At 35.7% G+C, this 62,449-nt stretch overlaps 1 protein-coding gene across 1 annotated transcript; it reads left to right on the plus strand.

The window, feature by feature from the left end:
* The first annotated feature begins 6,621 nt into the window (after positions 1–6,621).
* On the plus strand, positions 6,622–56,568 carry LOC148215919 (neuron navigator 3-like). The gene is made up of 7 exons (XM_088141504.1): positions 6,622–6,633; positions 6,945–7,062; positions 7,698–7,750; positions 29,884–29,956; positions 32,698–32,881; positions 49,429–49,568; positions 55,532–56,568. The coding sequence occupies exons 1-7, from the start codon at positions 6,622–6,624 to the stop codon at positions 56,566–56,568; spliced, it is 1,617 nt and encodes a 538-aa protein (XP_087997630.1).
* Positions 56,569–62,449: the final 5,881 nt, after the last annotated feature.

Raw genomic sequence — 62,449 nt, forward strand, 5'->3', positions numbered from 1 at the left:
AATGAGCAAGGCATCATGTTTTGCCCCTCAGCTCTCCCTGATAAGGCACAGTCTCACACAGCAATTGGTGCTCTAACAAATTCATAATGGTTTTTAATAAATGATTGGTTGACATCCCTTTATCTGCAGCATCATTCCTGTTATTTGCATGCTAGATGTGGGAGTGAACAGTGAGTTTATTTATGTGTTGGCTTGCAAGGAATTTATTTCAAAATAGAACAGTAAAAGAGCTCTCTAGAATACACAAAGCCATGTTCTCACTTTGCTTTGCCCTATTATTTTCTACACTATCATTGGAATTTGAAATATAAAACTGTAACTTAAAAGCATTAGGTAATTATCAGCTGTTGCTACTGATAGTTCTGTTTTAAAATAGAAGCCAGCAATGGAAGATACTTATTAAATAACTACCACATCTGGAATGCAAATGACAGTGGCAATGGGAGTCAGCAGTGAAATATTTGAAGTATGAATAAGAGGCACGGGCAACTTAAGCAAGTGCTTTTTTCAAACTGCACAAGCTATTATAAGTACTTTGTATAAATGACTTAGCACAGAAAGAAGCAATGTACCTTTATAGTCTTGAACACAGGGTTATATGTTAAATTATGGAAGTCACTGGGAATTCCAATGTTAAGTTTGAGTCAGATGACTACAGGACTGTAAGCCCACGCTTGAATCATTATGTGGCAGAGATACCTTTACCCAAATATAAGGAAAATCTGACTACAGTAAATCTTGAGAAATGCAGATGTTTGCAAGTTCAAATATAAAGCTATATTGTGTAACTTAAGGACTGGTCCCCTCATGAGTTAGTCAGGGATAGAATCTTACAAAAATAAGTTCTATGTGTGAGGTTTAATGGGTGGAATCTCAGGAGATCTCGATTCAGCAGCTCTCGGTTCTGAATAGGTGGTAATTGGGCTCTGCTAAGTCACGATTTGCTTAACACACAGTTTTTGATGTAGCGGTTAGCACCTTAACCACTACATCATCCTGGCTGTTAAGGTTTGGACCATTTCTTATTTAATTCAGGGCAAGCTTGGGGCAGCTTGCTTCTCCCTGTTTTAATTCTTGTTGCTAAGAAAATATGAAGTGAAATTCAAAGACATCGTCCAGTATTTTGTGCAAGGGAAGTTTAAGAGCTGCTATAAATATATGTTTTGTGAGCATAGTGTGAAATCTTGAGCAAGCATATGTGAGACAACACTATTGATGGTCTTTCTCTGACTTACGTTCTTTAGTCCAGCCAATTGTTTACTATATTTCACTTTATTTGAGACCTTGATGCTCCAAGTAGTAAATAAAGCAAAAGCTTGTTTTCTGAAAAGGGTAGAGCACTGTTAACCCATGTATGTGTTCATTTTGGCTCTGTATAACTTACACAGGACTAAGGTTTTCGTGAATGCAGTTCTTTATAAGAAGTTTGCAAGATGAGTATATAATTTTGTTGTTGCTGTGTTTTGTCCCTTTTCACTTGAATTGAATTCTAGACCATGAGAGCTTATGTCATAATACTTTATTTTTTTTTAACATGACCAAAACCTTGTGTTTTTCTTGAAACAGGAAGGCAGACAACCACTCTCATAATTCTTATCTGACAGCAATGTTTCTTCTTTCTAAAAGTCACCTCTGGTTCACTTTATGTCCTTTCCAAATTGCCAGTGTGTTTCTCTTGTTCAGGCTGCCAATGTACTCATCTTTGCTCTGTCTGTACAGCAGATTTCTATAATAGAAGCCATTGTTCCAACAGTGTGACTTCTTTGTATGCGTAACTTTTACAGCCCTCCATAGGCATTTCAGCACATTGAAATATAAGGCAAATGACAAAGCAAATGAAACTGTCTTACTGGAACAAACAAGAGTGTGACCTTTTTTCCAAATGCCTTGCACAAATATGCCTTATATCTTTTTCAGTTGCTTCAGAATAGGAGATTTTGGAGATTTCTTTGTCAAATGTATACCTGCCACAATCCAAACATTCTCTTAGCATCCTACAGTAAGAGTGGCAAAAAAAAAAAAAAAAAGTATTTAAATTTAAGACATCCATAGAAAAACCTAAAATAAAACAATAAACCAAATCCTGACCACAGTAATTCAAGATCATAAATCAGACAAACATAAGCATCATATCATTCACCCTGGACCCTATGGTATATCTTAGTTTTCAAAAGTTTCCAGACAGTCAAAACTGTAAGGGCCAACTTGATTTCTCATGGGAGACTATTCCACAGCAGCGCCAGTGAGCCTCTGCTCCACATCCTTCACACAAATGGGGGATCACCAGCAGTTTCTCAGTTTCAGCAGAACATGCAAGCAAGATGTGCTGCTTGTAATTGGAGACTGGATTGCCAAAGTTAGAAATATTAAGAATGAAAATATAGTTTGGTCTAGGAAATCAAAGTGAAGCAAGAAAATTACTTATTCATTTCTGCCAATCCATTGACTTTTTTCATTGCTAACTGTTTTCCAGTAACCAAAATGACATCTATATAAATGGACATAATCAAATAGAGTACATGTAAATCAAATTGACTATACTACACTACCTGCCACAATCAAAAACTTTTCTTAGTGGTATACTTCCAAGTACAAGGAAATTGAAGAGTTCAGTTACAACAGCAATGATGTGGCCAAGGGAACAGTGGAAGAGATTGCAAACTGCTCATGTGCAAGTTTCAAATCAAGCTACAGCAAAAGATGAGAGCCAACCTTTTCCAAGGTATAGATGTTGAACATGTACCCACCATTTTCAAGGAGAATGTCAGGAATCACTTTGAAGTACAGAACCTCACTGAAAGGGAACCAGAGAAACTATGGAATGGAATTAAAGAATTAGTTCTTAAAAATGAATATGAAAAAAGACTGTCAGAGATCAATAAACAGAAAAAGCAGATGTCAGAACAATAGTGTTAATTGCCAAGATGAGAAGTCAAAGACAAAAAAACCAAAAATCTCAGGTAGGAACTTAATAAAGAATTTCAGAGTGCTGCTAGAAAAGACAAGAAGCAGTATTACAACAACATCTGTAAAGACATTGAAGATAGAAGACAAAGAAAAACACAGAAAGTCATCTGAAAGATCTCTGAACTCAGAAGGAGGTCCCAACATTGAAGTGGCATGCTAAAGGATGCCGATGGCCATACAGTAACTCAGTGGCCATATAGTAACTGATTCCAAGAAGATCAAACAAAGATGGAAGGAGTAAACTGAAATTCTGTACAGTAAAGATGTCAGCATCGAAGATACTGTATTTATCAGCATATAACATGCATAGGCATATAACACACACCTTAATTTTAAGAAGGACGTTTGAGTAAAAAACCTTAAATTTAAAATAAATGACTTGGAAACAAAATAAAAGGAGCTCTGAGTGGCAGGCCAGCGAGCGAAAACTGGTGCTTCCCATTGCTTGCGTGAGAGAAAACTGGCGTGGGACTGTGGTTTTCGCTCACGCAAGCAATGGGGAGTACCAGTTTTTGCTCGCTCACGCGAGTGATGAAAAACACCAGTTTTCACTCACTTGTGCAAGCGATGGGGAGCAGCAGTTTTCGCTCGCTTGCCTGCCACTCGCCTCCTGCTCTGCGGAGCTGCCTGGTCACAGCCCTGGCTCACATGAAGGCTCCAGTCTCCCAGCCCTGCCACTTGAGTATCACGCAGCTAGGATTTCATCCCCAAATTTTAAGGAAAAAAGTGCATGTTATTCGCCGATAAATATGGTACTTTACAAGATATTTCCTATTTACAAGCATCTTTTGGTACCAGAAGATGAAGTTAGATTGGTACTCCAAACATTACCAAATCAGAAGGCTACAGGAATTGATAGAATATTGACAAAATATGGCTAGGTACTGAAGAAGAATCTGTAAAAAGTCTAACCAAGCTATCCTAGCAAATCTAGAGAATGACACAGTGGCCAACAGATTGGAAAAGGTCACTCTACATTCCAATACCAAAGAAAGGAGACTTAACAGAATGTGCAAACTATCATACAATATACTTAATTTCACATGCCAGCAAAATAATGCTTAGGATGATCCAATGCAGATTAGAGCACTACATGGAAAGAGAGATGCCAGATGTTCAAGCTGGCTTAAGAAAAGACAGGAACAAGAAACATTATCACTGATGCATGCTTGATAAATGAGAAAGCCAAAGAATACAAAAAAGAAGGCAATATGTACTTCAGTGATTATAGAAAGATCTTTAATTATGTTGACCATATCAAGCTGTGGAATGTTCTTAGGAAAATGATAATCCCAGAACATTTCATTGTTCTCATGCAAAACCTATAAATATAAAGAAGGCACAGCTGATGACAACAGGTACAGTAACCAGCCTTAGAATTCACAATGAAAAAATTGAAATGGTGAATAGCTTCTCCTTTTAGGATCAACTATCAACAGTAAAGGAACGATCAGTCAAGAAACATACCAGAGACTAGCACTTGGTAGAGTAGAAATGAAAGTCTTAGAAAAGATATTCAGATGCCAGTATGTGTCTATACCTACAAAGATCAGAACTGTGCAGACAATGATTTTCCCTGTGACACTCTATGGAAGCAAAACTTGGACTTTGTGGAAGCAGGATATTAATGTTTAATATCTAGACTAATTAAAGACTATTAATGTTTTTCAACTTAGGTGTTGGAAAAGACTCCTGATAATACCATGGATAGCCAACTAAATCATCAAAAGGAGCATTGAACAAATCAACCCAGAGGCACATATGACCAGGCTCATATTATCATACTTTGGATACTTGGGAAGACCTAATTCTCCTGAGAACTGTATGATGCTAGGAAAAGACAAAAATGTATAACTAGCAGCAAGGTAGATTGACTCAATTACAGTGGTGATGAGTGTACTGTTGGAAGATCTGAAGGACCAGGTAGAAGACAGATTATCATGGAGAAAATATATCTGTGTTAAGAGTCAACACTGACTTGATGGAACATAATCAATATGTAATAGTATATCCTAGATAGATTATTTATTTTTCCACAGTGACAAATCAGATTAGGGAAGCCACTAGTTGGATAGAAAGATAATAGCACCCTCCTGTTCATATACCCCAGGATCTGGTATTGAGAGGCACATTGTCAGGACTATTAGAATTAATACATGGCAATTATGCTGATTGGCTTCTTTTCCATGAAAGAGCAAAGTCATCCAAGCTATTAGTAGGATACATAAAAACGGCTGAGTTGTCTAAGCAGACAACACTGGAAAGTTTAATCAACTGCATTGGATTCCCACTCCCAACATAGTCAGTTTTTTATGTAAGCTAATCATATATTTCTGCATGACTAGTTATATTGTTGGGATGGGGGTGGGGATAGATAGAGTTTATTATAGTCACAGACCAGTTCAAAATAAAACAGTTAAAAATAAAATAAGCATAAAAACACAAAACAGGACGAGAATGCTACAATTGGTAATGGATTTATTGGTGGGCAGTCAGAGTGTGTCTAATTTTACAGGTAGAATAACATAAATTTGGCTATGTTCAAGGAGACTAAATCATTCTGATCTGATAACAATAACTGCACATCAAAACGATTGGAATTTCCTGGATATTTTACCAAGTAAGGAGTTACAAGGAGGATCCTAGATCTTTATAGAAGGTACAGTATAACAGGACATCTGCTGTAGTTTCAATAGCCCCTTCTCCGCAGGGGCCCAGCCTCAGCTCATAGGGGACTTTTTAATATCAGTCCTCCAAAACTGCTGTGGGGAGAGTGTTGAAGCATTCTAAAGTTAATGTTCTTTGGAATTTGGAGATGGCTATATGATGCAAATATCTTGCTGGTTTGAAAAAGGGGGCTTGAATGCTCAGGAAAACATGATTGTTGGGATTTGACTTTGACCTATTGCTTGAACATAATTTTATTTAAACAGGCAATTGTACATAGACCTACAAAACATATTTGTATATTTCTTATTAAGCCTGGATTTCATTTAAGCAGTGTCCACTAGTCTGTAATCCATGAACTCAGAGAATGAAAAGAATTTCTCACTTTCCTGTCCAGCTATCTTTTCAATGATTATAAAGTGTGTGGGTACTGATGACTTCCTAGTTTATTTTGAGGGGGAAGAAAGCAATTAATTTAAAGACTTCTCTCCTCTCCCAGGGCACTTCTCCAGGTTGCCTTACTGCTAAATTCTAGCTGGTGTAATCCCATTACAGTTGGCACCAAGTTTAGTTAGCTTTTGGTGTCAGCTAAAGAGCTATTTGCCAAGACTTTTGGCTGAACTTATGCTGCTGTGTCATTTAGCATGTTTCTGTCTTTGTTGTCATGCTCCTACTTTATGGTTTTCATGTTTGTAATTTTACAATATGTAGTTTTAATTTTTAACAAGTTCAGTGGATTTATTTGTTTTCCTTTACTCCACTTTATTTTCTGAGGAATAGTGAGTCAAAAAATGGTTACTTATAGGTAGGTAGGTTGCTAGGCCAAGTTATGTGATATGTATATTGGATATGTATAAAATGTTTGTTTTCCTAGAAAATGGTGGTAGAACTGTTTGCACGTGGCTTTTATAGAATTACACACAAGAAACAAAATGAAGCAAGTAAAAACATCACATCCAGTGTTACTTTAGTAGCAAACACATCGACATGGTTTTCAGTGTAAGTCTCAGATCAGACTGAAAGTGATTTTTGACAAGAACTTTCTTGGCAGTCCTGAAGGGACTTTTTCCCTGATCACAATGATAGTGATGTTTCATTGTGTAATAAAATGATTCATTCAAGGTCAGTATGCAGAAAATGGCACAGAGGCTGATTTAAAAAAAAAAAAAAAACCTTTCAAGTTTTATTTTTTTCTGACTCCTTAAATTGGAATGTGCTTTAGAGCTCTACTCACATGTAAACCAGCATAAGTCTTTATAAATTTTATTGTCTCTCATTCTCTTCCTGTTATCCCTCTCTCTACTCTGCAGATTTACACTGACTGGGCTAATCATTATCTAGCAAAATCTGGCCACAAGCGGCTGATCAAGGATTTGCAACAGGACATTGCAGATGGAGTTCTACTAGCAGAAATCATCCAGATTATTGGTAAGTCCCATGTGTTTAGCCACAATTTGACAGCTGACTTCTGGGTTAGGATACAAAATACAACAAAACTAAAACAAAGTTAACTGTAGATGAACATTAGATAGGCAGCTGTGATTCAGTCTCTTTATTTCTCTCTCTATACTCATTTACAGAAACAGAAACTTCCTGATTTTTTAAATTTTCAGAAATTTTGAAAAGAGTTTGTCTGAATCTATTTGTATGTGGTTCATCCCCTTTATAGTCCAAGGACTGTGTTTCACACACTTGGCAGACTAAAATGAATGCTTCATTAAGACATATGTCTCCAATGTGTGCATTTTATTAACTGGAGTGGTTTATACTTTCTGAGATGACTTGAAACTGTATCTTGATCCCACAAAAACAATTGTGGAAGATTTCATGTCAGCAGTCATTTGGCAGGGGCTGGAGAATTAGCAACAACGTTCTCTGCACTTCCCCTTTGCATGAGGGAAGGAACTGCCGCTAACAAGAAAGACTGTTATTGTACATTTCAGCGTGCTGAGAGCAAAGTTCAGTGTGTGCAAAATACTTGTGTGCCTATTTGCTTTCTCTTTTCTTGTGTTGTTGCCTACTCTCAGATTTTTTTTAAAAAAAACTTTACTGCTTTCTTTTAGCAAATGAGAAAGTTGAAGATATCAATGGTTGTCCTCGAAGCCAATCTCAAATGGTAAGAATAAATATGTATGTGTTTGTATATATATTTGTATTATAGTATAGTGATATAGTTTCACATTTGCATTTTATTGGATGTGTACTACTAGGAGATACATATCAGAAATTGGGTTAGGGGATATCAAGAACTTAAGGAAGAAACGCCATTGATGCTTGCAAGTAGATTAATTATCAATGTTCTTCTTTCCTAAATATCCGTGTCCTTCAGATTTACACAGATAATTTCATTCCAGAGCTGCCTTTAAAACAGCAAATGGCAGAACCAATTTTAAGTGGAGTCTTTGTGTCTGGACTACTGGTTTGACATATGGGGTTTGCCAACTTTTAATGAATATAAATAGTCTTTCTGCTTGTCCACAATATAGTCCAGTGAAATAGCCTGACTGCAGCAGCATTTTTTGAATCACGTGCTATTCCTGCTGGAAGAAAATGAACCTAAAAGAATGCATTGAAAGACAGTTTATATTCCAAGGAAAATTTCTACCATCCAGAAATTAGATTTAATTTTTGTAATATTTTTAAATTACTAATGTGTCTGGCAATTTAGAAAATCCATAGTGGAAATTATGCTTGGAGTTTTTCTTCTCTCAGTTCCTTCAGCTAATACACTTTCTATTGTTGCTGTTGTTTGTTGTGTGTTTTTGTTTTAGGCGGCTATTGATCAATTTTAATTGCTTAGGAGCATAGGGATATTTCACATGTTAACCACTATTGTTTAGGTGATAACTCTGATAGATATTTGAGAAAGGAGCCTGCTAACATTCATTCTGACACAGGAAACTGGAAATGCTAAAATTAACTCTTCACTGCAAGTAAGTTGCTTGCTAAAGCAAACTCAACAGTAGATGTTATCTTCTTTTTTAAAAAGAGATTAGTAATTCAAATACTTTTTGCAACCTTGCTTTTTCTGTCTCTTTAATTGTTTTCAAAGAATCTTACAAAATAGCTTTTGCTCCTACACTAACACTGTATTACATCAGAGTTCAATAATATCTTGCCAGTAGATGTCGTTAGCAGCTACTACTATTAATAAGCCAAATTAAAAATAAAAACAGCTGAATGTTGGCAAGAGTGCAAATTTCATGAGATGTTGGACTTTTCACAAATAAGAATGAGAGATTTCAGAATGCCTACATGTGATTGTGAGAAATTTTGGGTGGAAGTGGGAGGTAAAATTGCTGTAATCTCAAGTATCATGAAATTTTGAGTCCCTGTCCCACTGCACAAGCTTTATGCAATACTTCCTGGTATCTGGAGAAAATGACAAACCTTTGGTTTTTTGAAAATGAAATATGATCCCTGCAAATAAAGAGCCAGTTTTATGGAGTGGTTAAGGTTTAGGGATAGGATTGGAGAGACCCAGCTTCAAGTCACTGTTAGCTACAGAGGCTCACTGGGTGACTTTGGACAATCACTCACTGTCAGCCCATGCTACTGTACAAGGTTGTTGCTGCTATGTACATCACCATCAACTCTTAAAAGAAAAGCATATATAAATATGCTGGGCATAAAACATCTTAAATGTGATATGATATTGTTGTTCCTGATGAGGAAAAAGCGGATTTTTAAGACTTCTTAAAGACTTCTGCATTAAAAAGGTCAATTTCTTCCCCATTATGATTCTATTCCTTAAATTGCTTTTCTATAGATCTGGATTACAATTACTAATGAGCTATGATGCCACTGGATAACCTTGAATCAGTCAATATCCATTAGACCAATTTATCTTACAGAGTTCTTGTGAGGATAAAATGAGAGCCACTCTCAGTTCCTTGAAGGAGAAGTTGGATATAATTATGACATATATAAATAAAGTATATATGAACGTAATAAAATATGTAGATCATCATTTCCCAATCTGGCCTTTTCCAGATGTGTTGGAAAAGACTGTCACATAACTCCTAAAATCCTCAAAGCCAAAATAGATGAATTAAAGCACTCAGCATTAGGAATATACATACATACGTACATACATTTGTTAAATTCCCTAATTTGAAATATAAAGGAAGGAAATGTTAGTCTCTATTGGTCAATAAGGTCAAAAAGATCACTGTGCATATTTTAGGAGGAATGAGTTCAGTCACACCATCATTGTGGGTCAAAATTCCAAGCCAGGAAATCCATATGGTAGTGGAAAAATGTTTTCTTAGGAGACTGACCTTGAAGCAAGGAGAAGCAGTGAGACAAGTAAAAGGTGATCATCTCTTTGACTGAAAATGTTATTCTCATCACAAGCATATTTTCTGATATGAGAAAAAACTGCTTCAGACCAGCTATTCATGGAGCTGAGAAACGGGAAAATTACTAAGGATTTTAATCTTGCTGTTGCATAGAATCTTACACATGTAAATTAATGAATCTAATACTATCAAATCAATGTATAAAGGGTAGAAAATGACCTAGAAAACCCAAATACTGTCACACAACTTTAGAACTGTTTAAAAGTTGAAAGGAGGAAGAATAACAGCAGGAAACCCATAGACTATTTCAAGTGTACGTATCTCTGATGAACTGCTTGACATCAGGATCAGGGAGACAGATTGGCTCCCTTGCTTTAAGCAGAGCAAATTGGGCTGTGCTACTGTGGGCCTATGAACAGCATCTGCTACTTTCTTCTTCCCTTGCTTAAGTTTTCCCAGTAGCTTTACTTGACGCTGCAGAAACACAGGGGAATGTTATGCTACCATTTTCTAAGAGAATGTATGAGAATAATGCTTCCATGAGCCTTTTTCTTTATTAGGAATAGGCACACACTATTCTTTTTCAAGTCCCAGCATCCTCAATAAAATGTGGTAACTTTTGCATGCAGCCTGAAGAGGAGGGCCTTTTTCCTTGGTGGAGAAAAGATTCACTTTCTTGTTAGAAATCCTCAGGCTTGGAATCCCAATTACATTCTCCATAGCCAGGAAAAGTCACTAGAAGTTTTATTGTAGATGAAGATGGCAGCTGAAAAATGTTGGATGGAGGAATGGATGGATGCAAAGATAGATAGATAGATACACAGAAAGTTAGGTAGATGATAGATAGATACTGCAATTTAAGAAATTATAGGACAACTAGCTTAATGTTCATTTGAATAGACATTAAAGTATCATTAAAGAGAAAAACAGAGAAGCACATTCAGTAGAAGAATGAGTCTTGCTGAAAAGAAACTAACATGGCTTTTGCAGTGGTAAATCTTATCTTACTAATCTATATATTTTTGAGGATATCCACAAGCATACAGAGAGGAATGATCCAAGAGATATTGTGAACTTGGAGTTTCAGAAATCCAAAGGAATAAAAGGAAAATTGTTTTCATAGTTTGGAAATTAGCTAAGAATAGGAAACGTACAGTAGAAAAAAATGAACAATTTTCAAATTGGAGAAATGTTTGAAGTCCACAAGGAAAACCATAAATGGATTGCTGCTTTTAAAACTGTTTTTGAAACTATATGTAATTCAGGGTGAGGAGAGAAGTGTCCAAATTTAATTATTACACTAAACAATTTAAGATAGTAAAATTTAAAAAAGAAGGGGGATTTCCAAGGAAGATTCCCAAAAGGATATCTCCAAAGTAGAACAATGAACATCAACATTTTAAATGCAGTCGGGGAGAGGGAGAAGGAACTATTCAGAATATGTTGGAGTCATGTTAGATAACTCAAGGAAAATTGCCCAATGTCTAGCTGCCATGAAATTCCATGTTTGGAAATAGTGAAAGGGAACTAACAGTGAAGCAGCCAATATTATGATGTCTAAGGTGAGATCACATTTGGAATTAATGTGTATAGTTTTAACCACTGCACTTGAATATTGTATTCAATACTGTACATATTGTATCCCTCTCTACATATTGTAGAGCTGAAAAGAACACCCCCCAAAAGCAACCCAAACAATTTGGGTGATAGAGCAGCTTACCCACTGGGAAAGACTATAGCATCTGTAATTTTTAACTTACAAAATGGATAGGGGGATACATAATAGACAGCAGGAAAAGGAAGATACAGATTTTTCCCTCTCACAATGTTGCAGTTCTACTGGCAGTCTTGGTGATCTTTTTGCTACCTCCAGAATCACAAGTGGCATGTGTTGAATACCAGGTGCCAAGGAACAACAGTGTATAAATCTTTTTATCATGTTTACAAGCCTCCTGAATCCATCTGGTTGAGTATTGTGGGATAAAGAATACTGGACTAGATAGATTGTTGGCTATTCCAGTAGGATTCTTCTTATGTTATTATGGAACCGATGGCCTTCCAAACGTTGTACAGCTACATCCCCAGCATCTTTCACTTTCTATTTGCTGCTACCTTAGATCAGAAATAAGACTAGTTCTATAAATGCTTTCATAAAAAATTAGCTTTAGGTACATTTTTCACTTTTTGCATCTTTGGATTCATTATGATAACCCCTTCCTTTCAGTTCTCATACCTTTGTATATAAGAACAGGTTGCTGGCTGGCAACTATGATACCAAAATGATATACAGTGATGATGATGATGATGATGATGTTTATTATTGTTGTTGTTGTTGTTATTATTATTATTATTATTATTATTATTATTATTATACTTTTTTGGTTTAAAAAGTCAGCAATTAACATTTTTGGTGAAATATTTTCGAATCTGGAAATACTTAATAATGTGATGTGGCCTTTATGCAGTGAGTCTGCTTCTTATTAAAGGAATATTGTCAAGGTTAGTCATCCTCAGAACACTTTGTTTTTAAAAGGAAACATTTAGCTTCAGAAAAGCCACATCTTCAAAGCTCTGCAGATTAAAGCATGCAATGGCCAGATTTCAAGCTGACCTCTGATACTGATGAAGTGTTTCTGAAGAGTGTTAATTTTTGTTCAACAACAGAATTGCCAAAACATACCCTATATCCACACAGAGGTCTCTATATTAAAATGCTTCTCGCTGAATGAGAATAGCAAAGCCAACTAATGCTACTTTTTAAACTAAATGCTTATATTAATTAATTTGATCCTCTGAATTTCCAACCAAATTATAGATTAAATAATTCAAAAGTTAACATCTCTGAAACCTTATTAATTCAGTTCAAAACTGCTGCTTCTCTCTTAGCTTTTTCTAGGCAACAGTACCATCCATCTACAAAGCTTTTTCAGATGAAACTTCTATCAGTCTTCTCCCATCTGGTGTCCTTCAGATATGGTTGAAGTAGTTCAACTCTCTTAAACTCCCTGTATACCCAGCCAGCATTCTTGATGTGGTAATTCCAAAGTATCTGAATTTTACCACATTTCACCACAAGGCTACTCTTTCCATATACCGGATATGAAAAAAGCAGTGCAATCTCTCCTTTCAGTTTTACTCCTGATCTCAACATGCCCTACACAGGGTCTGGGTCTTATAGAAATCCCTATGTAGTATTGTATGTCAGTTCTTGCCGCTTTCATGTTTCAGATGAAATTGTAAACATCATAAGCGTGGCCAAAAAGTGCACCTTCATTAGAAACTTGGACTGACTTTTCTTTCCATCTGTTTATTGCATGTGTTTAGTCATCTGAAAAAGATTATAATACCTAGAGGTAATATGTTCAGATTCATTTCGATGCATAGGATTTGAATTAAAAATCTGTTTCCAGTCTGTAGAAACTGTTACATCAACACACACATACAACACCGAGACTACACTTTCCTCAATATGTGTATAATAATGTATTTTCACTCACTTATTTAAAGTGCTAAGAATTGACACAACATCTGCAGAAGTTCATCATGGATGAGTAGATTCTTGAGAAATATTTTTAGTAGAAAATTGAGATGGAAATCTAATAAATAATTATATTTATTATACATTCCTCAATTACAGCAGACAGATTTGGATGCAGGATGCATTAAACTGATTGTCATTACAGAATATGAGATTTATTGCCAATCTTAGTTGGTACTGATAGTTAATTAAAAGGGTATCCAGTGTTGGAAAAATAAATACAATTACAGTTTTTGCTGCTGTTGGTACTACATTAAATAATATTCAAAGTTCACTGAAGTAGTAAATATAAAATGTTGGAAATACTCTAGGAACACCTGTTGCTGCAGGAATAAATACATTTTTGTCAATATAACAGGATTAGAAAAATATGTTAGCCTCAGAATGGTATATTTAGATTATCTTTTTAAGGGAAAAATGCTAGCAAGCTAAAGATACAAGAATGCTGAGAATGCCTCTCACTGTTCAAAATAGCATCAAAAAAAGCATCGTCTTCTTCACTGTGTTTGACTAAAGGAAAGATACAGAACCAAGTGGAAACTATAACTGGATGAAATTGTTCAGTAAATGAGATGCTGGTGAAACAAACATTTAGCTGTTACATAAATGATAAGAGGAAAATATAATTCAGTACAGCCTTTCCCAACCTACAGCTCTCTAAACATGTTGAATCCCAGTCCCCAAATTTTCAGCTGGTGCATTTGATTTCGGTGCTGGTTGGGAAATCTTAGATTTTGTATTCCAATTCATCTAAGCGAAGAGTGACCTATGCAGATTTGTTCCATTTGGAAAAAAATTAAGGTTCTGGAAATTGGCAAGTGGCAGCAGTCTTAGCATAAAGCATCAAAAATTCTGTTAATGTGGAAAGCTGAGTATAGTTTCATCCTCATACTTTGCACAAAATGTTACTTTTTTTGTTACGCATTCCATAGTGTACTGCTTTACACAAAGGCAAATCTGAGGTTAATGAACTTCTTAGCAAAATAGCCTCTTCTCAACAGCCCTGTCAGGTTTACTTGAAAGTAATGGTGTAGCAACTCTCTGAGAACTGCCAACTAACTGGGACTAGTCACCATTTTAATTTCTGGATGCCAGGAAAAAGTTCTGTTGAAGACATTTGACTCGCATCAACAGATATAATGGATTGTGGGAATGATCTTGGGAGATAGGGCAAAGAGATACAACCAAGGAAACGGTAAGATAAAAGGCAACTCGGCCTGCAGCAGTGATGTGGGTGAGAAAGAGGCTCAGAAGGAACCCTCTAGTTTTTTTGGGCTGTATAGGGGACAAGGGGAGAGATATACTTTCAGACTTGCAAGATTATGTTAATGTAACCTTACAATAAAGTAGAATTAGCTCATCTGGCTGTGTTTCCTGTCTGGTCTACCTTGCAAGGCTGACATCAGGAGACTATCTGAAGTACTGATCTGTAATGCTTGTGAAGGGGAGATTGGGCAACTCTCAGTGATGGGTCAAGCAACTGTCCAAGGATGCTCACTGTTGAATCTATTTGAAGACATATTATTCCCACCCACTTTCTAGTATGCGACAATCCAAAGATGTACGCTACATTCTTTAGAAGAATGTTTAATTTAATGTCATATAATTAAAATATTTATCTCTCTCCTAGACTTCAGAAGCAGGCAAACAATCAAAGTACTTAATGATCTCTTCCTCCCCCCCCACTCTTTCCCCTTCTTTATGTGCTAGGATTTTGACCAGGAAAAATAAAAAGAACTTGTCTGAAACTCTGATGAGGTTCTGCCATTCATTATAGATGGCACACTTAGCTAGATGCAGCAACAGTATGACTCACTGTGAAGTAGCTTCTTATATTCAGTGGAATAGCCAAGCCATCTCTTAACCTCAGAGAGCTATAAAAGCTCTCTAAAATGAAAGCCAGCATATCTGTAGCCACAGCTATGTCAAAAGCTCAAAAAGGAACTAGCTACTTGCGGATTGTATTCACTGTTTTAGATAGTTGGTTTACAATATTAGTCAGAATTAAAGTTGGATGGTACTGTTGTAATTCTGCAAACACTTCCTGACAAAGGAACCTCTGCAGTCAATGGATCTTCCACTGTTGTAAAGATTTTAAAGAATACTATGTGGAATTAATCAAATCCATATGTCTGCCTTTCCTAGCAAGCTGGGAGAAAAAAGAACTTTTTTTTTGACGGCAGTATGGAAGATAGGGTGCAGTAACTATAAGTCCACATAAATTCAAGTGGTTTACAAACAGCCACAGATTTTATTGGTTACAGCTCATCAAGCTTTACTTTGGCTTAGATCTAAAGAGCCCCTTCATTGGACAGTTTGAATGAAGGCAGCAGCATCCCAGGCCGCTGATGGAAGCAGAAAGAAACTCATGCCTAGAATGGCAGACTCAAATATTGTGGCCTGTCCTTTCCCCTGTGTGTCAGGCAGCTAAGCTGAGTTCTTTAAGCCATGCTCCATAGCCCCAAATTATCCTATTCAAGTGTCTTTATTGTAAAGTATGGCAGAAATATTGCAGTAAAATGAAATAAATGATTATAAAACAAAAAGATCAATTAGGGTAAGTTCTTCCCATTGGTTCTGCTCCCAAACCTGGCTCCCGGGAACCAATGGATTTCTGTAGTGAGAGCTCCAAACCACACCAACAGCCAAGATTACATTGGTACTTTCTGTCCTCCTCAAATAACAGCTATAAATTGGTTCCTTCCACTACCACCATGGTGAGAAGCCAGTGCTTCATTTCATAGCAAAGCAGACATGAAGTTCAAAGAAAGCAATCTCAGTAGCAAAAGGAAGGATATTTTAACTATGAGCCTAACTACAAATTAAATCCAAATGAGTATAACAAGGATTGTCATTCTTCCTTCTTTAGCTGGCTGAATCTTGGCAAAAGCTGTTCAAGATACTTGACACAGCATAGTTAGACAAGAGTTGTTACTGCATGATAGAATGAAACCACATAAAGCAGTTGATTCTTGTCTGTAAACATGAAAGTAAAGTCCTTTTTTCTATCCACAGAAGTTTAAATCTAGGGCCACTGCTTCCTGCCTTTTTCATGAATTAACAGACACCTTGCTTCATATTTCTTATCCTTGGAGCCAGATTACAGTTGACTATTGAAAGAAACAGAATCCCTGCACTGGGATAGGCTGACAATTACAGGACTGATACTTTGGAAGGTGGGGTTTAGCAGCAACCATAATATAAAATGATCATGATCTCCATAGTATAAACATAACTGGGTGACATCTGCTCTAGCCCTAAAGTCCCTTTTACATTGCCTTTTTAAAATAAACTTTGTTTTAATACTTGCATTTTAAATATTTTGTTTGAGGATAGGTGGTTTTATTATTTGTTATTTGTTGTTGTTGTTATGGTTGGTCACACAGCCAGATGTTTAGACTGGATTTGGCATTTTTATCCACCTATCAAGTCCTTCCCAAGGACCTGGAATAGGCAGATGTTGCCGTTTGATGGTGTTAAAGATATAGTAACAGGATGTAAGCTGTTCCAAGTAAAGCTGCCTTTTGCAATTGACTGATGGTGATTTTGTCAATGCTTATGGTGTTCAAGTGGTGCTCCAGATGTTTTGGGATTGTACCTAAGGTGCCTATAACTATTGGTACTATCTTTGCTTTCTTTTGCCCCCCCCTCCTCCTCCTCCTCCTCCTCCTCCTCCTCCTCCTCCTCCTCCTCCTCCTCCTCCTCCTCCTCCTCCTCCTCCTCCTTCTTCTTCTTCTTCTTCTTCTTCTTCTTCTTCTTCTTCTTCTTCTTCTTCTTCTTCTTCTTCTTCTTCTTCTTCTTCTTCTTCTTCTACCACTCTAGGTTTTTTCCCCCCCCAAGGTAAAAAGTGGCATAAAATAATAGTATAATGTAGTGATTAAGATGCACAGACTATCTCACCTTAGACTGAGACACTCTGTTTTAAATCTTCATGGTACTTTGGAGATCAGTGGCTGCCTAGGCCATCTCTCTCTGCCCAATGTATCCTATGGGGTTACCACTGTGGGGTAAAGAACAATGTTGTGTAGCTCATTGAAACTGGTAGTAAGGACTAAGTTAATAAAAGACATATCTAGATTGTTTGAGTTGGTTTTGCTAAACAGAATAAAGTTTACACTTTTTTTACTCTATTTTAAACACTGGTAAGTTTTAGAAATTTTTATATATTTGATTTTACTGAAAACACCCAAACAAATAAACAAAAAAGACAGTTTCTATTCAAGCAAAACAGTTGGGTTTTTTAAGGAGAGGTTAATATTAGCCTGGGCTCCATTTTTTCATTTTTCCTTTGTAATATTGTCTTTTGATGTTTTTACTGTTGTACAACAACACAGTACACAGCTCTTCAGGAGTCAGGCAGCCTTATCAGTTTGACAAACAAACAAACAAACAAACAAATAGCAACAGTTTATTTTCACTTGTTGCTTCTGTCAGAAAAATACCTTGCTGAGGATGCCTAGTTAAATTTTTGTTAAGCAGAGTTTGACAGTTGTCATTCTAGGGGGGTTATTTTTGGTCCATAAATGATAAATGCTTGAGTTTGGTGTGACATGTGAGTTTTGTCTCTAATGCATATGCATAGAAGTGCATGTGCATTAATATAAATATGCAATCCAATGCACTAGACTCCCTCAGGCTTTTTGGTTTCTAGTTGTCTTGAACTATAACTCCATTCCCAGCCAGAAATGACATATTTGTTGGGGAAGATGGGAGTCATAGTCCACTGTCTCTGAAAGGTGAAAAGTTGGGGAAGGCTGTGCCTTAAATGGAGCTTCCTTTTGAGTAGCTCTACTCAAAGGTTCTCATTTTGCACTTGGAAGTTGCTGAATTGATGGCATATTATTTGCAGGGCCATTGTGTTTTATCTTTTCCAATTTGGATTTTAGATCAATATAGATAAGTCAGTGAAGTAGCCTATTGTATGGAATCAGGAGGATTATAATCATAGCCTTTTTTTTAATCTCTGTAAGAGTCTCACCAAATTAATAACTCATCTTGAGACACACACTCTTGCTTTAATAATTACAATTTGCAAATTGCAAATTATTATAATAGATTAAAAATAACTTCTGTTTTCATTACATACATTAGTTAGTTATTTCCTTAGTCTGGTTTCCTATAGGAGAGTATCTTCTGTTTGAGGAAGCTAGTCATTTTGATTCTTGAAACAGGAAGAGCAAAAGAGGTATCAGCATTGATGAAAGCCTTAGAAAATAATTCTTTCTTCCTTTGTTAATTGTTAAAAAGTTCAGCTACAATCTGAAAAGGGCTTTACATTTTATCTTTTGGAATCCAATGCTGGCTTGAATTCGCAACACTAATTTTTAGAATCACATGTGTTCCTTGCTTCTAGTATTCTTATTAACTTTCAGCATCATCAGAATCAATTATGCAGTTAATCTTATTCAGGATCTTTTTACAAGCTCCTCTTTATAAGGGCAAGTATAACAACACTAATATTTCTTTTTCTTCTTCCCCCTCACCCACCCATTTGCACTTTGCAATTGAACTCCTATATTATAATGGAGGGTGGTGCCTTCTGACATCCCAAATTCCAAGAAGTAATTTCAAAATGATTTATTTCACTCTCATAAATAATTGCAAAAGTGATTTTATAGTTTGTTATGAATTATGCTCAGTGTACCTGCATTAGTTGGTCTGTTAGCAATTATGGAATCCCTAACCATTAGAAGAATAATTTCATATTTAGTTTAACTAACAAATCAAACAAACCCATAAGCACAGTCATGAAAACAAAAGGAGAAGAAGAAAGACAAAGGGGAGTGCTGTCAGGCAATGATGGTTTTATTACTCAATATTAATTATCATATGTGCATTCTATAATTAATTATGTTTGGAAGAAGGAAAAGTGATATCTGCCAGAGAATGGGGATGAAAGTTACTTTTACTAAGAAAATTACCAAGATCAATGATAATAGGCATTTTAAAGACAAGCCAGTAGAATTTCTATTCGCAAGTGAATTATTCATGTAAATCTGTTAGCTGAAAATCATACAACATTAATTTCCATCCCCTCATTTCATTTAATGGTTTCCATTTGTAAAATATTAAAGCAATGAATTTATTGACCACCTTGAATATGGCTCAAGCATATAGACATGGAAAAACCAAAGGAAGACTTTGTGTATATTTTTCTGATGCCTATTACCAAGATTTATATTGTCAGAATAGAAAGATCACTACTTACAAACTGGACAATATCTGACCAAAATATGCTAATATATTTATTATTTTTATTCTGGCTTTTTTCTATATATTCATGGGTGCATCTGCAGAATTCATCATTGCATTCCCCTGATCGCCATTCAGGTTACCTTCACAAGATTGCTGTGCCACCTTTCTTCTATTTGGTCTTTTAAATATACAACTTTTACATTCAACCGTTTAAATGTACAACTCTTTTACTCAAAAGTTGGAGGCATCCTGAACTCTCAACCAATGCTAATGCATAAAATCAACAATAAACTTATCAGAATTTGTATTTATGGATGCATATATGTCTATGTATGTATGGTTGTGCATATATGTCTATGTATGTATGTGTGTGTATATCGGCATAGCAATTGATCAAGTATACAGATTTATTGATATTGTTTCTCTTAATGCTATTAGGCTCTCATAACAACAATGTCCTTTTTATGATATTTTATTTGCACGGAAAAAACTATTGTTTTCAGTGTTAGTGGTGAACAGCCATTATTTTAGATAGTTTCAGACAGTCACTTTAGATAGAGCTCCTGTAGAGGTTTTCATATATAGATACAGATACGGATATATTATTCACACTGTTGAAGCTTTTTGTACTTTACGGCTGCAAGTAAAGCCTCTTGAATTTGGACTTGTTTCTAAATAGATGCCCAGAGGATTATACTTCTAATGTTGCATGAGCTATAGCATTTGCAGTACTATAATTGCAAAATAAGTATTTCTTGAAACATTTATTTTGCTGACACTTGCATTATGGGTTTTATAGTTTAAACTAACTAAAAAGTTCAAGCTTAACTTTAGTTTGCTTGCAGTAAAGCGAATATAGATTTCAGTATTCAAGTTCCAAAAAGACAAATCTACCTTCAACATGCAATATTTTCTCAGAAATAAATTCCTAATTTCTGAGTTTAGTGACTTGTACTTTTTATTTTTGATTTAGCAGACTAATTTGAAAAAAAAAAAAAGAAATACATCAAATTATTACTGGATTCACTGAGATTTCAGAAAATGTTTTTGTTATTTGCTTACTCTAATTCCTAATCTGAGAGGCAATATTGCTAAGCAGCATTGTAAGAAGTCAAACCTTACCCCATATTACATTAACCCCATAATTTGCTAGATAAACATTGATTTCAGAAAGCTATTCCAATTCTGACTTGAAGCAGTATTGAGGACTTGGAATCTAGCTAAAATATAATGGAACTTATGCAACTGCAAATTTTAAATTATTTTCATCTGTTTAAAAGTTTGAATAAAAAGTGTTTGGGGCTGTCGAGGTTTGAGTTCAAAGAATAGTTGTGGTTTGCCAAAGCAAGAAGAAGGTAATTAAAACAATGTTTATGTATACATTGCAAGTTTTGCAAATGGTAGATTTGAAAGTTTAAAAAAAAAAACTGAATAGGGATGAAAGTAAAAAATGACAAGTAGAATGTATTGCCCAGTGATTTATTGAATCTTCTAATGGCATTTTCACTGAATATTTCATGTGTTAGATGATTCATATACATCATTTCAGTGGTGTTTCTTAGAACAAGCTGGTAGAATACAGTGTTATTGGAAATGAGGGTGGAAGCTGAAGCAATAATGATTTGCTTTAGATCAAAGAATAAGTTCATGTTGAAATAAGATTTAAATTGAGAATTGTATTCCTTGTTGCTATGCCACACCAATTCTTGGCTTTCATTTATTCAGCAAAAATAGGTAGAATTGCATAGTCAACATGTGTGAGGACTTATAAGCCAAGTTCTTGTAATATTATGTACTACTCACAACAAATTCTAAATATAGTTTATTAGCATATAAGTCAAAGTTATGAAAGATATTTCATTTGGTATAGTTTTCTGTTTCTTATCCTTAATACCTGCTACCCTCCATCTTCACCAAGATAATGGAAGACGGGAGTGGTCAAGAGGATGAGTGAGTGGTCAGTGTCAGCCAGTTCCATTCATTTCAAAGAGGAGGTAGCATAAACTGAAACTGGAGCTGATTTTTTAAATATGACTGAGGGCTTGTATTTCTCAGGCTTGTATTTGTCAGCTGCCTGAACTGAGAGTATTTTCCAAGCCCAATTTCTGCATATTTTTTTCAACAACATTTATTGAGATGAAAAGGATAGGGGTAAAAGAATTTCAACAAGTTTACTATTTTTAGTTTAGAATCAAATTATCTCAATGCACACTAAAGTTAATGCATCAGGCCAGAAATCAGGAGACCATGAGTCCTAGTCCTGCCTTAGGCATGAAACCAGCTGGGTGACCTTGGGCCAATTGCTCTCTCTCAGCCCTGGGAAGCAGGCAATGGCAAACTACTTCCAAAAAACCTTGCCAAGAAAACTGCAGGGACTAGTCCAGGCAGTTGCCAGGAGTCAGAAACTGACTTGAAGGCACAATAAAAATGCATTAAGGGGGATAATTCTCTTTTTCATAGTCTGTCTATGGTGAAGGGGCAGGTCTATGATAATGGGGAAGTGTAACAGTTGCTGTTTAAAAATCAATCTCTTGACTCCTGTAGTATTTTAGGCTACACTCCAGTTTGAATACTCTACTCATCTCTTGGAGAAATTTTATTTTGATATTTAACTAATGTGTCAAAGAAATATCTAGCTTAAAAAGTCCTTGTTTCCTTTGCATTCAGTTGTTCAAACAGCAAGGTTGCCCTTAACTATATTGAGAATTTTTTAAAAAAATATTTCTTCAGGTAAATAAAAATATACATTTCACATTCATGGCATTACAGTTTTTAACATACTGTAAAATACTGTGTTTGTTCTTAATTATTTCAAGTAAATACCATTTAACATGAAAATGACATCCTTTGATCTTTCAGGCAGTAGAACTGTTTTGAATTCAGTCTTTGTAGCTCAGGAAAACTAGTCTAGTTTTTTTTAAAATAAAAGCAACATTAAAATATAGACCAATGTATTTATTTTAAAGTGTTAGCTATCATATTATTTACATTTTGTACGTCTTAAAAAAATAAACTTTGGAGAGGTGTTTTACCCCTATCTGATAGATGATAGTAGTCCTTCAGACACTGTGTTGATACTATATGAAGAACTACTTTGATAAATGTTTATTTTTACTGCATTAACTGAGTGTGCTTCTTTTCTGCTTAAATATAGCTGTCTAGACTCTTGGCACATTCCCTTAGCTCTTAAAGAAAGAGCCCATGTATTAAAACTAGATTTGGGTACAAGTTTGGAAATGTTTCTTTTATATGCTCTATTGGGGAAAATGCTTCTAGGCTTTCATTTTACAAAGTTAGTTTTCAGTAGCACCATAAAGGCATTCTCAAGTACCTTTCCCCTCTTTGAATTCAATTTCTATATTCAGATTTCCTAGAAGACCCAGTTGTAGATCCATGTATAAATTAGGTTGTACTTTCAATTCATTTTCATTGTTTTAATTTCCAAATAACAACAACAACAACAATTAAAGATGTACCAACATAAACAGTAAGGTAATAGGAAATATGAAATAAATTAGTTTACCCCTTTGTATCTCAAGTGTCTCAAGCTCAGATACTTTGGTCACCTAATGCGAAGAGAGGACTCTTTGGAAAAGACCCTGATGCTGGGAAAGACTGAAGGCAAAAGGAGAAGAGGACGGCAGAGGATGAGATGGTTAGATAGCATCACCGAAGCAATGAGCATGAAACTGAGCAAACTCAGGGAGGCAGTGAAGGACAGGAAGGCCTGGCGCAAGATGGTTCATGGGGTCACGAAGAGTTGGACATGACTTAACAACTGAACAACAACAACAACAACCCCTTTGAACTTCTAATATCCTGGTACAACAAAAGATTGAGCTGCCAGTTAAATTATATGTAGAAAAGTGGGGAAAGGGAGGGAGAAACTTAAATTAGATATTAATTGCTGGCAAATTCTGCATGCTGTAGTGGAAAATTTGTTTGCAGTGAATATATGAGATTTTGGCTGGACCAAAGATGATGTTCATAAATTATTAAAGTCATCCAGAAAAATGTAATAAAATAATTATTAAACTATTGTGTGAGTCTCTATAGAAAGTACAGTGGTAAAATGTCAGGCAATGATTCAATTATTCCATTACCACAAAGTATAGTATTTTGGCCTAGGAAATCTTAAAACTGCCCTCAATCTGGGTAAAATATTAAAGCACAGTAGGTGAAAGCTCTGTGATGCTTAGGTACAGCAATTTCATTAAAAATGTCATTTGAAGTAAGTAAATAAGTTTATTGTTGTAACCACAGGTCATAACATAGGACATTTCATTTTCCATATGAGTTTTGCCAGTGCATTGGCCTCAAATGATGCAGAAATTCAATAGTATTAGGACAAGAATGCACTCTTACTTTGCATCTTGATACTGTTTCCAAGAAATGTCCTGCTGTGTTCCATCTACTTTCAAACTAGTATTGTTGTTCAATTTATATATGTGCTTATGAGTGTAAGCAGACCATCGAAGAGGCCTTCAGTTTGTACCAGTTTGTACCAGTTTGTCTCCCTGAAAATAGAATCAAAGACTTGTCTGAAATGATGGATGTTTTTGGATATAGCTCTCTCCTAAATCGCATAATACCAAACATTGATTTGATGGAGAACATTCAGCTTTAAAACCAGCACCATAGAAAATTGAATGAAGAGTTCAGTTTTTCAGCCTGGGAGAAGTTGCTTTTCACAACCACCTTATGCAGGAGATTCTGATTTTTGCACCTAAGTTGACTAAACTAAACCTTCAGAAATGGGTCCTGGAAATTGGTTTTGGGCTCAAGATCAACCATAGGTGGTCACTATTTGAACAACTCTCAGTTGTGAAATTCACAAATTTGTTTAAAGACTAAAAGATATTTTAGTGTATCAGGTAATAAATATAGGAACATAGTGCCTCATATACCCTTTCCATAGGCAAAATGTCAGATCTGTCCATAGGCAGAATACCAGACAAGATGACATTTCTATTCTATTCTATTCTATTCTATTCTATTCTATTCTATTCTATTCTATTCTATTCTATTCTATTCTATTCTATTCTACCAAGATTCTTCTTGTTCATGTAAATAAGCTTACAATCTTCTATTGGGGAGCAACATCATTTGTGGACTTACTATTGAGTAGATATGTAGAATATTGCACTGAGCTCCTGACTGCTTTTTTACAGGCCTGTGACTCAGCCCTGGTTCAGTTTAAAGATTCAAAGAGGGCATGATTTGATTTGAGGTTCACTTTGAGATTTAAAGGCAAGACAGTTCAATTTGATCTATTCTGAGATTTTTTTTTAAAGCTATACTTGGGAATCATCAAAACTCCTTCATTTTTGAGCAGAATGGGATGAAAATAAAGGTATGTGACTCCCTAGAAGACATTAATGCTTTGTGTTTCTGCTGGATACCTTTTACTGCAATAAACACTTGAAATATTTAATATTTAAGGCAGTGAGAGCAGGGATAGGATATGGATGTCCTTTTGTGGGGAGGCAAGGGAAGCAAGTGATGAAATGTTCATTATGGCATTGCAATGCAAACTCTTCCCCTTATGTATTTGTGGATGTCACAGCACACACTTAATCCTTTTGATATCATGGTGGCTAGCTCTGAATGCTGATTTCTGAGCTGAATTCTCAAGTTGTCCTTCCATCAATACAAGAAAAAGTAGAGATATGCTGACCACATTAAATAATTTGAGAATGGGGAAACTAAGCATAAGCAAAGTTAGCCAGCTACCCAAAATATCTCTAACAGGTACAGTTGCTCAACCTCATTAGCATTCTCCATATGTGCAAAGTTGCAACATTCTGTATTGTCTATAAAAATCTCAGAAGTATCAGAAGAGCAATCAAATGTGCAAAGCATTTGAAAGATTATTAACTACTTCAATTTTTACAGCCCAGATCTGATAAGTTCTAAAGCTTGTCTAATTCAGTATGATATTTAAGAATGAAGTACGTTTCAGAGCAGTTTAGACTATTGATTTAAAATATATTTATTTTACATCATTAGAACCTTGAGGCATAGAGCAGAATTAAAAACTCCCCAAATTATCCAGCTAAAAAATCAACAAATCAAATAATCAATTGTAGCAGGCCATGAATCCAAAATAACTCTTCTGCATTCATTCCATTTTTTTTGGGTGGGGGTCAATTTGATTCACTGAGCATTTATTTTTATATTCAGTAGTTTTTCCATATGCCTCATCTCTTTGTTTCTATGTTAAATTCACATTATCAGTCACCCTTCTTTTAGAAGCCATGTAGACCATTTCCTCACTAGTGATTTATAGTGTCTTATAACATCACTCAGCTATTCTTGTTCTGAGATAACAATAAAGAGGACAGATTTTTATATCACTGCACCAATGCTTAAGTGATACTAGAAAGTACTCCAAATCACTAGTGGAGAAATGGCCCTAGTTTTTTTCATGAGCACAACTGGTTCTTAAGACCTGGAAGGCCGCTAGACATTTTAAAATTCTTTCTTTTATGAAATGGATAACCATATCCACTGAATACTATCTTTTTATATATTTTAAAGTATTATAGAAAAATGATTTCATTCCTCTTTTCAAAGAATACTATTCCATATATGTTGGCTTAATACTATGCTCTACAAATATCCAAAGGAATATGTACTCTATAACATTATTGGAAAGATGTCTGGGGTAGACCAACTGAATGGGTCCTACATTCCTGTAGTGGGAAATGAATTCAGAGAACTGTATAGCAATCAAAGAGAGATCATCCATGACAGGGAAAAACAGAGATATTCCCTAACTCCAGATCATGTCACCACTGCCCTGAGACAACCCACAGATCTAAATGTGTGTTGGGGCTCAATGACTTGGGTCAGGTTCATGGTTGTCACAATGATCATGAGCTCCTGAGCCACTTCAGACTCTGAGCCCATGGAAGGAAGGTGGATTGAAATATCCTAGAACCATAAATATGAGAAAATCTACTGTCAGCCCAGCCACAGCATGGAGCAACTAAGACAGGGAAGCTACTATGCCAATAGAAGAGAATATATGTAGTTCAGAGTTGGATTGTTGGGTTCTTGGTGTTCTCTGAGTTTGGTTGTTTTCTTGCAGATGTTTCATTACCAGGCTAGATGATAGCATCATCAGATAATACCAAGTTCAGAGAGCACCAAGAACTCAAGTTATTATGCAGCAAGGAGGCCAGTACAGTAGCAGTAATCCCATCTATTCCCTGGAACATAATTTCATACACAGGATCTAACATTCAGTTATCTGCAGACTTCTGAAAGTTGCAAGAGTCTCTCTGATGTGAATAGCCACTCCCCCACTTATATCCTAGTGATGTCATATGCAAAATGCAGGTAGGCACAGTTCCAAGAGGAGTATTGGCCCTTCTGTGCCCATTCAGGTCTCAGTTATATATGGCACGGTAAGATCAGGATGAAGGGCAACTTACTACAGGCCAACGTGGCATTAAATAGCAAAAGCCTGAGCTCAGGGTCACTGATTATCTGATGACCAGACATTGAGGTTGAGACCAGGGAGCTAGAAGGCACAATCAATATAAGACACTCTTTTCTTGAAAGCATCCTGCTTCCTGTCTTCTACCTTATCTTCCTCTGCCCATCACTACCAAGATGTTACTGCCTGCCCCATAACCCCTGACCAGACTAACTCTACCCTGAACTCTTCCTTCTCCAAGGATCCCATCCAGTTCCCAGATATAAACAAACCGCTCCCGAGCTAGCTAGTACAGCAGAGTCCTTAACTCATTTTTGCTCAGTCACTCAATGATACTTCAGATCGAGACAAGCCAGCTTCTCCTCTCACCATACGTGCCAGATTACTCACATCATACCCGGTTCTGAATCTGTTCTCACTGGGATTAAACTAGACATGAAAACCTCCCTCTCAGCACCAGCCACAGACTGGAAGGATCTGAGAGGTTACTGCCACCCTCCACCATCTCATATCCAGGTGAAGAAATGCACCCTTTAGCTCAGTTGAATCCAGCCTATTAAAAAAAAAAAAAAGTATCCACTCTCCTGAAGTTTTAACTTGAAGTTGAGATCAAAAGCCTCAACTGTCCTAATTTCCAGCTTGTCAACTCCTATATACAGTTGAAACAGGCAGCCAATAACTGACTTCTTTGTGGCTCTGATTACATCACATGAGGTAGACAAGATGTCTACTGCCCTGTGTATAGACTCTGCAGAGGGTACTTGGGGAAGTTCCTGAGGATCTGGCATCTGGTTCAACTGAGGCCTTGGAATGAGAGAGTGGTAACGGCCCTAGATTGAATTACAGCTGTGTGGCCTCTCTCTGCAGATGGATCCCAGAGGGTCCCTTAGTTTTCAGAGAAACCATCCATCCTGGCCCTCCTTGATTTTAGTGGCCTTCAATAACATCAGTCATGGTATCTTTCTGGGCCAGCTCAGAGAGTTGGGAGTGGGAGGCATGGTGTTACAATGGATTTCCACCTTCTTCCAAGTCATTTTCAGTTAGTATTGTTGGGGGAAGAAATCCAGTCCTAGGCTCCTGTACTGTGGGATACGTCAAGTCCCAATATCTCCCTGCTCCTGTTTAAGATCTACGTGAGGCTGCTGGATGAAGTCATCTATTGGCCTGGGGCTAGGTAGCATCTTTATGATGATATATCCAGTTATACATCTCAACTTTTGCCTATCTAAGCAATCCCACTGAGATTCTATCTCAGTGTCTGAAGGCTATGGGGATGGGAGAAAAGAGGCTCAGCCTCTGTTTTGTTTTGCTGGTCAATGAGTGAAATAAAATGACTGAGAGGCTCAGCCTCAACCCTAGCAGGACTGAGTGGCTGCAGATTTGGGGCCACCTAGATCCAGGGAATTTCCATATTTGGTTCTGGATGGTATGGTACCTTACAGACACAGTATGGAATTTGGAGGTCCTCTTGGATCCATGGCTCCTGCTTGAAGAGCAGGTGGCAGTCATGGCTTGGAGAGCATCTTGTGTGCCAATTGTGCCCATCCCTGGATCAGGAGGCCCTACTTATGACTCCTCGCACCTTTGTCATCTTTCATCTGGATTACTGCAACACAGATTACATAAGGCTGTCCTTGAAGACTACTTGAAAGCTACAGCTGGTCCAAAATTCAGCAATGCAAGTAATTATGCTTATATACCATCTCTACTTTAAGAACTGTACTGGTTACCAATATGCTTTGGGGTCAATTCAAGGTGACCTATAAAACCCTTCATGGCCAGGGACAGGCAATTTGCACAACTGCCTGTCCACTCCAATAAGATCAGACAAAATAAGCATCCCAATGCTTAAGCAGTGGATTTCAGGAGACACACTTTTTCTGTTGCTGCATCTGTTCTATGGAACAGCATTCCCTCTCATAGTTGGATGGTCCTGACCCTTCCTGCCTTGGGAAAGACTCTAAAGATGTGACTTCCCTCCAGATAATGGTTAGAGGATTTTGTGACTGTCTCTCTTGATGGTCCCTCTTGGATTGTTCTTGGTTGAAATTGCCTCAAAAGAATATGCTTTATTATTTGTAATGGTTGTGATTGTTGTTACATGTTGTTTTTATTTGTGTATACCACTCTGATTTCTGTGTGAATTGGGTGGCTATATACATTGATCAAAGTAAATAAATAAATAAATAAATAAATAAATAAATAAATAAAATTACTAATTTAAAACAATATATCTCAAATGTTACCATAACAATAATTAAACTTGCTTACATATTCTGACTCTAAGGTGAATTTGAAGAGATCTCTTTCATGCAGAGTTTTAAAAATGAGTTTATTTACAAAATCACATCTCATTCCAGACACACACACACACTTATTTGCTCTGTTGATGTGTTTTCATTGAAGCCGTCAGTCCCCCACAATTTAGGACATACCACAGTATTCAAGTTTGTATGGAAACTTTCATTGTTGTTTATCTGAGTGTTCAAAATCCAGTTTTCTGGTACGTAGGTGGCTTGGTGATTTGTCAGCATGCCATTCTGGATCAACCCTTTATGAATTGTTTTTAAGCACTAAAATGGACAATGAAAGCTTTTATAGCAGCTGCCTAATTAGCAGTAATCATTCTTGTTAACTTTGCTAAAGAACGGGAGTATGTGATGAATGTAAACTATTCATTTTGGGTTTTTTCCCCATACCCATTTGCTGCAAGCAAGTTCATCTTGTAAAATAGCCTTTAACTGCTTTACTATTTCATGTTCATTTTGCAGATTGAGAATGTTGATGTCTGCCTTAGCTTTCTGGCAGCCAGAGGAGTAAATGTCCAAGGTCTTTCTGCTGAAGGTAAGAGAACCACACTACCAACAGAGAAAGTAAAATATCTGTTGAAAAGTTCATGAACCCTGTTTTCAACATGCCATCCTGAGAAAGATCTTTATTTGAATTACTACTTTATTTTCTTGAAATCAATTGTATCTATATAAGAAAATGAACGTTTCATTTGGAAGCCAAGTCCATTTACTTAAATTATTGATTTATCCTTGGGTATATTTTGTCCATTTAATCTCTTACCTATATTTCTAAACAGATATATGGTGTACTTTCCAAGTACGTCGTTGAACATAGCATGAATATGATACAGTATTGCACTGTGCAAATCACTGAAATTTAGCACAGTCAATAAGCCTATAAGTTCCACAGCAAATCTCATTTTAAAGTCACTCATCTAATGACTGTATTGCATTCATGGATTCTGTTAACAATTATATGCATTAATGTTACACTGGAATTGTAATCACATGCTTTAGAACTTTTGTCAGTTTGTTTAAATTTGTTATTCTTTGTATCATGTATTATTTGCAGTCACAAGGCAAATTAGAATCACAAAAATGTTAAGTTATACCTTTTCTGTAGGGGAGTTGCCCACTATTTGTAATGATTTAATACATTATGCTGTATATTTTCAAATAATTAAATTAACATAGTGTACAAGGTTTCTTAGTACTGTTAACCGGTAACTACTATAAATTGGATTTAACAATTCCTGGAATTTATTAGCTTTGGGATTAATATCTGACTGAACTGATATCAGAAATTTGAATTGTAGTTTCCATTTTGTATGAAAAAGTATGACATTGTTACAGATTTCAGGCTCATTCAAATGCTATTGTTCATTTCTTGAGAAACCTGAAATAAATCATTTCTTGAAAAAGAAAGAAGTATCATAAAATAGTCTAATTTGTGTGTGTGTGTGTGTGTGCTTTAATGATAGTCTAATTTTTTTATTTCCTTGTAGAATATTAATAGTAGTTCTGTTCAGAACACTCAGTATAGCTTTATTTGTGATTCTGAAAGGAGATGTTTAACCTATTCTTCTTAAAAACAGTTCTTAAGAGAGTCTCATATTTATTTTTAGTGTTAACATATAGGTGAGTTTCAATTATATCTAGTCCATTGATCAGGGAACCCTGAATTGCAATAACAAGCCAGTGAGAAATCAAGTGGAAATATTATGATATATTACTCAAATATTTTATAAAATTTGAAAATTCTTGATTATATATTTCTCTCTGTTTCAGATGCACAATATCAATATACATTTCCTTTTAAACCTGTTATCAAGAAAATAGTAATATAATATATTTGTATATATTTTAATGGTTTTTAATTTCAGTTAAACATGCATAAACCTGCATTATTTTTATAATCACATGTATCATAAGACTTTTTATCAGATAATTCAAAAAACAAATTACAGTCCAGATTCAGGAAATGGGAAATAATGCCTAACAGATTTTTATTGTCTCTTCTTTTATTTGATAGCAAGGAAGGTGTGATTAAGCAATAGAAGCATTTTAACTTAATTTTACTTTCTTCTGAAAAACTAGGATGAAATTCTCAAATGTATCAACTGAGATAATTTCAGATGAATCAACAACACTTTTTGAATATAAAAGCCAGAGCTGAGTGCACATATTTATGACAGAGAATCAATGATTTAATTAAATCTAGGCCTTGTTCAATTTGACATTTATTTATTATGCTTTCCTATAAAACTGTCAATCTGATTAAGAACTCTGGCAGGATGAGAGCAAGTAACATTGCTAAATAAACAGAAGGAAAAATAATTATTATACCAATATAATAATGAATAAGAATGTAGCGAGTTCTGGTGCTATCAACAGACACAGTGAGGGAGTTGGCTCCAATAGTAAACCCTGGAGAGCAGGAATTAGGAATTAGACTAGTTTATGATCTCAAAACTAGTTATGTCCCCTCGGAAGCAACTTAGATGAACATCAGCCAAGATTTAGTTACTATTCTAGTCAGCTTCGGTATATATAATTATGTATGTACTAAGTATGAGATTGGATTCTTACTGGTTCCAGCATGAAAACTCTTCTCTGTCGTATAGTTAAACATCTCTTTCTCGCAATTCTTAAAGTGTGGGGAGACTGGTTCAGATGAAGGCAATCCTTAACTTGGTATCCAATAACTTAAAACTTCAAAAGTTATGAACAGCATTTTGATTTGGGCTTGGAAACACACATTTCACCAGTATGATCTAATACCTGAATGGACTGGGGATTCTTCTGGATGCTTCTGGATTGTCTACAGCAATAGCCCAATATAGAGACGTAGGCAGTGGTTCAGCAGAATTTACTACTGCATATGTAACTGAGGCAAGGCACAATACCAGTTTAATAACAGGATAATGAAATGATCAGCCAGTCAACAAATGTAAATAATCATCACACTGAACTTATGCAAACTTTGTTACATTTTGAGTAGTGATTATGTGCTATTTATGAAATGTTTTTGAATATATTTATGGTAGATAAATTTGGAGCTATTACCCAGTGAGAACTTTACAAGAGTTAAATATATGATTATTAAGAAATCCTACATCTAATATCCAATGTGAAACATAGGATTCCATCATAAACTGGCTAAAAATCTCAAGTCACATTAAATCCAAATATAAGACAGTTTGTAGAATTGAAAAAATGGCTAATGTCCATTAGACACATCTGTGAAGGAAAGCTAATTTTGATATTTTCATTTCCTTCTTTTTGTTTGTGCAGAAATAAGAAATGGGAATTTGAAAGCCATTTTAGGACTGTTTTTCAGTTTGTCTCGTTATAAACAGCAGCAACACCAACAACAGCAGTACTATCAGTCCTTGGTGGAGCTACAGCAACACATCTCTCATTCTCCATCTCCTCCTGAGATTGGCCAGTCCAAAACACAGCAAGATATGCAGTCCAGGTAGGTCAGATTATTTCCCTAATCAAATTGTAACTGGAATTGCTTTCTTAATGCAATAAATATCTTCACAATCTGCAAAACAAAAAAGGAACTGTGAATCCAATGGAGTCTTATGTGGAAGTAAGCCTTACTTACATTCACTATAAATGAATGTATTCTTTTATAAATGTTCAAAGTGTTTGAATTGCTTTAAAAAGTTCATGTAAGCTATTATTCAGTTATTTTCAGGTATTTAACTTCTTCATTTTTTTCCCTTGCTGGCAATGACATGAAACTGGGGGTGGAAAACTCACTGCTCACAGTGAAGCCCAATAATGCTTTATCTTAGGGAAGCTTATCTTAGGGAAGCTCATCTTAAGAAAATTAATCTGAGAAATTAGTAAAGAAGAGAGGATAATCTTGTCTTTTCTTGAAGGAGAGTAAATTCATAACTTAATCATAATGTCTGTTTTGTGAACATAACAGAAAGAGGTCTTTTTCCTCTATTTTAAAATTGCTTTTGTGTTCAACATAAAATAAAGTGACCATGTTGTAGAACTACAAAACTACAGTCCTGGAGAAGGCTGCTTTTTCTCCAGATAGTTTATCATCAAAGGGATTTGGGAGCCACCCCTGAAGATTTTTTGCAGCTGTATGAGAGGTTGGTTACAAAGCAAAATATATTTTTTATAACCACCAGGCTTCCCACAGTGAATGCAAACCAGCTAATGCTTATCTAAATGCATCAATCAGATAATGAATGGCGCTATTGTAAGTATCCTAGCACTTAGTGGATCAGATTTTTATAAAGACAAAGGATGAACTTTATAAAATAGATTGCTTTAGCATAGATAATTGGTATAACAAAACACACACACAAATATCTTGTTTTGTGTAATTACACATTTAGTGGTTGAATAAAGATTTTCTGACTGATTTCTTTTTCTGTTAAGCAATAACACCATCTACAATGGATTTTTGTTGTTGTTGTTATGTACTGTTGTGAAGCTCAAAATCTTAATATTGACGCTGAAGCCAGTACTGTGAATGTTTTGTTCACATTGAAATTATTCAGATAGGAGCATGGATTGGAAATAAACGCATACATATTCTGTTGGTTTTACTTATAATTATTTATGTGAAAGATTGTGATGTGATTTGAATAGTAATGGTGGCAAACTTGCTGGACTATGGTGTGGATAAGAGTTTTAGAAACTTTAAATTCATGGTTCAATAAAGAAAAGAGTGTTACAAAACTCTTGGGCACATCTTTTGCTGGTTTTAAATTCTTAGTTTATCCATTCCTCCCCCCCTTAAAATGTGTGGAGCTGTATCATACATGTTAGAATTTTTTATGAGTAGGAGTTTCTTTGCTTTTTAAAACTAGATAAAGTATATTTTTTTCTATTTAACATACTATTTTCATGTATTTTCTCATCTGGAAATGATGGGAAATGCACTATTTCTTCAATATTCTTTAAAACAAAACCCTTTAAAACTAATTGATTCATATTAGAAGGATTTTTACATATCATCACTGGCTGCCCTGACATTTTCTTGTAAAGTTCCAGTCCAGTAAATAGGGAGAGAAATGGAGAGCAGGAATATTTGGAGGAATCAAAAGGACACTTGAGTGATCCAAGAAGGAAAAAAAAGGGAGGGGGGGTTAGTACCTTTAAGTACATTCACTGTATGTTTAAAAAGATTGGTGTGCCAGATTAAACTGTTTCCTTATTAACATACAATTTTTGATATTCACCTGCAATCTATTTCCTATAATAGTTTATTTCAGTGTTTCTCAACCTTAGCAACTTTAAGCTGTATGGACATGCTGACCAGAGAATTCTGAAAGTTGAAGTCCACACAGCTTAAAGTTGCCAAAGTTGAGAAACACTGGTTTATGTGAATACTTTGGTTATATAACCAAGCACTTATACTAAAGTCTATACTATTGGAAATAGGTTAAGTTAGAATTAAATAAAATGTAACAGCAAACGCTAGACTGCACTTTTTCCCTAAAGATCAAGTGATCAATAAAGATGCTTTATGTGGTTTTAATTATATTTCTAAATCAGGTAGAGTAATTTAATGCAATAATTACAACTAAAAGAACAGAAAATATTCATTTTGACTTATTGGAAAGTGAAGAAGAATTATTGAGTAGAAATACAACCTTGCTTTGTGGTTATGCTTTTGCACAAGGGATTGTAAAGATTACTTTTAGTAATTGCTTCTAGTTGGGCCCTTGGTAAGCGTAGTTTATTGCAGAAGCTGACATGCATAATCAAGCTTTAAGATGGAAACAGCCTATGCTTTTCAAATGACTAGGTCTGAGATAAGTGGAGAAATATCAGTTTGGAAGTTTAAAAACAGAATATTCAATTCATTATTTTTATAAAGTTAAGATCAGGAACATATTTTTGTCACAGTGCATCTTTTACTGATATCTGTGATGAAGTTAACATTTTTCATTGTATTGAGAAAGCACAAGAATAATCAAAAGAATGCATTCTTAAAATGACAAACGAAGCATTCAGTTCAGACTTAATCACTTAGCACAAGAGTCCTCCAGATGTGCCCAAAGTATCTTGAGAATTATTATTCAGAAAAATATGTACAACTAAAGGCTTCCCACCCTTGAAGTTTGGATTTTGTCAGCTGAGCGCTTTAAATGACAACAGTTGTCTTCATTGTGTATGAGCAGACATTCTTGAAATACATTGAAGAGTCATACAGTAGTTTTAAAAATACTAGATTGATATCCTCTGCAATCATGACATGTCCAGCTGTTCATCCCATGACCAGAAAATGTTGTATAAAATTAAAATACACCACAATGCCAAGCCTTTTTGTTACTGTATTTCTTGACAGCTATTCTTTCCGTCTCATTTGGGGACTTCTTGGACTATTGTCCTAAGCTGCTATCATTCCTCATGTGTGTTCCGTCTCCCATGGACACTGTTTCTTCACAGCTATGTAACTGTGAAGCTATATAATTGTTATATCTATAAAACAACAGATAAATATACTAGAACACATACATATTAAATAAAATGCTTTCATTTAAACAACTTTATACCTTAATTGTAGAAGCTTTATAAAGACCTCCCACAAATGATTGTTTGCTTATCCAAATAAATGTTAAATACAAATTTGACCACAAAAGTTTCCTATTTGAAAATAGAAACCACAGTGGTAGGGAATCCTGGGAGTTATAATTCCAAGACTCCACAAAGACACAGGGATATGGAAAATCTTATCTAGCTAGCTGATCTGTTGGCAGGATCTATAATATTTAATCTATGCAACAGAGGTAAAAACAGAGATAAATATACAGAGATTGATATACAAATAAAAGATAGCTCACTAAGTGATGACTTTTCAGCTACCCACATACTAAACCCCCCCCCACACACACATTTATGGATTAGACAGTAACCGATTAAGGAGCTGTCAGCAAAATCCTAAAATGTAGATAAACTGACATTATAACATGTAGACATAGTGGTAACAGCTTGAAATTCATATGGATTTGATTAATTCATTAGTTTACTATGTATTACTTTAAATATGCAATGCATTTAGTTCTCTGGAACTAGAAGTAATTTTTTTGGTATAGTTGATACACTGTTTTTCAAGAAGGAGCTACATGAATGCTGAAATCCACTGGATCAGCAGTTTTGTGAGGTTTGTTACATTAACAGCTGGCAAATTTAATAAATGAAATAGTCATGAAATATATGGAAAGAACCTTGAAAATACTTGATATGCATTATGCTTTGAGCACATAACATCACATGATCAGCTGTACTAGTAGGGCCAGTATAATGTCACAAAGTAAGTTTACCGCTTCATTAACCTGCATGCATGTGTGAGGAAGAGTGGTGGGGGTTGTTGTTTTTACAGCATTCTTGTTGCCAAAGCAAGCAATTTTTTTACTTTCCCTCCACCCCTGGTTTAAAAATATGAGGGTTGAATGAAAAGTAATGCCTCCAATGTATAGGTTGCCAACAGATGGCAGTAATGATGTGCTAAACGCTCTGTCATGTTCTTTATCATCAGTTGTTTCACCAGTTGGCGAGGCAGTTGCTGTGAGAAAAGGTTGTGTTGTTACTGTTCATGAAATAGAAACCTACAGTGAGCACTTACATGTCAGTGCACTTTAAGTAACATACGGTGATTGAACTTTTAACTGCTGAAGCAGTTCTTCCAACTGAAATTCAACACTGAATACAGGTTGTTTATGGCAATGACTGTGTTGACATGAGTACTGTGTGATACTGGGTCGAAAAATGTAAAGCTGATGAACTGGGAAGGGCTGATTTCTGTGATCAAGAATAAAGTGGATGACCTGTGTCAATCCTTCCTCATATGAGGAAAGATTGATGAACTGATTAAGGACAATCTGTGGGGCACTCAGAAGGAAATTGCTGTCAGACCTGGCATTTCACAGGAACACATGGATCATATTATTGATGTTCTTCAATATTGGAAGGTTGTACATGATGGGCTCCTCTCATGATAACCAGAGTTGAAGGCTTCAAGAGTTGAAATTGGTTAATAATTGTTTTCATGCTGCAAGAATGAAGGTGAGAAATTTCTTCACAGCATCATAACTGCCGCAAAACATGGGTTCATCATTATGACCAAGAGTGTCAGTCCATGGAATTTCATTATAAAGCTTCATGTATGGTGGTGGTGGTGGGAATCAAAACCCAGGTCTTGGCAGGAAAGCACATGGTTACAGTTTTATGGGAAGCGAATAGTGTCATTCACATGGATCTCCTTGAATCTGGTATCAACTCAAAGTGTTACAATGCAGTGCTCAAAATTTTAAACAACAATTAAGCAGAGCTTGTAAGCACAAGAAAGACATTTTGCTACAACATGATGTCCTGTCTCAGGTCAAGCATGTATGCACACAGAGAGGTGTAGTGGGTAAATGGGTTTTACTTGGGAGATGCAAACACAGGTAGTGGCAGGCAAAGCACAGAAGCGTGCATACAAATATTTCCCAAATCTTTAAGGGCTTGTCATGGTGATTTTGCCAGCAGCCAGAGTCCAGAAGAGCAAACAGAGTGCAGACTGAGCCATAGTCCAAGGAGCAGAACGTCATAGCAAGGTCATCAGCCAGTTCAGGCCACAAAGGAGCAGAGTTTCCACATACAAGGTATTCAGGAAGCAAACAGAATGTTGGATAAAAGGAGCAGTTGTTTCCAATTAAATGTTCTGGCAGGTGACAGTTCTTAAATAGAGCTTGTTGCTGGCACAGGCAATCAAGGAATGACCTTGATGTGCAACAAGCCATGCAGAATGCCTTAGCGCTCCTTGGCCCTCTGTGCAATGTGGTATTGGCCTGCAAGGGAGGTCCTGGATCTGATCGGATCATCTGCTGATGCCACTAGCTGCCGTACATGTTCCCTGGCTCTGTCACCTTCAGGTACCTGATTATTTGGCCCTCCCTGAGGCTGTCTGGGGGCCCTGGAGCAGCACCTTTCAGCTCTTCTTGGCATTTGTCCATGGCATTAGGAAAGTGTCTTCTAGTTCAGACTCTTGTAAATCAGAGCTTACCATGACACATGACAACACAATGCTTCACAATTAACAAGCCATCCAAAATGCAATTGTGAAGTTGGATCTCACTGCGTTACTCCATTTGCCATACAGTCCAGAGATGGTGCCATGTGACTTCCTCCTTTTCCAAAATTGAAGAAATACATTTGTAGGCATTCATTTAATTCAAATGGAAAAGTGGAAAGCCCTGCTAAGACCTGACTGAAGAGGAAAAGTGTGGAGTTCTTCTGTGTTGGCTTTGGAAAGCTTTTCCACTGTTGGTAGAAGTGTATATAACAAATGTTGATGATTATGTGGAAAAGTAAATGCAAGTAATGGAAGAGCTCATATCAAATATTATTTTCCTATTTCATTTATTAAAATATCCCTATTTAAACTAAAATTATGGAGATGAGCGCATTACTTTTCATTGAACCCTCATATATTACCTTTAATTTTCAAAACTAGTTGTAGACATTTTTCTCACCTATGTATAAATTCTGGACTATAGTAAGTTCTGCTTACACAGTGAGTTAAATAATCACCTCTTCTACAATTATTTCCATACCTGATATTGTTCTTTCCATATTCCATTTTGCTAACATGAAAATATAGAACTTTAAACTCAGTGCCAATAGCCACAGTCTGAAGAAGCCTGGCAGAGATCCACACATACAGTGAGTTTTTTCCTTATAAAGTTACACAGTGCAGATCCATACCACATCATAGGAGGGTACTTATAATTAATCAAGTTAAGATCGCATTTTTAAAATGTAGAATTATATGCTGGTTCAACCCAATTGTTCATTTAGCTCTACCTCAAAACATGGCTATCTCTATGCCAGAAATTTGTCAGGAATAATTATCATATAATATCTACCTCCTCCCTCTTTTATTGCTTTTTGTTTCTACTTTAAACTTACGAATTTCAGTAATATTCTGCCAGTGGATCTGTTCTCCATGAATTATTTCTATTTAAGTTTAAAGGATGTTTAATTATTATACAAAATTTTATACCAGTCTACTAATCTTTTTCTTACTTCTACAAACACATCAAACAATAACAAATATTAGAACTGTAATAAGTAAATAGGAATTGCATTCTGAGTTATAGGATTAAATCCTCATTAAATATTAGATATTCTTTTATTTATTCTCCATTTCTATTTTGTTTGGAACCTGAGAGAACTACTTCCAGTCAACATTGACTAGGCTAAGCAAGATTAAAAGCTTCCCCAGTCAAAGTAAAATTCTTATGTAACTAGTGTTTCTAAGGTTGCGATCCTAAATAGACTTACCCAAAATTTATTGAATGTTGTAAGACATCCATAGAGAGAGAGGTACATGCTGAAGTGAGTGCAGCACCCCTTAACCTTTTTGACCATTGTAGGCTTCCACACTGTCACTCTTTTATCCACAACTCTGACAGCTAGAACAAATTACTACTTCTGTATATAATTCTGAGCAATATGGGTTTCATTATTGTTTTCTTTATGCATAGTAATATTAATAACTGAACACAAACGTTAGTGACTTGAATTTTCAGCAGAGGATGCTCTCAAATTTTTGTTTTGTTTTGTTACTCTACAAAACAAATAGCTTCTGGATTTATATGAAGAAAGATTTATAAGAAATGTCTTTCTTCATATTTATATAAAATAAAATATTCAAAAATTTATCCTGAAATTAGCTGACATCAGTTATCCCATAGCAGTAGTTAGTTTTGAAACTACAGTTTCTGAAGCAGGAAATAAAAGTGGAGCAACATAACCTCAAAACTCATAGCCAGCAGTACACAATGAAGCATAAAATAAAATTTGGAATGTAATATCAAGAGTTCAAGGCTCTACCTTCCCTTTCCTTTCAAACCACAAGAGTTTGAAATGCCACATCATAAACTGGTCTCCTTAATTAGAATGGGTGTAAAATAATTCAGTGAACAGGAAATAGCTGTTTACTTTTAAGTCATCTCAATGCTGAAGTACATAAAAAGACTGTGGAGAACTCTTTGGGTCTCTTCTGCTTTGAATTTTTCAAAACCTAGAATAAAGAGCATAGGTGTGTCTGCCACTACATACCATTGAAATATAGTTTACTAATCAACTCAGGAATAGAGTGTACAAAGTATGTTTCTGTAGAGGATGGACCATGCTGGTCTCATAAGAAAAATTAAGAAAGGAAATGGCTTCAGAGACTCCAATTGTATGTGAAAATGTGCGTGTGTGTGTGTGTGCATTTGGCTGTGTATACACACACACACACATACATATATGTGTTTGTGTGTGTGTGTGTAGGTAGGTAGGTAGGTAGGTGGTAGCTATATAAGAACATGTCTGTATATGCATGCTTCCTTTAGTTTTAGGGTTAACATTTAGTGTGAAAACCTTCTGGGTTCCTTGCTGCCATTTTCTTTCTCTCTTACATTTTATCATCTTACATAGTTTAACTGAATGCTTTATGTCCGATACTGGCCATTTCTGTGATATAAGATCTCTAGTGCTAATTAAATTGTTTTATTAATTTATGACAATAACTTGAATTCAAAAGTGTTTTGTTTTGATGTAATGTGATTGATATTGTATTCATACATCTGCCTACAATGAATATTTGACTATCATTTTTTAAAGACTCTCAAGAGCTTGCAAAATGACCCTCCCCTATTCAGAGGGAGGGTAATTTTAAATCCTCCCTGGCAGACCCATTCTTCCAAGGATAAAGGTGCTGATGCTAACTTTCTAGCACAACAATCAAGTTGAAACTCCTGACCTGGTCTTTCCAGCTGGAGAGAGTTTATCCCTTCCACCAAAGACTTCTTTTTTCAGCCCAGCCATGCCCTAGAAAAACCAGAAAGAAGAGACTTTTGGATTTTCCTGCCTAAAGCCTAGGATTACAAAATTTAACAGACAATCTGCCAATCATGAAATAGAAAGGGTAGTTGTGCAATCTTCCACATGGGAAAGATTTTGATGAGAAATTCACTTACTGAAGCTATGAAGCCGGATTTTTACATATAAAAGGGAATTTCCTGGGAAGTAAATAAGGAAATCATACTAAACACACATAATTCCCAGTACAATGAATGCAGTTAGCCTAGCATAACTAGTTACTTATTATCTTCATAAATAAGCTCTGTGTTTAGCACATATTCAGAGGTAAATATAGAAAGCACAGTGTAAGAGAAATCATCTTTAGTTGGTTTGTGTGCTACGGTGATGCCACGTGGTTGTAATAGTCTGTTGGTTGTTACTGAGATGTTTCTGATGTATGGCAGTGTTACCCTTTTCATAGCTTGTGTTGGTTGTGCTGTAGTGGATTGAATGGTCAGGCACTTTTTGTTAAAGTTGCAGGGGTATCAAAAAGTGCCTCATCATTCTCACTACACATAACTACACACTACATCACTCACTACACATAACCAACCCAAGCTATGAAAAAGATAACACTGCCATATATCAGAAATGTCTCAGAAACAACCAACAGATTATTACAACCACATGGCATCACCATAGCACACAAACCAACTAAAGCCCTCCAAAACATCTTAAGCAAACCAAAAGACCCAGTAGCCCAAGAAGAAAAAACAGGAGTCATCTACAACATACACTGTAAGGACTGCAACAACCACTATGTAGGACAGACAGGCAGAAGACTAGCAGAGCACATCCATGAACACCAAGTAGCAGTCAGAAGACACCATGAAAACTCCTTAATCTCACAACACATGGACAGACTTAACCATAGTTTCAACTGGGAAACTGTCAGCATCTTAGACTGAGCTAAATCCAAAAATGCGAGGGAATTCCTGGAAGCTTGGTATTCAGACAAGTCAGCCATCAACAGTCACATAGAGATAAACAGTCACATTTACACACAATTCAAAAGAGACAATAAAAAGGAAACAAAAAGCCCAGAACACCTCCTCGCCAGCAATCAACACCCAGATAAGCAGTGATTAACATCAGGATTGCCACCAGACAAATAATCAAGCAGTAAACAATATTCTAACCCAGGAACTACCAAGGGGAAAAACAACACCCCCACCAACACTAACAGGGGAAGCTACTGTATATAAACAGAGAGCAAACCCCACTCCCTTCCAGCACTGAAGATATTACCTAGAAGGATAATGAAATTTCTGCAAGAAAACAACCAAGCTCAGAGAACCCCAAGGACTCCACGTATCATTAACAGTAAATAAAATATTCAAATACTTCTAAATCTAGAATCAATGAGGCCACTACTTCAGAAGGAAATTAGGAGAATTTCCCTAGCCTCAAGGATATTAAAGAAAAAAATCTTACATTTATTTAGAATTAAATTGACATTTTTAACATGTTTTCTGTGCTTTAATTATTCAGAACAATTCTGCTGAGTTAGGTATTATATTCAGATAAGCTAAGTGGCATTAGATGATCTTATATGTTCTGCAAAGCAAAACAGACAGCACTTTAAAACAGTTAAAATTACACACTAAATACTTAATACTGCTACTAAGTACTATTAAGTATTTAATAGTAAGTTTTATGCAGGAATCAAAAAAGCCCTTTGCTATGTTTCTCTACTGTTGAAAATCCTCTATAGAAGGGAAGTAGAGAAGTCCTGCTCTCTATTCCTACAACGTTGGCTTTTGCCCTTATTCTCTAAATACTGAATGAATGTTCATAGGAGTTGGAGTGCAATGAATCCCTGTTTCACAGCGGTATGAAATATGTTCCAACTTTATCCACCTGCAAATATTCAGAGCATCTCGGATACATAAAAAGCAAAAGGTAGAAGCTTTTGGAGAAGGTTATTGCTGGCAGGGTTGGCTCTATGGGCAGGCAGGATGAGTCTGGTGACAGATAGTGAGACCAGAGAGTAGTGGTGACAACTTGGAAAACATAGGCACATATGCCTACAGTGTGCTCCTCTTAAGATAACCTAAAGTCTTGGAGGACACTGTTCTATCCTGGGAACTGAAATAAGATTCATCTTTTAGCTTGCTGTACTTCTGCATATGGAAGGAAGGCCGTTTTAGCCTTTAGCCGCAGAATGTGTTGGTTCAGTTTACATATGAAAGAGAAAGAATGGCCTGAGACAAACTGAAACTGTTCTTCCCTGCCACTCCTCAGGAAGTATGTCTCTGTTGATCCCTTGAGTTGTAGTATGAATTGAGGTCCCGAACATGTGAGGCTTCCTACCATGCCTGATAATGAGGCCTTACAGATATGAAGAAACTCAGAATCTTAAGAAAATCAATCCAGTTTGAGAGAGAACAGTACTTCATATTTCTATTCAGTGAGTATTGACTATGCTTAGTCTGAGATGAAGTTAAAATATTATTTATCTATGAGACTGCCATAGCTTAGTTCTTTCTCTCTCTCTGTCTATCTTTACTACCTATGAAGTTATAAATATGTGATTTCGTTAAACATTTGGAAATGAAAGGAGAGATTACCCTTCAATATTGGAATTTCTCCAGTTGTTATTGTAAGTAAGTAAGTAAGTAAGTAAGTAAGTAAGTAAGTAAGTAAATAAATAAATAAAATTACAAATGATAAAGTAAAATCCTTGTTTTTACATTTAGGAAGCTGCCTACCTTTTTAGGTTATTAGAATATGTGCTTAGCACTGCGTGTTGTTTTCAATCCAATTAAGCAATTTATCATTTAGTGCATTCATCCAGACTAAAAAAATAAATCACAGTGTTTGCAATCAGTTTAGCATTCACCATAAGCTAATATTCTTCCCTTACGGCTTTTATGGCCTGAGTTTTATCATTACTAGGTTGAAAGTAGGTGATTTTATTGTTAAACTAGACTATACCTCTACCATTCTCAGCACAGTTATTTTAGTCCCTTTTTTCCAATACATAGCAATCCCCTTGCCACTTAACTTTAATTTCACATGGAAGCATTTTCTGTTCCAGGAATAATATAGAAAATCATGCCTTACCTTTTACACAGAAACTAAATGTCAGCTTTTGCTGATGTGAAATATGATCACATGAAAGTGACTGATTTATACCAAATTGTTTGTCGTGGAACAGGGCTTTTATTGTTTCTCTTGTTGTTTATTGATCTGACTGACAAGTAGATAAGCAAATTCATGCTGACTCAAGCTTCTGTCTTGTACTCCTTTCCCACATCCTGTATTCCTCGCTGTTGTATCCTAGTGCTGAACTGTTATCTTGGAAAAAATACCAAAGCTTAAATAGTCCTTCAGCCAAGTCCTATGCGGTATTTTTTGACACTTTCCAAGCCTTTGCCTATTTGCTGAATTCCAAATACCTAGACTACAGCACTGCTTTGTTTGCTATTTCTAATAGAAATAGGGTTTGCCAACCCTAGGCATTAAGTCAAAGCCATCTGGATAATGCTCAGCTCTGCACAATTTTCCTGCTTTGGTCTTTGCCTGCCTGCATGTTCCCCCTGCGCATCATAGACAAATTTCACTGAGCTCTCTAGATTTTTTTTCTTTTTTACTTTTTAGAAGGGGGAAATGTTCAGCTTGATGGTTTTTTATCAGCAGTCTGACTTGGTGCAGTTCAGAAACAAGTTGACCAAAGAATAATTTGGCTAATCATATCACATCCTTTGTTATGTAATATATCAAACAAAGTCATGTCACTTGTCACTGTCATCACTTTAGAATTAGCTTTATTACCTTCTTGTCACTGCTAATCCAGCACCTGTCTTCATCTTTAACTTTCTGCCTTACTGTGTCCCATATTGCTAGCATGAGATGCACTTAGAACAAAGAGTCGCCTACTCCATGACTAAGGATATTTCTGCAGCAATATGAGTTGGATGATTGGTTTACTTCATAACAGGATGATCGCTTTGGCAGTGGAACTAATTCCCTAGAAAGGTGGTGGATATGCTCAAAGTGATTTTGCTCAATGTACTGTAGTGGAGCTTGGATAGCCTTCTGTTGCGGGTGATTTAATTTGGATTCCTACACTGAGCAGGGTGTGGATTTGATGGTCTAAATAACTTTTTCCAACTCTATGAATGTATTAAATTGTTGGACAAATGGGCTACAGGATATGGTAATGAAGATTCATAGCTATCTGCTACTGTGCAAAGTCATACTGATTCTTTGCCATTTCCAAAAAAGCCCAGTATATAGCCATAATATGCTATATGACATTCTCAATGTTCTAAAAAAGTTATGGCCCATTAGTGATCTTGAATGGGTATTTTTAAAATATTTTTAATCACATGCATTATCTTCAGCTCATATTCCCAGTGGAGCTCTACACAGAAGGCTCCTTTGACAATAAAACTTAGAGCAGGTAGTGAATTCTGCAGTGACTTCAGAAGTGTTTTAAAGGGATTACAACATTTGAGACAGTGTTTTTCTATGAGCTGAAGTAGTACAAAGTGCAGTGCATTACAACATAATTTGTATTTTGGAAACTCTCAGTGTGTTAACATTACATTTAACGCTTTCTTTACTTAATTTGCTTTCTACTCATGTTCTATCCATGTTCTGCATTAACTCATCAGTTGGTGGTAAGTTTGTGCTTTTTATGCATATTCAACAACATTCTTTAATTCAATTTCTCTGTTTCTTCTCATGCAGTCTGACAGCCAGATATACAACTCAGTCTAATCACAGTGGAATTGCAACCAGTCAAAAAAAGCCTTCTAGGTCAGTTAACATCTCTAATTTATTGCTTGCTAGTGATGCTTAATAGAGTCACTGCCCACTGGCATTTTTATTCTGTGAGCCATAATAGACATTGAAGTCTTTCATTATTATATTTCAGATGTAGGCTTTAGAGGATGTTCTGTTGGCTAGTGGAAAACTGGCCATGACTACAGAAAAAAATCTGCAGTAGGATAGTAGTAGAGATATCCTTATGCTGCAACTTAGCAAAGTAATATAAGTATTTCAAATGAGCTGTTCAGCTTCTATAGCAATTGATACTCAAAAGCTCTGACTTAGATTTAAATTTAAGGTGAAATTTGTTTAACTCAGTCACCTTGGCCTTCCCTAACCTTATGCTCTTCAGAAGTGTTGAATCACTACATTATGAGCCTAGCCGGGAATAATAGAAATTTAGAATCGAACCAATTTTTCAGATAGAGAATAGGCTCCTTTCATTGAAGGTATTCAAGTGAAAGCTACATAGTCATGTGTCTGAGATGCTTTAATTTGATTTCATGTACCAAACAGGGCTTGGATTTTGTGTCCTAATTGGGTTTTTCCAAGTCTAGGAGTATACAATTTTAAGTTGTACTCTAACACCTCTGGAGGGCAACCAGTTGGGAAAGACTGAATTGCAGACATAATTCAGAAAAGGCTTAAGACGTTTTCTTTAACTGTGCTGCAGAACCTTGTTTGCAACTGACAATTGCTTGCTAGTCTCATTTCTAGTCTTGTCTGTCCTGTCAACAATTGCTGGGTTTCCACATTGCACTAATCCATATAATTATTTTTCTTTTACCTTGGTATGTTGAACAAACCATATGTGTCCAATTTTGCACCTATTACCAAGCCATAATAATAGGTTCATACATTATACTGAGTAAAAATAAATTTGGTTAATTGAGTGGTAGAGTTTTCATCCAACTCAACAAAATCATCATCTTCATTTATTGTCCTATCTTGAAAGAGGAAAAACTGCATTGTGTATTAGTGCTTATTCTGGAACAGCACAATTGTGTATTTCAAAAAGAAAAGAAGAAACAGGCCCTGTGAATAATAAAGTAGCTTAATTGTGGGCTTGGGTATGGGAGTGCACAGCTATCTTCTAATTTGTTTTCCATTATCGTTTTTCACATAACAGAAGATCTGTTAGAAAAGACTCTAGCTTTGCAGTAAAGCACCCATTTTACAAGTATAACCAGGCTGAGGTTCTGAAGTGTCTAAGCTGGGATAGGAAATATTCTTGTCTGACCCAAAGAATCCCTGTCAATCTGTGTAGATCAACTATCTATGTTGTATATGAACAGTGTACTGGAATAGGACAGTTTGTGCTTTTCCAGTATATATAAAATGTACTTAAAAAAGCTTTTTATGAAAGGAAGTATTTGGGGGCAAGTATAATTTCTGTGAAACCGTCTGAAAACAGAACATACCTTGACTGCAAATGTTACAGCTCTAAGCAGCCTGACTGTTGATGGATAATCCTGTCTCTGTGCCATGATTTGTGGCTTTCTCACTTAGAATTATTACCTGCAGTGCATTTATTTCCTAAAGGAAGACACCAGGTTCCTCCTTTTGTGTTCAGTCTATGTTGATTATGTGTATTCTTTTAAAAACAGTTCATTACTGACAGTGAACTATCAGCTGAGTAATCCAGTATTAAGTCATTCTGTCTGAGTTGCTGCGATAACTCGAAACGAGCTAGACCAGAGTGCAGTTGTTCTGCACCTGTGGTCACAGGTTTTCAGTCTCATTTCTTATGGACTCTCTTGTCACATTCACAATTCATTCTGTCTGGAAGTTAACAGTTGTTGTTTGTCCAACAGTATAAATTTATAAGAGTGTTTGTAAAATTTTAATCAAAAGTATGTCCCTTGTAAATTATTGTTACTTCAAACTTTGCATTTCCTTTGTTGCTTAAAATGATTCTGTGGGTGGAATATCTACAAGTGGAATAAATATATACTGTGAAAAATGCCTTTATATTTTATATTTAGGTTACTAGATGTATTATATATTTATATATTTGTTGAAAGTGCTTTAAAATCTATTTTAAAGTATTGAAAAGGCCATTTTCCCTTAGGATTAGGGTTATTAATTCAAGCAATGGATTTTAACATGATTTTAATGTAGTCAGAATATAACTGAATTGGTAGTGAGAGACTAATTGTTTTCATAGGCCATAAAATTACGGTATGTAAAAAAATCCGGAGCTGAAACAACCTGCTCTGCTTGTAGCATAGACAAAAAAGAACAGACTGACCACCAGAACATACCCTTCCAAAAGCTACATACTTCGATATCTAATATTGCAGTTTATCAGCAATCTACATCCCAGTAATCAGAAATGAAATGGAAATATTAGATAAGCAGTTGCAACTCAAGACTGATTTTTTTTTTTTTGGTAATATATAATGTCTGTGTAGAAAAACTGAATGATTTCAAGGTTTTCTGGGAAGGGATATAGCTATGTTAAGAGGAAGGCACTGTGATATATGAAAAATATGCTCTTTTTTATTTGTGCTGTGTTATCTTTCAGTTATTGCTAATCGTGATAGGGGCTTTGTTTTGGTTTTTGGCAACACTGATCTGACTTAAATATCTATCAGTAAAATTCCATCGATGTTGCATAAATTGAAGTTGCCTAAAATTGTTTTATCACTAAACCAGGCCATGAAATAGACAGTAGTATAATGTGAGTTTGTAGACAGTGGCATTTTTATTAATTTTAACTTTACTAACCAGGAAGTTTCAGATGGTGGCAGCAAACACCAACGAGTGGAATATGTAACTGGAACTTTGGTCTTTTAGAATGGATGGATCATTTTAATGCAAGGATTTTTATTTGAAGTCAAAGGCTTCTCAACCACATCAATCACTAATCTTATCGTCAGATATCTACCTATAAACAGGATAAATAACAAAGGGTATTATGGTGCCTTAAAAGTTTACATATTTATTATTTATCAATGCCACAAGTATCTTTGTTGTTTTTGCCATGACGAACATATATTTATTTAAGAAATTGTGTACACAGTTTTTTTTTCAAATAAGCTCTGCACTGAGATTGAGTTTCATTGTACTATCTTAGAAAAAGTTGGGAAAGAAAATATTGAATTGCATATGAAGCATGCAGGGGAATCATTTGGGCACTGTGAATGGAAAATGCAAAGGATCCTTATACGTTTGTTTGTGATCCTATTCAGCATCTATTCTCTGTTTGTGCCTTTTAAGATTGATAACTCATTGGCAGTGTCTAACTAACCTTGGAGCACATGAATGTTTGTTGTTGTTGTTAATCAGGTCTATGGATTTATTTATAAAACCAAGTTATACATGTTTAAAACTGCAATGCATTTATTTCTGACTGTTCTGTTCTAGGCTTCCTGGGCCCTCAAGGGTGCCAGCTGCAGGCAGCAGTACCAAAGTCCAGGGAGCCTCAAATTTAAATCGAAGAAGTCAGAGCTTTAATAGCATTGACAAAAATAAACCTCCACAATATGCAAATGGAAATGAAAAAGGTGAGTGCTTCATAGACATTGTCTTACTGAACCCAGAAATCCAAAGAGGTTCCTCCACTCTTCCTAGCACTGCACTTCAAAGTAGCAATTCCATCCAGCCACCTTGGGCTGTTTCACATATGGTGGCCAGGAAGCTTATTTTTGAAAATGGGACCCAGAATAACCATCAGGTGTTTAAGTAGTATCTCAATTCTGCCTGAAGAAAACTGCACCACGTGGGCACAGAATTTTTCTTCTGATTGTCCTCATACCAACAGCACTGTATATGTGAAAATATTCTTCAGAAGGATACAGTCATGAGTCTTTTAAAGTTGGTTGTTATTTTATTCACATATTCACATATTATTTACTCACATATTAAAGTGAGATATTTAGTAAAGACTTAATGTTTTTTAATTCTAAAAGCAGGTGTGTATAAAATTACATTCAAAACGCTATTCTTGATCTTAACCAAAAGTCAAAAAGTGATACATTCAAGAAAATAAAATGACATCAACAGTTTTCAAAGTCAGCTTCAAGATTTTTGCTTTTGAGATGCAACCTTATCTGAATAAATATAACATGCCTTCTGTTTATGGTTTTGTTGGAAATTGGAAAATTAGAGTCAGATCTTGGTTTGGCTATGAACCTCAATAAGTGCTTCTTGGCTAGTCAATCAAGCAACCTTTCTTGGTGAAAATAATATCCTATTTAAAAATGAGAAATAGATATTATAGTAAATACATATGTACAATTACAAGCAGTGAGCAACAGCAAAACATTAGCTGATGTGCAGTACTGACTTCTACCCCCATCTTGTGATAAAGTCTATATTTTTCACTTTCATACACAGTTAGCTGATAGAATTACATTAATAAAAGTATGTTAATTAAGGTTCTTAATTTTCAAGCTAAAGGTACATAAAATTATAAGCATACAATATTTTTAAAACAACACATATCACACTTACCACAAGGTGGGAGTAGATGTCTTTGAATAACAACAGTATTATATTTGAGAACTCTTCTTTGGATAGAGAATAACATTATTAACATTTCACAACATTTCAGATTTTACTTGGGAGGTGTGCATTTATGCACCAAGTGATATTTAGCTTAGATACTGTTCCCTTGGGATCTTTCTTTAGGAGTAGTAAAGTCCGTTCCTTTCCTTTCCTTTCCTTTCCTTTCCTTTCCTTTCCTTTCCTTTCCTTTCCTTTCCTTTCCTTTCCTTTCCTTTCCTTTCCTTTCCTTTCCTTTCCTTTCTTATAGTGGGCTTACATTTATCATTTGCACTATATATTCTTCTTCTCTTTTACTTTTGGTAGGATAAATATTACAGGCTTTATGATTTGGGTCATGATACTGGGTCATAGTACAACTGATAATTAATTGAAGTTATTCATCTTGATAGGGTTTTTAGTATGATTCTCAGTGATTTATTGAGATTGTTTTCTATAATGTACCATGGACATTTTGGATGTTGTCTGTATCTTGTGTACCACTGAGTGGATTTCAGCAAGATATAAATGGAATGAATGAATGAATGAATGAGCAAGAAAAATCCGTTGACTATAGAATGTATTATTTATACGATCACAGTTGTGACAACTTGTTTGTAAAATCTACTTACCTGATTATTAATCTTATTAATACTTCAGAGACAATATATTTGGATTTTAATTGTCAGTTTAATCTGGGGGATTTTAAAAATAACCCAAAGTATCAGTTAATCAGTTCATAGTTAAAAATAAATCAGAACAACCCAAGGCTCAGAGCAAAGTTAATTTGCATGATTGTCCATAATTTGTTCTTTATTTGTTTTTTGGTCTTTAAGAAAAACTATAAAATAATTATATTATCAGAATGTTTTGTGAGTTATTATTTATAATGTATATCATTTGTGCTGAGTGCAGCTTAATCTTACAGCAACAGTTTCTTTTAAAATAAGTATTAATGTTTGGAAAAATCAGTCTCATAATAGCAAGTCCATCCTATATTGCAGAGATAGATTTGCAGTAGTTTGCCAAACCCTTTGCAAGAGGGAAAGACTAGCTCTACTGTGAAATTCAATTACAGCAAGAAATCAGAGAAATCTTTTGGTGTGTTTCATCAGCAAATCTACAGTTGTTGACCTTTGAGGGAAAAAGCAACAACAACCAGACTGTTCTGAAATCAACCAGAGGCTTGATTTGGAACTTTACAGGATTTTCAAGTTTGAACTAGGAAGCCCTGTTCCTGAAACTGGAACTAATTTTCATAAAATACAAATAATGGTTATGTGACTAATGACACATTACTCTCTGCTTCTATCATGTGAAAACCATTATATATTCCTTCACAATGAAAGATTTTATCTGGACCTTCAGGCTTGCTTTCCTATTTGTTCAAACAGTTTGGCGAAGTGTCAACTAGAAACACAGGGTCTAAATACACAGTGCTTAAACAAATATAACTGGTGATTTCTTAGGGCTTAATCATTATTAGCATGTCATTTTTTCTAATTCCACATGATATATTAATTCACAAGTAGCAAGTTTAGTTACATTAAGAAATATGGGGCTAATTTGAAAAGGCTCATTTACATGTCCATGTAATTTTTAATGTGGCTTGGTGTATTCTTCAAAATAGAGTTGGTGTGTTTGGAATATGTGTAAATATGATTGAACTATGCACTTCAATGATTAGGATGAAGTATTTGTTAAAGTTAGAATTAGGCTCAAAGAACTGTTTTTCTCTGTGGAATTTAAAATTTTATTGATGTAATAATCTACTTTCTCCTAAGGATGAAAATGCACATTGTATTAAATTTGTATATTGCCCCCCACCATAATTTTTCTACTTTGAAGAAAAAAATCAGAACTGTGGTAGCGTGGTAGTAGTGTCTAAGCCTTTATATCATATGTGGGCAACCTTTGACAGTTGAGCCTCCTTTTATGCAGTCTCTTCTCTGTTGCTGAAAATCAGTAGCATAGTTCACTCAGGAGATGCACAAGAACCCTGACATAACATTACGGTGGTTTAAAAAAGAAGCTTGCCCTTCTCCTTGCCCCATCTAGAAGCAAAGCTGACAATTCCATCACATCCATGTTTATGACATGGTACATTCACTTTGCATCTCAAAATGTCAAAAATGGACCTTGGACATGTAAATATGTATTTATAAACATTTATAAAATTCATTTATACCGTAGGATATATATTTTGAAACTTCCCCCTTTCTGAGGGGATTACTTGCTTGGGAAGAGAAACTACAATTGATTTTGGGTATAGCCTCTTTCAAAGCTGTGAACCAAAAATATGCTTTAGAGGTGATGGGGTTAGGTAAAGGTAAAAAAAAAAAAAAAAGTTTAACTATTGGTGCTATTTAAAAGTAGTAAAGTAATATACAAGCAGTCCTCATTTAGCAACCACACTTGGGACCAGCAACTCAGTTGTTAAGCAAAGCAAGCACTAAGTGAAACCATGACTGTGCTTATTATCTTACTACAGCTTTCCTTTCCTTTACAGACCTGCGAAGGTCATAAATGGAAGGACTGGTATCAAAGTTACTTTTTCATCACTGTCGTAACTGTGGATGGTCACTGTATGAGGCAGTCACTAAACAAGGACTACCTGTAAAAGCCCAAATGATGTATTTCATATAATGTGTTGCCCAGGCTTCAATTAGGCCACTAACTCATTACATTTGATGTGGTAAATTCTAATCTTTACTTAGGAACATAGTTCTTGGACAGTCATTTGCCATTCTTGGTTAGAAATTGCAATAACTGAATCCCCACCTATCTGGAGAATGTCAAATTGGAAAAGGCTGCCTGATAGAGCTTCCAAGATCTCGGCTTCTGGTTCAGATGGTGTGAATTGAAATTAAAACTTTCTGAATATAATCATGGGCTTTTCTATTCTGATCTAAGTCACTGGCACAAACCCTTGCACTGAATACTTGCAACACTTTCCTGGCAAATGATGACCATGGGCCACCAAAGCTGAGTGTGTGGAGATGTAGTACAAATAAGATTCCATGTAAGACCATAACTTCCATCACTCCCTATTCCAAACAAACATTAACTTCACTTTTGATTTTACATGTCAAATGTACATGTTACATATTCATGAGCATTATGTTTCCACAACTGAGGAAGGAATTGGGTCAGCAAAGATCACAGAAGTGTTCTCCTAAGTGAGGAAAAGCGTGGGTATTGAGGTACCATGCACTAGTCAGCTTATTTGTTACCACTGGAGTCTCTGAGTCCACATGTAGCTGTTTTTTAACATATCAGTTCATATTTCTGATCTGCCTTACTGCTTTGCATCACTTCAAGGTGTAAGAGATGATAGAGTCCTGGAATCAGAAGGCTAAGGATTTAATTATGTAATCTAGCTCAGTATGTTTTAGTGGGCCTCAGCAGCCAGCCAGCAACACCAAGGTGACTTGGATAGTCAGCAAGGAAGAAATCTTATGCATAATCAATAAATTATAAATACATGAACTTGGTCTTCTGATTTTGCTCAACAGAGAAGACTTTCTAAGCTGTAATTTCTTAGGTTCCCAGCTCTTGCATTCCGATTCTTTTTTCTCTTAGACATTATTCTGGGCAACACCAGCATCACAGCTTGTTTTCCCCCATCCTCACTTCATCTTGCCTTAGATCTCTTTCTGGCTAAGACCACAAATGACATCGATGTTTCCATGTAATGTTAAATACGTTCACCTTCAAATTTACAGTAAATATTAGTAGTAAAAAAGAAATATGTGAGTGAAGTTAAATAGACCTATCCTTTTTGTAGCTTGGGATCTGTGAAAATTCTGATGTATTTTTTTCTCTCATTCAATTTAATTGCTGCCTTTCTTATTAATATACTTTGCCAATTTTTAAATCATTTCTGAGATTCGATCCTCTCTAATTAATCTGTAGGGCAGGCAATTGTTTTTATTGTTTATTTATTACTATAAATATACATAGGAAAAACGGGAAAAATACAAAATAGAGAACAATATATATAAAAAATAACAAAATGCATGAAAACTGTAAAATAAACACACCCCATACCCCTCAAACTACATATGTTGACTATATAATGACTTGGTTTTTAAGCAACAAATGAAACCATGTTCATACAGTATCATATTGGTCAATCTTTACATTTTGTTGATAAAGAGCAAATTCAAAGTCTGAAATTGAGCACATTGTTTTCAAAAGCCTTTCTTATGCAAATTGTTTTTGCTGTTATTGTTAGTTCCGGCTATCTCTCATTGTCAGCTTGTTTTAATCATCTTCATTTTAAATTATTTCTGGCTTTGGCTGCTTATACAGTTTTATGGGAGATTACTACCATTGATCTTTACAATATTTTCCCAAGTTTGGCAACTGATTATTCATTAATGGTACAATAGCAACATTGAGAGATATTGGTAATCTTAATCTTACACAACCAGACAGTTCAAAGAGCCTGGTAGCTGTATTTATGGTATGCCGCCTAGAGACATTTGTACAGTGAGATGGGCAGCATATACAACTTTGGAAAACAAATGAATAAATAAATTTATTCAGATTGGTATCTCTGATTTGATAAATGTGAAAGTGCAGGTAGATATGGCTGGCATCAGCAGAAGATGCCTTGCTCCTCACATCCTAAATGAGAGGGCAGCTTACAATATTAAATATATAGATTTGTATGGATTTGGTACTAACTGTTATAATTTTGCAGTTAGCAAAAGGGCCTCTGGAACATTACAGTAAGGATATTGTTTCAGTTTTTCTACCACAACTATTATTTGGTTGCATGGACTGGTTGTATTAGAAGAGCAGTTACTGGCACAATGGAGTATGCTTGTTTAGCTCAAAACAATTTTGCATTTCTAGTTTTTCATGAGCATGTGAATCATAGAACAAGTGGTGTAATTGCATACATTTCTTTTTAAAATAAATAATTGCAACTTTACTACAGAAAACGCTGTAAGTTTTACTTTCTCTTTCCAACTAGAATCACCCAAAGGTCCTCACCCATCTGCAGGTATGAATGGAAATGTGCCGCACCCCACCACCACTGGGCAGCAGCCGGTCTCTGCCATCCCCTCTCCAAGTGCCAGCAAGCCTTGGCGCAGCAAATCAATGAATGTCAAACACAGTGCCACCTCTACCATGCTGTCTGTGAAGCAGCAAAGCCCTGCAACCTCACCTACACCACCTGCAGACAGGCTTAAGCCACCTCTTTCTGAAGGTCCCAAAACACCTTCATCTGGGCAGAAATCCATGTTAGAGAAATTCAAACTGGTTAATGCTCGGACTGTTTTGCGGCCCCCTCTGTCATCATCAAATTCAGGTCCCACTGAGAGTGGAAGAGATGATGAAGCTTTTTCAGAGTGTGGTGAAATGGATGGCTTCAGTGGTGGGCTCAGTAGTGCTGGATCTACCACAAACAGCCCCAAAATATCACCTAAATTAGCTCCCCCAAAAGCTGGAAGCAAAAATATCAGCAATAAAAAGTCTTTGCTACAGCCAAAGGATAAAGAAGAAAAGAGCAAAGACAAAAGTAAAGTTTGCACTGAAAAGGTGGTAAAAGACGAAAAGGAACAGATTGCTGAGACACCCGCAAAAAAGACCTCAAAAATTGCAAGCCTGATCCCCAAGGGGAACAAAGCAACATCAGCCAAGAAAGAAAGCTTAATTCCTTCATCTAGTGGGATACCAAAACCTGGTTCAAAAGTACCTACATCAAAGCAGAATAGTTCACTAGTATGTTCAGGAAGTAAAGAGACAGAAAAACTGAGGAATGCAAAAGGAAACCAGCCCCCATCTACAGCAAAATCCCAAGGGAATGAGAAAACACACGTTCCTTCTAATCTCCCAGCTTCTGAAGGAAAGGAATCTAGCGCTGCTCTTACTAGTACATCATTTGCGTCTCCTTCAATGGCTGCAGCCAGTGGGCAAGTCCCAGGAAGCAGCGTTGTCCAACTTCCTCAGCAGCAGCAATACAGCCATCCAAATACAGCCACTGTAGCCCCATTTATTTATAGGTAAGTTGGGTTTTCCCTTGTTTTACCCTTTTCATATTCTTCACTATTTAAAAAAAAAAACCATTTGAAGCCTTGGCAAAATATAAAATGGATCACATGGAGACATCATTCTAACAAAATTAGAGAATGATAAGGCAATTAATTAGCACAATGGGATTTGGAGGTTGTCTTGCTGGATTTCTTTTTCTGTTGGTAGATTTCTCAAAAGGCTATGCCATTTTTTTTTTTACCATGACAAGAAAAATCTGTACAATGTTAAGAACTGTAACACTGTATTACCTCTAATATCAGATATATAAACTTGTATTGATTTTACCTTAACTATTATGATTTTAAAGTAACCAAATTTTACTATTAACTGAACTATTTTAGCATTTTGCCTCCATGTGAAAGTGGACTCTGTGCAGTCAAGCTAGCCTTACTCTGCAGCATCACTAGAGTAGATTAAAAATGACATATTTGTATACAGTTAATATTTTTCAGCTCATTAGTGGTTTCTGGATAAACATGGAGAAGGTTTTTTTCAGAGGGAATTTCTGTATTATTGAAGGCCAGTGTTTCCTTGATTTAATGTGAAAACTTTTTCATGATTAGGGACTTCCATCAATTTTGCAACCAGGGATTCAATAACTGACATTTTTTCCCCCAAGATTTGTTTTTGCTGTCATGAGAGGAGGTAGTAATAAATCTACTTTTATAACAAAAATATTATGGATATTTCACAGAATGAGCAGCATTCTGTGCAGCATTCAATTTTTTTGAAATCTCATTATGTATTTAAGTTTCACATGCTTTCTGTCTAAGATTGTATATTTTGAAACTCCATTTTAACTGACAATTTGCCCGTTAAGGTAGAATATCCATTAAAGAGGAAAATACATCACTGCAGCAATTAACATCATTTGAAGTAATGATATCAATTATGTCATCTGCATAATGATGTCATTATGCTAATGCTGCAAATTGGCTCAAATATCAATCACCCATAAGGGTCTGAAGTTCTGGAGAGCTTCACAATGAACACAAACAGAGGTGTCTGTGGGGAGAAACAAGGGAAGCACATGACAAAGCTGTCATGCCCTCCCAATGATGGTTGTGCCCCTTTTGTACATGCATTATTATGTTGCATGCATGTTCAAAAGGTGGAAGTTGTATTATGAAGGTGGGACACTGCTTTTGATGAAAGTTTTGATGAAAGTTTTCAATCCTGTGAATGCCTCTGCATACAAAAATAATTTCCTTTTTTACTACAGCATTTCCAGTAGGCTTCATCTCCTAATAAATTATCCTTATTGCAAGTATTGAATACATTTATTAATAAGCATCTTAAAGCATTCTCCTTAAGAACAATGACCCTTGAAAATGAAACTACTTTAGGCATTCTTTTTTCTGAACATCTTCAATCCCTAGAGAAAAAATAGAAAATACAGTCTATATCTTTTTTTTCTGACTAGGTATTCATTTAAAAGGTAAGGTATTAAAAATAAAACAATCCATACAGGACTAAGAGAATGGAATTTCAAGCAATTTAGAGAAAGGCACGGCAAAGGAGAACCCTTCTAATCAAAGAAACTGATAAAAAAGATGATTTTCTGATTCCTGAATTGAGTGCTATAGATAATATGATTTGGGCTACAGCTTTAGTTTAGCAAGTTATACGAATCCAACCATTGCAAAATATGGTTTATGGCATAATATGATACATCATATTTATGGGTCCTTAAAAGAATGCTCAGATATACAGTATATATAAAATATAATAATTATTTAAAATGCACGTTCTTATATCATGATTTGTACTAAGATCAACTAAAGAAATAGCTTAGAATAAAAGCCTGACACAGTTCTAGGATCTTGAGCAATTAAAGAGATAACTTTTTATCTTAGGGTATAAAATAACATGGTCACTCAGAACCATTAAGACAATGCAATTCTACTTGTCTACAGGAATGTGAATTTTTGCCTTGTGCATTCCAAGTGGCTGCTCTCTGTATTACATGGCAAGCTGATTCAAAGTCTGAAATTGTGTAACTCAGTATAACTCCAAATCAGATGTCTACTGTATAACCTATAGAAATAAAATTCAGTAGGCACTTTAACTATCAACAGTCTTTTGTTCTGTGGGAATTACGGACCTGGATGATAGGCTAATAATGCCCTTATTATGGAGGATATTCCAACATCTTCCAGAAGAGAAGAGAGGAAAAAGCTTTATACAGTGGTACCTCGGTTCACGAATTTAATTCGTTCCGCAACTCCGGTCGCGACCCGAATTGGTCACGACCCGAATCAAATTTTCCCATAAGGTTCAATGTAAATAAGGTTAATCCATTCTGACCCCTCCGAATTTGGTCGCCAACCGATTTTGGTCACGTCCGAATCAAATTTTCCCATAAGGTTCAATGTAATTACGGTTAATCCATTCTGAACCATATGTATTTTTTTTTTAAACCGCAAAAATATGACACAAAGTACAGTACGAAGAGAGAGAACGCTAACCCTGCTCAATGCGACTTCTGGCGTGGAGGACAGGAAGGCGGGTGGGGAGGCGGTTACTGCTTGGAGGGAGAGTCCCCCTCCCTACAGGAAGCCACGACCACGTGTCACAGCAGGGAAAATGGCCGCAGATCCTGTTCATCACCCGATCCGGCGTTCGCGAATGGAGGCAAAATTTTGTGAACGGAGCTGTTCGTGATCCGAATTGGTCATGAATAGAAGCGTTCGTGACCCGAGGTACCACTGTATAGCTAAATGCTGTTTAGACCCCTCTTCTGTTCTTGTAGTGGCCAATTAGATGATTATAGGACATTTGTCAGTGGGGTTCCGGTGTATTAGTACCCTCTGAGTCATGTTCCCAGCAAGTCAAAGGCATACTGACTTATATGAATTTTAATGTATAACTATCATGATCAATAGCCATTCACCCTTAAGAAAACAAACCTTAATAAAGATCTAGGCATTCTCTAACATCATTTAGATATCATTAAAACTGTATTTCATTTGGATTTATGTGTCCAATGTAAATGTGGAGGAGCAAATCCTATGTTAGGCTTTTTCTAATTATCTCAGAATTTAAAAACACATTTGTCACCAAGAATTAAAATCATAGGGTTCCCCCCCCCCCAAATTAAAGTTGGGTCACAGATTCTGAAATAATTAGCAATGGTTTCATTAACATGAAAAATAGCAGTGAAGACTATATATGTTGTGATACATAAGACAGGCTCATGGTTCTTAGGCGAAATAAAAAGCTGGACACTTGCATTCTGTTGTCATTTTTCCCCCCATAGATTTTTATCCCAAGGAAATGCTCCAGTATGGGGTTTCATTTTTTAATTAGAAGAAACTCGTGAGGTAGATTATTTGGAAAACAATTTGCCTGTATCTTTCCAGTAATGTTATTGCTAATGCAGGATTTTAATTTGAAATTTGACAGCTTATTGTCATTGAAGTTACTTCATCATACCAGTTTTATGTCCTATAACTCAATTTTTCCATTCTGTGCTAAAATAACACTATGCTAGTATAGGTGTTCAGGCTGTGAAAATACTATTCTAGACCCTAGGACATTCTTCCAAGGTGTTTCTAGGTTCTAACACCATTTTCACACATGAAGCTGAAAATTACCTTCGAGCTTCTAAACTGTTAATTGTGAGAATGAGTGTCATTGCTAATTCATGTATTTGTACTTCAAATAAGCAACCTGACAGATGTAGATTTACTGATGGAAGCAAAATTGTCTGAAAATTCATTTAAGAAGCCATCCTTACTCCAAGTGTATGAGTCATCTGGTTGCTTATGGCAAATAAAGGACTAGAGAGACCATTGGTAGTAACAAGATGTCCAGTATAAGTTGCTATTGACTAGACTACTTGGGAATGCTACAAGTCATTTCATCAACAGGAGAAAGGCCCACAGGTCTCTCACCTTGATTTGCAGCTTTTTCCAGTTGGATTTTTCTCCTTTGGATTTTTTCGTGTGTTCCAGATTAAATTTGAAATGGGGAGAAAATGTATGTTCATAGACATAAAGGACGCAGTTTGATTTTATAGATATTGATGTGCCCAGATTTATACTCATGGATCAGACTGGTGCAGCCAATCACCCTGAAAGAAACATATGTGCTATTTGAGTGAAATGTTCCACACTGAACTCTTGTATCACTCTGTTTGCTCAATTGTCTATGCAAGTACTGAAAAGATGGAAGGTACAAGTGAACTCTGCTTCTGATTGATCTTTAATCATCTATTTTTTTCCTGCACAAATCTACTTTATCCCCTTTCAAGACCCACTATAACTTCTGATATACAGTTGACACACAAGCTTTATAATTCTGAGCTTTCTGCAAGCTGTTCTGTCCCTAAAGTGGCAAATTAGAAGCACCAACATGCCTGTAAATTTAACAGTTTATGTCACTTGCAGTCATTGTTGTGGAATTGAAGTGGCAACATGCCAAACTCTGTCCTTCAAAGCTAGTACTAGGATTCTCAGCAGAAACAGGCTAAACTATTTCCTAGGATATATTTTTGGTTAAAATATTTACTTCAAATGATACATGTTGTAAAGATGTGCAGGTTTAAGATACAGTAAATGGAAGAATAGATTAAAAAACAAATAACCATGAATTTTTTCCCCTAATTTCCTCTCTTAATTTCTTAATTCATCTGTGAAAGACTGATTTCAGTTCCAGTTTTCCTGATATTCTGTATAGTTATAGTTACGTATGTTATGTTTGTATAGTTACGTACATCTGTGACTAATCCAAAAAACTAGCCAAGATCATTGAAGCTTTGAAGCCCCAGAAAGCCTGTAACGCATATTAACAACAAAGCTTTTGGAGTATGGGAGAAATAGCTAAGGTATATTTGTGAGAAGATTGTTCAAAGAATAATGGATTTTAAGAATAGAAGTATAAAGCCTGATTTTTGCCCTCAATCATTTAGCAATAGTAATCTTTAGGCTATTGAGGTTAATTGGGGGCAGACTACAGAACATGGCCCAGGAATATAAATATGTCAAAGTAGTAACTAGGTAAAAGGAGTAATGAGAATTTTGATTTTGATGAACAACTGGTTTAAAAAGAAAGTGAGAAATGCAAAATAGAGGCAATATTTCTGCACATGGTATAATCAGAACTGTGTAGAACAGACACTCTCATAAAAAGTCTCAATAGTTTTTTCTACCTTCCCGGAAAAGTTTCTATCTAGTCATCCCATGGGAGACATAGCTGAGTTTTACTGGGTGTTCAAATTTGTAACCGTTGACTGGGATGCAATATTAGAAAGAATGTTCAGGCATCTCCTTAATTTCCTTATTAATATCATCCTAGTTGCTAGTCTTTTAGAAATAGAAACCTTTAAAACTAACATAAACCTACACATCAAGAACTCTGTTATATGAAGTCATTCTCCCACAATCATACTAACGTTTTATATTAGGAGACTAGAAGAAAGGAAAAAACTCCTTTGAATAAATTGCTTCCAAATTTAACAAACTGTGATTTATCCTGATTGCTTAAGTTAACAAGGCATAATCTGAACTTGTGGTTGGTTGGTTGGTTTTTTAATTATTGGGTTCCCAGATTCAGACTTATCAGAAAATGACATTTATTCATTTAAAACTAGCAGCGTATGTGAAGGATGAGAAGATGGGGAAAATGAATAGTTTGAGCCTGTTATCCAAGCTCATGCTCAGAGGATGATGCTAACTTTAGTGTTACATCTGAACCTGGCTTTTTGCTTCAGATACTATCTGAATGAATACTAGCAGATGCCAAACTAAACATAAGAGAAAATGTCTGTCTGCTTATTTTCTTGGGGACTTAAAGAATAACTCAAGCTTCTGTTTATGATGCCATTTCATTTTTTAAAAATATTATCAGGATC

Source organism: Python bivittatus, unplaced genomic scaffold (assembly GCF_059951505.1).
Source record: "Python bivittatus isolate LINGU-HERP-01145 unplaced genomic scaffold, Pbiv_v1 ctg000330_np1212, whole genome shotgun sequence".
NCBI lineage: Eukaryota > Metazoa > Chordata > Lepidosauria > Squamata > Pythonidae > Python > Python bivittatus.

What these genes read in the sequence shown, in the direction of transcription:
- LOC148215919 (XM_088141504.1), top strand. An exon ending in CCAAGGTCTTTCTGCTGAAG is followed by an intron (nt 29,957 to 32,697) that starts GTAAGAGAACCA and finishes TTGTTTGTGCAG; the next exon opens with AAATAAGAAATGGGAATTTG. An exon ending in TGCAAATGGAAATGAAAAAG is followed by an intron (nt 49,569 to 55,531) that starts GTGAGTGCTTCA and finishes CTTTCCAACTAG; the next exon opens with AATCACCCAAAGGTCCTCAC.